The 71,866-nt window shown below is 42.8% G+C and overlaps 2 protein-coding genes and 1 pseudogene across 5 annotated transcripts in view; 1 reads left to right on the top strand and 2 right to left on the bottom strand.

The window, feature by feature from the left end:
• Positions 1–1,107, top strand: part of LOC100670911 (leucine-rich repeat-containing protein 37A3) — a 25,354-nt gene extending 24,247 nt beyond the window's left edge. Inside the window, exon 6 of the mRNA XM_064271452.1 lies at positions 854–1,107. Within this exon, the coding sequence (XP_064127522.1) occupies positions 854–907 (54 nt within the window). The 3' untranslated portion in view covers positions 908–1,107. The remainder of the gene's footprint in view (positions 1–853) is intronic.
• A 16,652-nt stretch (positions 1,108–17,759) lies between these two features.
• On the bottom strand, positions 17,760–19,101 carry LOC100663529 (tyrosine-protein phosphatase non-receptor type 2-like; annotated as a pseudogene).
• A 15,354-nt stretch (positions 19,102–34,455) lies between these two features.
• Positions 34,456–63,949, bottom strand: LOC100671195 (galectin-9B-like). Of its 4 annotated transcripts, XM_064271451.1 has the most exons (10): positions 63,457–63,949; positions 59,955–60,178; positions 57,496–57,600; positions 47,480–47,571; positions 44,996–45,197; positions 43,807–43,917; positions 42,429–42,473; positions 41,437–41,648; positions 41,135–41,285; positions 34,456–39,387 (listed from the first exon to the last, which is right to left on the bottom strand). In XM_064271451.1, exons 3-10 carry the CDS (start codon positions 57,532–57,534, stop codon positions 39,241–39,243), a joined length of 999 nt encoding a protein of 332 aa, XP_064127521.1. In that variant the 5' UTR covers positions 57,535–57,600; positions 59,955–60,178; positions 63,457–63,949; the 3' UTR covers positions 34,456–39,240. The 4 variants fall into 4 exon arrangements, with proteins under 4 accessions (XP_064127521.1, XP_023409208.1, XP_064127520.1 ...); XM_023553440.2 differs by lacking the exon at positions 59,955–60,178; XM_064271450.1 differs by lacking the exons at positions 59,955–60,178; positions 63,457–63,949 and having other exon boundaries at positions 57,496–57,719.
• Between the last annotated feature and the right edge of the window lie 7,917 nt (positions 63,950–71,866).

Here is a 71,866-nt window from a genome sequence, read left to right as displayed (position 1 = left end):
TTAGGGAGGCCTTTGCCACCTCACGGCATAAAGACAGTCTCCTGTATTTTCTTCTATTACTTTTGTAAGATCGTGATATGTGTTATATGTTTTAGTCCATGTGGAATTTATTTTGTTTGGTGGTTTTAGTATGGCTGAGGTTGGGAATCTTTTTTCTCCCCATGTGAATGTGAATGTCCAGTTTTTTTACAAGCTCCTGTTGAATGGTTCCTTCTTTCCACGCTGATCGAAAATCCTGCCTTTGTCTGGACTCTGTGCTGTTCCAATGATCCACTTGTCTTTTCCTGTACCAGTATCGCCTAATTAATTCCAGTTGCTTTACAACATAATTTGATATTTGGTAGGGCAAATTATTTCACATGCAAGTAATGATGGTTTTGTCTCTATCTTTCCAACACTTACATCCCATTCATTTTTCTTATTGCCTTGATTAGTACCTTCAAGCAATGTTGAATAGTAGCAGTGGTAACAGGCATCCTTTTTTTTTTTTTTTTTTTTTTAACAGGCATCCTTATTCCTAACTTTAAAGCAATGCTGTTGTCTAAGTTTCTGGTGCATACTTTCACCAAGTGAAAGGTGTTTCCTCTTTTCCTACTTTTACGAGTTTTTATTAGGAATTATATGTTGAATGTTACCTAAAGCCGTCGATAAAATACAGTAAAATATATGCAAGATCCTAAACTAGGTACTGTGGAGGAGTAAGGGGGGTAAATGAGGATAGAATCCTTGTGCTCAAAAAGATCATCATCTAGCAGTGAAGATGAAGCTTCAAATCAATGGAAGGAAGGAATAAAGGTTTGAAGATACTGGTCATTGTGGTGGGTAACCACGATCATGCTTTCTTCCAAAACAGATTTATGCTCATCGAGCAACATCAGAGGAAGACAAAGAAGGATCCTCACGGTAAATATTAGTCCAGCAATTTTGTTTCAGTGTTTATCGTGGTTCAAGTAGCTATAACAAAACATTCATAGACTGACAATTTTTAAAAGAGAATTTTAGAACTAGGAGAGAATGTAGAGGGCCTCTATTTCACTCCCCTCAGTGCTCAGTGAGGAAACTACCAAAGGCAGGAAGAACATACTCACCTTAATACTTTGGCTCCAGCAAAATAAGCTCCCAGGCCAAGCTGAGCTTGATGGGACTAGCACAGAGGCACCTGCTGTTGCCAGTCCTTTCAGGGGAAGAGCTAGGCTATACCTGTTTCTTCTTGCAGTTGGTGGGCATAAAGCTGGGCCAGAGGCCTTCCCTGGAGGCTCTAGGGAAAGGGAAAGGGTAGGGAAGGCCAAATGGTCTTGGGTAAGAGGGCTGGCCTCATTCAAGGCTGACGGAAGGTAGAATATATGTGTTTTTCCTCTAAAGTGTCAGGAAAACGTCACTTCTCATCCTGACAGTTGTTAAGCCCCCACTCTGTATTCCCCTTATCCAAACTTCACAGAATTTTAACTCTGAAGAGTTTCAGACAGTAGCTTGTCTAAGAGAGGGAGAAAGGAAAATATTTTGCTCCATGGTCTCACCACTAGGGGGTGTCAGAAAGAGGATGACTCCTTCCCATGTGGGTACTTCTCCATTGATGACATTGTGCTTGGACTGTGAGCTACACTTTATGTCCTGACTCAGTCCATGCAAACTTCATAGACGTGGCTGCTGATAGAGGCATAAATAGTTTCTAAGCACACTTGGGGGTCCTGGGTGGTGCATAGGGTTACCGCGCGCAGTTCCTACCTGAAAGGTTGGAGGTTTGAGTCCACCTGGAAAAAAAAAAGAAAAAAGGCCTGGCTATGTACTTCCAAAATATCAGCCATTGAAAACCCTGTGGAGCACAGTCTTACTCTGACACACATGATATCATCAAGAGTTGGAGTCGACCTGATGGCAACATTTTGTTTTTTTAAATTTATTACCCACTATGTACTCTGATATTTTCTATTCTGTTCAGATTTTTTTTTTTAATGCTAGTCATGACCTTTAAATTGACTTCACAATCAGGGACCACCTACAGCGACCACTCACCAATCAGTGACCACATAGAGTATGAAAACCAATGAGCTAAATAACCTGGCTAGTTAGACTCAGGCATTTATTTGGTGTGATTCGACTTACAGAATAAAGCAGCTAGAAAAATAGAAGCACCTTCTCCTCCACTTACCCCCACTCCCCAGAGAATGAAGGGGACTGATGTAAATGTTTCTGGACAGGGCTGCTCAGTATGGTTGTGCAGTTGGTTCACTGCGCAAAGGTACATGGCCAAGGAGGTAAATGGAGCGGAAAATTCTGCCTAGCCTCCATACCAATCCATGTACAGAGGTCTCCCCAGAGACATCGTGGGGCCCTGTGGACAGATACGGAGAGCCCCTCGAAGTCCAGTGTGCATGGACTTGTTCTCAAACCTCAAGTCTGTAGTGATTTTGCTAGTCGTGATTGTGGATGGAGGTAAACTTTGAGTCCTGCTGAAACAAGAGATGTGCGTTATGAGGGACATGGAAAATGACATAGATCACTAATTGTCCTATGTGTGTTTCCCCCCAAGGGGCTTTTTCCAAAGTCCGCTGCACAGGAGATGCACATTGGAAGGTGAAAGTCAGGTACATTTGGGGAAGATCCAGTGCTGTGGTGGGAGAAAGCAGGAGAGATTCAGAGTTAATAGTTCCTTTTCTCTTTTCTAGGAGGGCTTTTTGGGGAGAAGGCAGCCACTTTGGCTCAGGGATATGTATAGGCCTCTCAGTGCCACCCGCAAGAGAAACATGGCACAGAAGCTACATGACAAGGATTCTTCTGATGAGAATGAGATTTTCTACAGAGATGCTGGGTAAATGATTGGGGACAATTTAAACTTCTTATCTAAACTGAGGAGATATCAAAAGGGCAGAAATGCAGAACAGAATTTCAAATTCTCATGAACTCCATACTTTCTGAAGTCATGGAGCCTAGATGAACTCCAAAACTATTACCCTGAGATAATCTTTAAACCTTCAACCAAATATATCACCTAAAGCCTTCTTAAAACCAAACAGTACTTTAGCTTAACTAGTAAAGAATGTCTTCCTTGAGCGTTGTGCTCTTTTAAGGTCTACCTGTATGGGTCAAACTGACAACAACAGCAACAGCCCCCTAAGGCTTGGTGGGCAATGAGTTTATGTTAAAGGGGGATGAACAACTCAGGAAAGGAGGGTAAGAATGGTTGCACAGCTCGAAGAAGGAAATCAATGTCACTGAATTGTACATGTAGAAAATGTCGATTTGGTATATGTTTTGCTGTGTATATTCTCAACAACAACCAAATTAGTAAAATTTTTAAAAATAAAAAAATACTAATAAAATGAGGAAGTAATGAAAAGTTTAATTGCTCCTTTCATGAATAAGAGCCATTGGCATTGTTCTTCTTATCCCAGGGAAGCCAGCGAAGTCACAACAGAGAAGGCTGAGCCTACAGAGACTACTACAGAGGCCGGTGAGGAAAGCGAACTGCTTAAAGTCAAGACCACAGTGTGAACCCCATCCTGCCTCAGGCTACCCACAAATTTTATTTTCTGATATTGGCTTCTCGCCATTGCTTGTAAAATACTTGTTTTTCTCGTATTAAAACATATAAATTCTATAACCAATTCTAGCCATGTGGTAAGGAATTGAACTGTAAATAGGTAAATATTGACATAAAAGCAACAGGGTGTTGATCAAGTGCCATAGGCAAGAAAAGCAGGGCTGAAACTAGAATCCCTCGTGGTAGCCATTCCATAAAAGGCCATGTGGGCACAGAAGGACAAATAGGGGCTTCACTCTTCTGTTTCCCCAATATAATCCATCCCAGGAAATGGAAAACGTATCAGCCACAAGGGGCATAGATTATTAAATCAAGTACCCATTTATTCTGGCTCTCTCTCCTCTGTGCTTCATTCAAGCCTGAGTTCACCAGCACGCTTAAGCCCCTGTCCATAGGGGATCATCCACCTTCTGGACCCTCTCATAGGTTCTTTGAAGTTGCTAGAATATTTGGATCTCCGCTGTGCAGCTAAGTCCTTCTTTTTTCCTAAGACCTCAAACTCATGCAAAAATGTGTGTTCTATTTTGGCAAGGGATTCTCTGCCCTTACAAGCTGGTGGAAAATTCATATTCTTCTTTTTAAACCATCCCAACCCTTGTTGTTATGGATTGAATCATATCCCCCAAAAATGTATGTCGACTTGGCTAGGCTATGATTCCCAGTATTATTTGATTGTTTACCATTTTGTCATCTGATGTGATTTTCCTATATTTTGTAAATCCTACCTCTACGATGTTCATGAGGCAGGATTAGAGGCAGTTATATTAATGAGGCAAGACTCAATGTGCAAGATTAGGTTTTGTCTTAAGTCAATCTCTTTTGAGGCATAAAAGAGAGAAATGAGCAGAGAGATGGGGAAACCTCATACCACCAAGAGAGAAGCACCAGGAGCATAGTGCATCCTTTGGAGCTGGGGCCCCTGCACTGAGAAGCTCCTCAGTCTGGATGGTTGATGACAAGGACCTTCCCCCAGAGCCAAAAGAGAAAGAAAGCCTTCTCCTGGAGCTGGCACTCTGTATTTGGACTTCTAGCGTCCTAGACTGTGAGAGAATAAATTTCTCTTTGTTAAAGCCATCCATTTCTGTTATAGCAGCACTAGCTAACTAAGACACCTAGGTAGCACTCAGGAAGGTACAAGAGGATCAGGGTAAAAGAAGAATATGTGAGAACATTAATTGCCCAAAATTGCCCTCTTCAGGCTCAGGACGGTGCTGATTCAGAAAATATATTGGTGAGGTCACTTCTCAGCTCATGTGTACTGCCCTAGCCTCTGGAGAACCCCACCAGTGATCAAATGTGTGCTGCTGAGCCCACTCCAGCTCGGCCCAGCACCAGACCCACCTGCTTCCTTCCTCATCCACCAGTCTGCGTGATTCGAAGTGACAGCACAAGTAAAAATTGCAGAAGATGCAAGGGTTCCTGCACACCTTCTGCTCATCCATGTGAGAGTCAGACATGTTAAGAGCACAAAGAGGGGATACCTACCCCTACTGAAGTATTTTACTAAAAGAAAAGAAAAAGTTATTAATTCCCATTTGTAAGTCAGCAAGAGCTAAACATATTAATGAGTAAAAAAAATCCTGAGTGAGCAAGATTTGCTAATCGACCTCTAGGACCACAAGTAAATGCTGGCAGCTCAGAAATCTGAGGTGAAGAATGATGCCAACCAAGGAACCAGGGAACAGAGTCCCCCAGAAGAGCAATACAATTGGGCAACGGCCTCCTGGCATATTTCGCTGGTTAGGGTTCCAGGCAAAATGAACAGCCCATCCATACCTCATCTGGTCCATCAGTTTGCAAATGCTGGGCAAGAGACACCTGTTCTCTTGATACTGGCCTGAGTCGGTTACCTCTCAGCGTTCCTTACTGAGGATGAAAAACAAGCATTTGTCCCTGCACAAGTTACTGTGTTTAAAGCAAATAGTTACTGTGTTTAAAGCACAAGACTGAATAATAATAAAAGGAAGCAGCGGTAGCTACCACTTACACTTGCTTAGGTGGTGCCAAGCTTTGCCTTAAGCATTTAATGGTCTTATCTCATTTACTCCAACCATCCCTGGAAGGATATTTTGTTATTCTCATTTGAGAGGTAAAGAAACAGCTCTCAAAGAATGTACGTAACCAGCCCAGGTGCCCTAAGCCACACATCCAAAATGGGCGAATTAGGGTTTAAGTGTCCATAGGAAAATACAATTTCTCAGAGCATACTCTGCCAACCTCTATCAAACACCACTGGGATGCTTACTCGAAAGGCTAATTCCTGGACACCTCCCCTCCAAACCTACATGCCTGCCCTACTTCAATCAATTTCTAGTACAGAGACGCCCATTTTAGGAACCACTGAGGTATGACAAGAAGGGCAGGAAGTTAGAGAAAGCAGAGGTTCTATGGTTTCTACCGGGCTTAAGGCAGGGCAGAGCAGTGGGAGGCGAGAGGACTGGTGTCTGGTTAAGCCTGTGAGAACAGGAGGCACAACTGAGCCTTACTTTGGACTGCCAATGTAGATAACCCTGGGCTACTGCTCACCTCCAGAGAGATTAGGGCGTCCTGGAAAGCACCAGAGTCAACCAGCTCTGGCTCTCAAGGACCTGGTGAGAGTGAGATGCTGTTGTTGAGCGTCAGTGGATCAGGGAGAGGCACACGTTCAAGAAGAAGAAAATCCTGAGACCTGAAACAGAAGTTGGAAGTGGTTCAAGTTGAGAGTCTATGTGTTAGAGGGTAGTTTGGTGTCACGCTGTGGAGTGTCTTCACTTGCAGGGCTGAAGGAAATTAAGACTTAAACTGTAATCCTTACGAAGACTTCATGTGGATTAGGGCCATAACCCAAGGTTGGTGGAGCAATAAGATAGAAGGAGCCTCGGCCCCTGACAAGGTGGCCACTAAACTAGCCCTGACTTCCTAACCAGATTTTTATGTGAAAGATCGAGAAACTTCCCTCTTATTTAACCCACTGTTCTTTGGTTCTCTATTGCAGCAGCTGAACCTATAGCCTAAAAAAGGAGTCAGTGTACATATGGGTTAGCTATTGCCACGATAATACTGTGTAATAAGCTATTCCGAAACTTGGTGAGTTGACATAACAGTTCCCACAGATCTGAATTTGAACTTGTAACCTACTAGACTGTGAGAAAATAAATTTTTCTTTGTTAAAGCCATCCACTTGTGGTATTTCTATTATGGCAGCACTAGATGACTAAGACACATGGCCAAGTCCAAAGCCAGGAAACAAGAAAGTACACTTTGCCCACAAAGAGAGAAGAGTGCAGATGTAGGGAAGGGTGAAAAATTGAGGCCAATAATTCTCCATACCCTAGTATGTGAACGAACCCTGGTTTGGTGGTTACACACCCTTCTAGGAGTTTCCTATAAATGGAACATTGTGGCAGAGCAAAAGAGCCGTTAAAAGATTACCAGCTAGAAGTTGCGTAAACAAGAACCACACCCGGTCAACATGAGATAAGGCTGAAACAACCGGTGAATTACTACCTCCTTCTTAGTGTTTTTTCTAGCCCTTTCCCCCTTTACAGGCTCCCACATGCGCAGAAGAACAAAGTGTGACCACTGTTTAACCTTCTTTACCCCTCCAAAGATGGTGATGTAGTGCCAAAGATCAGTGCGCTTGTGCTATATCCCGTAATAAGTGATGCCAAGGGCTGCCAAGGGGACTTCATCTTGAATATCAGGAGGTTCCATCCTGGATTCCAGATGTGCGCACAACCTAATTAACCTGCACCACCATTCTGATAAGTACCCACCCCTTCAAAGAAGCCCACTAAATATTCATTACTCTGTTGTCTCCACTGGACCTGTATAAGCGCTAACCTTGCTTCCCTTTTTGAATCAGTCTTTTGGAGAGGCTTAGATCCCCGCTGACTCCTTTTGCTTGACTCAAGCAAAATAAAGCTCACTGAAGAAAAACTTTGTCTTTCTCGTGTATTCTTACTCGGGAAAAGACAAGGACGCTTTGTGTCACATTGGCAATTGGTAACAAAATTTGACATGCCAGCCAGGAGACTAGGGGCTCAAATTAGCCGGAGACGCAGACCAGAGGGATGGAGCCTCCAGAACAGGCCTCTACTCAGAGACAAGCAGCCGCCTGGACCTTTTTGTCTGGTGTCTCTTCAAAGCGGTAAGTTCAGGTGACTCTCCCCCTCAGTCCTCCTTCCCCCTTCAGCAATCTTTACTATCTTTTCTACTTCTCTGCGTACCTTGTCTCCATTTCTCTTTTCTCTCTTTTTCTTTACTCTTTCCATCAAACAGGTCGCGAGCCCCAACAAACAGGGGTTTGCAAAGAGGGTTCCAGTCATTTGGCTTTCATGAAAGGAGAGTTGGGGACAAGGAGTGAGTCCTTCTTAGGAGCTGATCACCCCATATCCCAAGGATGGGTTATGAACCTCAGAGCTGGGGAGAGTGCCCGCCGAGTGGGTTGCAAACCCTATCAGAGGGTCCTGGAGAGCACTCAGTAAATCGAGTGGGTCGTGAGCCTCCAATAGGAGGAAGAAGCGGAGAGCGCTCTGCAGTAGGTCTCATACCCCCAGGGAGAGGTCGCAGAGAGCACTCCGATAGTCTACTTCCTTGAGTTTTTTTGTTTTATTTCCTTTTGTTTTTAAACTGTTCTCTAGAAGGCCCTTCTGTTGGTCTCTGGTACTCCAATTTTTTCCTCTGTTCTTCTTCTTTCCTCTTTCCACCAAAGGGGCTGTGATCCCCAAAAGGGAGGTTCCAGAGCAGGTCGTGTACCCGCAGTGGGAGGTTGTGGAGAGCTCTCTGATACTCTACTTTCCTTGACTTTTTTCTTTCTAATTTTCTTTTGTTTTTAAACTATTCTTGGAAACCCTGGTGGCGTAGTGGTTAATGCTACGGCTGCTAACCAAGAGGTCAGCAGTTCAAATCCACCAGGCACTCCTTGGAAACTCTATGGGGCAGTTCTACTCTGTCCTATAGGGTCGCTATGAGTCAGAATCGACTCGACAGCAGTGGGTTTGGTTTTTTTTTTTGGTTTTGGTCTTGGTGACTCTAGAGTTTTGGCAGGTGTATGAGTGTGTGGCAGCCATTGTTTTTGTGTGTCTAGATATTGTCTCTCTCTGGTTGATGCACCCTGCTTCTGGGGAATGGATGTAGAGGTCTCTGTTTGGATTGAGAGATTGAAGCCCCTCCGTTAGGTATTGCAGATAAGAAGTATCTAGAATATCAAAGTGGAGATTCAGATATTCCTAGTAATGTGTTAGACCTCACTAAGCCCTTTCTGACTTGTCAGGTCGGAGCACTCTCTGTTTGTTTGTCTGAGGTGTGACCAGGGCTGTCAGGGAAGGTTGAGACTGCGAGATTATCTCAGTCACCTCTGTCTGTGTCTTATGTGTAATGTGTGTGTTGCATAGAAACTAATTGGTGAAGAAAAATTCAGGTTGAATTCAAACATGCTTGTGAAGACTCCTGAAAATTTATTGATTGAGCTGTTTACTGAACAATTGGTCATCTTTTGCTCTTGATGGTTTAAAGAAAAAAGATAATTTTGTCTTAAAAGTAACAGTTCCAGAACAGCAAAAGAGAAAGAAATTCTTATCTTTTGCGTCTCAAAATGTCTGGAATCCAGATGACTCCCTCCACCCTCAAGTCTCCCTAGCTAAGAATTGGATTCATTCACAAAATTGCTGAAGGGCTTTGTTATTTACTGGGTAGATAGCCTTTCAAAATGCCTCTGAATGTAAATGAACTCGAATGGGCTAATCATGTCTTCTACCTTGAGTTAAAAGGCAGGTAGGGTTGGGCAAAATCAGGCCTCCTTAGCCCCCAGCCCTCAGCTGCCAAGGTCAAATAGAAATCACAGTGAAATGGCCTGGAGAAATGTTTAATTAGTCAGTTGAACAGAAACCTTGTGATTTCCCAAGCCAATTAGATTGGAACAGTGTGAGAAATAGTAAAAGTCGAATGAAAATTGGGAATATTTAAAGAAACTATTTCAATTAGTTATGTTTTATGGTATACAGGCTTAAAATAATTTTTAAGACCTTTTAGGTAACTTATTGATGCTTAACTGAATCTGTTTCAAAGACAAAGATTCAGTCTGTCATTAGAATAAGCTTCCTGAGTTGGAAAGCAAGCACATGGCTTCAAGAAAAAAGCTAAAGTTTATATTTTAAGATCTTTGGGTTAAATAACTATTGTTTCTTGGTAACTTATGATAAACTCCTGATAAGTTTGAAAGCCACGAAAATTTTTATAAAGAAAAAGTGCTAAAAAGGTTTATTTAACATGTTGCAAATTACATAGGATGTGTTGTTAAAATCATGAGAAGTGCCTGATTCTTTCGCTTTGGGTTAAAATTTGTATGTTAATATTTCATCTTGTGTTTTTGCCTAATACTAGACAACAAATGCATAATATTATGTCATCTTAATTGCTAACTTGGTTGCAAATGTATGTATTTATTTTTTGAATCTAGCCAATAGTTCGATTGGAGAATTCACATCATTTACCTATGAAGTTATTTTTGTTGCTGTTCAGGTATTTGGAGACTTGATGGTCTTGGTATATTCTTTTATTTTTTTTTTTTTAATTTTTATTGTGCTTTAAGTGAAACTTTACAAATCAAGTCAGACTCTCACACAAAAACTTATATATACCTTGCTCCATACTCCCAACTCCTCTCCCCCTAATGAGACAGCCCACTCCCTCCGTCCACTCTCTCTTTTCGTGTCCAATTCACCAGCTTCTAACTCCTTCTAAGCTCTCATCTCCCCTCCAGGCAGGAGTTGCCAACATAGCCTCAAGTGTCCACCTGATCCAAGAAGCCCACTCCTCACCAGCATCCCTCTCCAACCCATTATCCAGACAAGTCCCTGTCTGAAGAGTTGGCTTTGGGAATGGTTCCTGTCCTGGGCTAACAGAAGGTCTGGGGGCCATGACTACAAGGGTCCTTCTAGTTTCAGTCAGACCATTGAATCTGGTCTTTTTATGAGAATTTGGGGTCTGCATCCCACTGCTCTCCTGCTCCCTCAGGGGTTCTCTGTTATGTTCCCTGTAAGGGCAGTCATGGGTTGTAGCCAGGCACCATCTAGTTCTTCTGGTCTCAGGTTGATGTAGGCTCTGGTTTATGTGGCCCTTTGTGTCTCTTTGGCTCATAATTTCCTTGTGTCCTTGGTGTTCTTCATACTCCCTTGATCTGGGTGGGTTGAGACCAGTTGATGCATCTTAGATGGCCGCTTGCTAGCATTTAAGACCTCAGACACCTCTCTCCAAGGTGGGATGCAGAATGTTTTCTTAATAGATTTTATTATGCCAATTGACTTAGATGTCCCCTGAAACCATGGTCTCCAAACCCCCGACCCTGCTACGCTGGCCTTCAAGCATTCAGTTTATTCCAGAAACTTCTTTGCTTTTGGTTCAGTCCAGTTGTGCTGACCTTGCCTGTATTGCGTGTTGTCTTTCCCGTCACCTAAAGTAGTTCTTATCTACTATCTAATTACTGAATACTCCTCTCCCACCCTCCCTCCCTCCCCCACCTCATAACCATCAAAGAATATTTTCTTCTCTGTTTAAACTATTTCTTGAGTTCTCATAATAGTGGTCTTATACAATATTTGTCCTTTTGCAACTGACTAATTTCACTCAGCATAATGCCTCCCAGATTCCTCCATGTTATGAAATGTTTCACAGATTCATCACTGTTCTTTATCAATATGTAGTATTCCATTGTGTGAATATACCAAAATTTATTTATCCATTCATCCATTGATGGGAACCTTGGTTGCTTCATCTTTTTGCTATTGGAAACAGTGCTGCAATGAACACGGCTGTGCATATATCTGTTCGTATAAAGGCTCTTATTTCTCTAGGATATATTCCAAGGAGTGGGATTGCTGGAATGTATGGTAGTTCTATTTCTAGCTTTTTAAGGAAGTGCCAAATCGATTTCCAAAGTGGTTGTACCACAAGCAGTGTATAAGTGTTCCAACTTCTCCACAGCCTCTCCAACATTTATCATTTTGTGTTTTTTAGATTAATGCAAGCCTTGTTGGAGTGAGATGAAATCTCATTGTAGTTTTGATTTGCATTTCTGTAATGGCTAATAATGGTGATATTCCTCATGTAACTGTTAGCTACCTGAATGTCTTCTTTAGTGAAGTGTCTATTCATATCTTTTGCCCATTTTTTAATTGGGTTATTTGTCTTTTTGCAGTTGAGTTTTTGCAGTACCATGTAGATTTTAGAGATCAGGTGCTGATCGGAAATCTCATAGCTAAAAACTTTTTCCCAGTCTGTAGGTAGTCTTTTACCTCTTTTGGTGAACTCTTCAGATGAGCATAGGTGTTTGATTTATAGGAGCTCCCAGTTATCTAGTTTTTCTTCTGCATTGTTAGTAATGTTTTGTGTACTGCTTATGCCATGTATTAGGGCTCCTAACGTTGTCCCTACCTTTTCTTCCATGATCTTTATTGTTTTAGATTTTATATTTAGGTCTCTGATCCATTTTGATCTCGTTTTTGTGCATGGAGTGAGGTATGGGTCTTGTTTCATCTTTTTTGCAGACGGATGTCCAGTTATGCCAGCACCATTTGTTAAAAAGACTTCTTTTCCCCATTTAACTTTTTTGGGGCCTTTGTCAAATATCAGCTGCTCATATGTGGGTGGATTTATGTCTGGATTCTCAATTCTGTTTCATTGGTCTATGTATCTGTTTTTGTACCAGTACCAGGCTGTTTTGACTACTGTGGCAGTATAATAGGTTCTAAAATCAGGTAGAGTAAGGCCTCCCACTTTGTTCTTTTTCAGTAATGCTTTACTTATCCGGGGCCACTTTCCCTTCTATATGAAGTTGGTGATTTCTTTCTCCATCTTATTAAAGAATGTCATTGGAATTTGGATCAAAATTGCATTAAATGTATAGATTGCTTTTGGTAGAATAGACATTTTTATAATGTTAAGTCTTCCTATCCATGAGCAGGGTATGTTTTTCCACTTATGTAGGTCTCTCGGTTTCTTGCAGAAGTATATTGTAGTTTTCTTTGTATAAGTGTTTTACATCTCTGGTAAGATCTATTCGTAAGTATTTTATCTTCTTGGGGGTTGGGGTAAATGGTATTGATTTGGTGGTTTCCTCTTCGATGTTCTTTTTGTCGGTGTAGAGGAATCCAACTGATTTTTGTATATTTATCTTGTATCCCAATACTCTGCTGAACTCTTCTATTAGTTTCAGTAGTTTTCTTGAGAATTCCTTAGGGTTTTCTGTGTATAAGATCATGTCATTGGCAAATAGCGATAATTTTACTTCTTCCTTGCCAATCTGGATGTCTTTTATTTCTTTATCTAGTCTAATTGCTCTGTTTAGGACCTCCAGCACAATACTGAATAAGAGTGGTGATAAAGGGCATCCTTGTCAGGTTCCGCTTCTCAGGAGGAATGCTTTCAGGTTCTCTCCATTTAGGGTGATGTTGGCTGTTGGCTGTTGGCTTTGTATAAATGCTCTTTATTATGTTGAGTAATTTTCCTTCTATTCCTATTTTGCTGAGAGTTTTTGTCATGAATTCGTGTTGAGCTTTATCAAATGCCTTTTCTGCATCAATTGATAAAATCATGTGATTCTTGTCTTTTGTTTTATTTATGTGATGGATTGCATTAATTGTTTTTCTAATGTTGAACCATCCCTGCATACCTAGAATGAATCCCACTTGGTCATGGTGAATTATTTTTTTGATATGTTGTTGAATTCTATTGGCTAGTATTTTGTTCAGGATTTTTGCATCTAAGTTCATGAGGGATATAGGTCTGTAATTTTCTTTTTTTATGGTGTCTGTACCTGGTTTTGCTATTAGGGATATGCTGACTTCATAGAATGAGTTTGGTAGTATTCTGTCCTTTTCTATGCTCGGAAATACCTTTAGTAGTTGTGGTGTTAACTCTTCTCTGAAAGTTTGGTAGAACTCTGCAGTGAAGCCGTCCAGGCCAGGGCTTTTTTTTGTTGTGAGTTTTTTGATTACCTTTTCAATGTCTTCTTTTGCTATGAGTCTATTTAGTTGTTCTACCTCTGTGTAGTGTGTTTCTAGGAATTCATCCATTTCTTCTAGGTTTTCAAATTTATTAGAGTACAATTTTTCATGGTAGTCTGATATGATTCTTTTAATTTCAGTTGGGTCTGTTGTAATATCGCCCATCTCATTTCTCATTCGGGTTTATTTGCTTCCTCTCCTGTTTTTGTTTTGTCAGTTTGGCCAGTGGTTTATCAAGTTGATTTTTCAAAGAACCAGCTTTTGGTCTTGTTAATTCTTTTAGTTGTTACTCTGTTTTCTATTTTATTTAGTTCTGCTCTGATTTTTATTATTTGTTTTCTTCTGCTGCCTGAGGGCTTCTTTTGTTGCTGTCTTTCTATTTGTTCACGTTGTAGGGATAGTTCTGTGATATTGGCCCTTTCTTCTTTTTGGATGTGTGCATCTATTGATATAAATTGACCTCTGAGCACTGCTTTTGCCGTGTCCCGCAGTTTCTGATAGGAAGTGTTTTCATTCTTAGTGAATTCTCTGAATCTCTTTATTCCATCCTTAATGTCTTCTATAATCCAGTCTTTTTTGAGCAGGGTATTGTTCAGTTTCCAAGTGTTTGGTTTCTTTTCCCTGCTTTTCCTGTTATTGATTTCCACTTTTATGGCCTTATGGTCAGAGAAGATGCTTTATAATATTTCGATGTTTTGGATTCTGCTAAGGCTTGCTTTATGACCTAATATGTTGTCTACTCTAGAGAATGTTCCATGTGCACTAGAAAAGAAAGTGTACTTGGTTGCTGTTGGGTGGAGTGTTCTGTATATGTCTATGAGGTCAATTTGGTTGATTGTGGCATTTAGATCTTCCGTGTCTTTACTGAGCTTCTTTCTGGATGTCCTGTCCTTCACCGAAAGTGGTGTGTTGAAGTATCCTTCTATTATTGTGGAGCCGTCTACCTCACTTTTCAATGCTGTTAGAGTTTGTTTTATGTATCTTGCAGCCCTGTCATTGGGTGCATAAATATTTAATATGGTTATATCTTCTTTGTATATTGTGCTTTTAATCATTATATAGTGTCCTTCCTTATCCTTTCTGATGGATTTAACTTTAAAGTCTATTTTGTCAGAAATTAGTATTGCCACTCCTGTTCTTTTTTGATTGTTCTTTGCTTGATATATTTTTTTTCCATCCTTTGAGTTTTAGTTTGTTTTGTGTGTCTAAGTCTAAGGTGTGTCTCTTGTAGGCAGCATATAGATGGATCATGTTTTTTAATGCATTCTGCCAGTCTTGTAATTACGGAGAGGTATGAATTTAGTGCTATCATTTTGATGTTTTTTGTGTGCGTGTATGTTGTTGACAGTTTCTTTTTCCCACTTAATTTTATGTGCTGAGTAGATTATCTTTATATGTTGTCATTTCCTCATATTCATTGTTGTTGCTTTTGTTTCTGCTGAGCCTCTATTTTTTTCTTGTATTTTATTTTGATGAGTAGGATAGTTTGTCTCCTTTGTGGTTATCTTATTATTTACCCCTATTTTTCTAAATTTAAAACTAACTTTTATTCCTTTGTATTGTCATATCTTCCTCTCCGTATGGGAGATCTATGATTACATTTCTTAGTCCCTCTTTATTGTTTTAATGTTGTCTTCTTTTATATAATAACATTGCTGTTACCCTGTTTTGAGCTTTTTTAAAAAAAAGTCTTGCTTTTTTTTTTTTTTTTATTTCACTGTCTGAGTTGAATTCTGAGTGCTCTGCCCAGTGTTCTGGTCTTGGGTTGATACCTGATATTATTGATTTTCTAACCAAAGAATTCCCTTTAGTATTTCTTGTAGTTTTGGTTTGTTTTTTGCAAATTCCCTGAACTTTTGGTTTTTTTTTTTTTGGAATTGTCTTAATTTCACCTTCATATTTAGGAGACAGTTTTGATGGATATATGATTCTTGGCAGGCAATTTTTTTCCTTCAATTTTTTAAACAAGTCATCCCGTTGCCTTCTTGCCTGCATGGTTTCTGCCAAGTAGTTCGAGCTTATTCTTATTGGCTCTCCTTTGTAGGTGGCTTTTCATCTATCCCTAGCTGCTCTTAAAATTCTTTAATTTTGATTTTGGCAAGTTTCATTATAATATGTCTTGGTGAGTTTCTTTTAACATCTACCTTATGTGGAGTTCGATGAGCATCTTGGATAGATATCTTCTCATCTTTCACAATATCAAGGAAGTTTTCTGCTAACAAATCTTCAACAATTCTCCCTGTATTGTCTGTTATCCCTCCCTGTTCTGGTGTTCCAATCACTCGTAGATTATTTCTCTTGATAGAGTCCCACATGAGTCTTAAGGTTTCTTCATTTTTTTTAATTCTTTTATCTGATTTTTCTTCAAATATATTAGTGCCAAGTGATTTATCTTCAAGTTCAGAAATTCTGGCTTCTACTTGCTCAATTCTGCTCCTCTGACTTTTTATTGAGTTGTCTACTTCTGTAATTTTATTGTTAGTCTTCTGAATTTCTGATTGCTGTCTGTCTATGGATTTTTCCATCTTATTAAATTTTTTATTATGTTCCTAATTTCTTGAATTGCTTTATCTGTGTGTTCCTTGGCTTGTTCTGCATATTCCCTCATTTCCTTCCTGATTTCTTGAAGGGTTCTGTATATTAATATTTTGTATTCTGCCTCTGGTAATTCCAGGAATGCACTTTCATCTAGAAGATCCCTGGATTCTTTGTTTTGAGAGCTTGTTGAGGTGATCATGCTCTGTTTCTTTATGTGACTTGATATTGACTGTTGTCTCCAAGTTATTGTATTCGCTTATGCTTGCTTACTGTGTCATAGCTTTTTGCTTTGTTTTGTTTTGATATGCCCACATGGGTTGCTTGAGTGAGCTAGCTTGATTATTTTTGCCTTTGGAGCTCTGATGTCCTGTCCCCAGATGGCTAGAGCTGTTATCAGGTATATCAGTCTAGGAGTCCATTCAGTTTTCTTGTATGAATTCAGCTCAGGTGTCCAGGTAGTTGATCATCAAGCGTGTGGTACAGGCTCTGTCCTACAGTCTTAGAGGGGCAGGGGTGATTGGTGTATGTACCGGTATCTGATTGCAGCAGGGGGTCACGGTCTGAACAAGGCAGGGGGCTGAGAACCGACCTCCGACTGTCTCTGAGGAAAGTGCATTCCTATTCCCTAGAGCGTGCAGGCGGGTGGGTTCTGCAGAAGGACCATGGGCACCCAATGATTTTGGTTGTAAGGACTAGGAGGTACCAGTTATCCTTGGACACCTGTCGTGGGTGGCTGGGTGACCTGAGTGGAGTTACCAGTCCTTAGGCCCTGATGTGGGTAGGTGAGGACCCTGTTTAACAGGCAAAGCAATGTCAAACATCAAACACCCACCTCTCCACCGCACAGCTGAAACAGTTGGAGTTTGCCAACAAGGGCCTGTTCTCCTGAAATAGGCTCACACAGGTCCATGCAGAGGGGAAAGGTGCTCAAAGTCCACAGACAGTTTATGGCTGGAAGGAGCTGCTTCTGTCCTGAGCTCCCCCGGCTAGTGGAGATGGCAAATTATGTTTTCCTCTAGTTGCAAATTTTTTTCCTTCTCCCAGGCCAACAGGATGGCGCTAGGTGCTCAACAATGCCTATCTGAGGCCCAGGAAATTCAGCCACTGAAGCCAGCTTGGGGGTGGGGGGGGGGAGCGCAGTAAAATATACAGAAGTACTTAGCTTTTTCCCAGAGCGCCATTCTTCTCTGGCTCCAGAGGTGTGAGTGGGCTGTGCAGCTGACTGCTTCTCCCTGAGGAAGCTGTGGCTGAATGCTAGTACCAGCCTGCCTCCGCTGTTCCAGGAATGGTGCCTGAGGGCTCCCTGTGATTCAGCTCCATTAGTTCCTCTCTGCTTCTGAACTGTCTCTTCCTCCCCCGACCCTCTGTTCATTTTCTAAACTTGCCTTTGATGCTCAGGGCTCCTAGCTTGTCATAAATATACTCATTTCACTTGTTTTTTCGGGTCTTTGTTGTAAAGAGGGCTTGCCGGAAGCTTCTGTCTATTCTGCCATCTTGGCTCTGCCTCAGTCTTGGTATATTCTTTTTTTTTTTTTCTATTTAATAAAAATACTTAATGCTGCCAAAAAAGTATAAAAATACAGAAGGAATGGCAAAATACAAAGTAGTCTCCCCTAATTTGTTTCTTTTACATCTTTCTACATTTCATACACTCATTAAAAAACACTTAATACATCAAATTAAAGGATTCTTTAAAGTCTTCTGCTGGTGGGTGTTCTTCATTCCCTGGATGTAAAGTTTACTTTGTAAACAGACAGCTGTGAGGCAATCTACGGGTCTATCAAGCCTCACTTTAGTTTCTGGAGTGGGCTTCAGGTCTTGCTTTGCACATCAATGGTTCAAAATTTATAGTTGCAGAATATTCGCAAATCGTGAATACTTAGGTGTCTGTCAATCTTGGCCTTTTTCGTTCAGTCTCATTTAGCCTCTGCTTCATCTGTCGCACCTTCTGAACAGTGTTAGCTTTTCTGTCCTCTCGAATACATTTCCGCAGAGCACTCTCACTCTTTCCCTCTACAGTATTTTGCATTTCAGAGGACAGTCCTGTACACCTGTCACCTGTAAGTTTTCCTTCTTCTAAGCTCATTCTGTTCCCATTGTATCTTTCAGTCACTATTTTGGTTGGTGAATGATCAAAAGGAGGAGACAAGTCTTTCTTAGAAAGCTCTTTCCACAGTTCCTGTATGTTTGAATCTCCCTTTATAAACTTTACTCCTTCTATTATAGCCATATATGAGAATCTGAGCTGATCTGGTGTCTGAATAAGTCCTATTCGATATTTTCTCATGTTCAGTAATACTTGTTTAATGTTAGTATCATTTCCTTTTTCCATCAAAATCAGACAGCTGTCTACTAGGGAAAAAGTGTCAGATCGCCCGATGCCGGCACTGAAGTGAACTACAACGGTCCTATGCTCAGGGCTCAAGGAGCCAAATTCTCTCACTTTAAATAAGAAATTGAGAAATGAAGCTAGTGATTCAGGGACTCCAAAATCTGGCCAGGTGGTACAATGAAAGTGAGATATTGTTCTGGTTTCACCACTATTGGTATTTTCTAGTTGTAGTAGATGCACCGTATACTATGATTTCACATCTTCTGATAAGAACTTCACAATAAATACTGTTTCTTTAAACAGCATCTCTTGGTCATCTTTTTTGGCCAGCACTGTGCACATTTAACCGATTCCTTCTCTACAACTCAGTTTAGCATGACCATTGCTTTGGTCTTTTGCTGCCAAACCATGAGCCAGAAATGACAACGTGTATTAGGAAGTGAACGCTGTGTTAAGATGTAACTCCTTTGTGCCTCTTCTATGTCAACCAAACTGGCATTAATATAATCATTTTCAGTATTTTGCAGTTTAACACGACTGTGATCATATGGGCTCACATCTCTGTATCTGTTTCCATTTCTGTTTTCTGGAAACTTGACCACCCTATGAGGATAGTCATGGGACTCATTTCAAATTTCCAGGTACAGCTGCTGCCAACAATTCCGAGCATCCAGCTCATCAAACTCCCGCTGGACGGTGATGGACATGGTGGCAGGAGCTACAGACGCGAAGGAAGCTAGGTCCGTGGAGAGGTTCATGCCCCGCGCCCAGTATATTCTTGATATATTCTAACTATATGGTATTATGTCCCAAGGTTATGTGTTACATCTGAAGTTCTTTAAAAATATGGTTCGAAAACTTTTTTTAACTGATTTTATTTGGCCTTTGTGTTGTGGTTGTAATTAATTTCTATCAGGTCTTTCACCATTAAGAATTATGTTTATAAACTAGTCATGACTGTATTAAGTTTTGTCATCTACAGATAAGTTTTTACTTTCTGAATACATATGACCAGAATATCTCAAGAAAAAAAAAAGATGGACTATATTGGTCTTATGAAAGAGACTGTGAGTAGACTCAATCAAAATTTCCAAAATTCTTATGCAAATACTGGTGGGTTCACAGACTGTGGTTGATGCAGTATCACATGAAAGAGAAGTTAACTACATAAGGCCGAGGAAACGATATGACACTATGGGTTTTATGGGGAATATTTCTCATGTTTTAAGGTTTTTCTTTCTGGAAATAAGAAATGCTTTAAGGTTCTACTTTCCGGAGATAAGAAACCATATTCCTCTTTTCTCCTAAGTTATCTAACTAGTGGGTTTAGATATTGTTAACTCTTGAATTAACAATCTTAGGTTTGGCAGAATGTAGTTGTTGCTGGGGCACATGAAAAGCAGTTACGGATGCTGCTTATGCACAGACAAACACCTCAGGAGATTTGTTTCCTTGGTTCAAAGACCTTAGGGTCATGGTTTCATTGGTTATTTCGTACAATCGGCCTAATGTTAGTGTTTCTATCCTACCTCCTGATTTGCTGTGTGGTGCCTGAGAACTTCAAAAAGGATACTAATTGAGCATTTTTGATCAAAGAGTCTATAACAGAGAAAACCATGAGAGTTATATGTAATTCTCCCAGAATCCAGGTTTCTGGCTTTCATAGAGGATGGGGCAGCCCACACAGGCCATCGCCTTTGGGTGTCCTTTTGGAAAAACAAACTAATTCCTGAAGCCACTTTGACGTAAACAATTGTCCAGATAAACTAACAAGACTATTTTTGCTCTGGGTGTTGTGCTTTTTTTAAAGAATTCCATCTGTTTTGAGAAAATGACTCCCAAGATCAGTAAATAGAGTGATATTTAGGGTAAATCAGTAATTGGTTTAATCAGTCTTCAAGACAATGTTGTATAAAATACCTGTCTAATATTTATGATCAAACTCTCACCCTCTTGCTATACAGAAAATTATGTATCTTAAGAAAACCAGGCTTGCCCTCAGGGAGAACATTTAGTATGTTTTAGACAGATTTACTGAGACCTCCAACAGGAGAAGTCCATCCTGTTTTATCTTGCTAATCATGAATTCCCTAACGGAAACTTAGTTTTCATATGGAAGTTTTTCTATATTTTCTGTTTTCTCTGGGCAAACTTTGTGTATTCCTTCTAGACATGTTTTTTATGTGATATATTCACCTATACTAGTTTAGATGGTCTCTTTCCAACGATAGTGAATTTACGTAAACAATTTCTCACTTAAATTCCTGATAAATGCGTAGGCAGTACGCTTTGAGACAACTTTAAGATTATCTTTAGATATTCATAGTAAATGTTAGAAAGGTAATGTTAAATTTGTTACCCGTTGTAAAATGAGTCAGAAAAAAAAAAAAAGCCCATTTGTCCAACACTCAGGGTATGGTGGGTAATTTTAAATCCTATTTACAGTATATTTGAATTGGAGAAGTCTTTAAGAAATTTATTAATCATGGGTTTGGGGTTATGGGACAAATAACAGATGAAGTTGGTAGTGGGATGGAAAAATAACAGTGATCTCTGGCCTCATTAAGCCGAGGTGACATGATATAACAGAATAGCCTTAGGTTTTTATTTATTGGTCCAAGAAAAGTATAGTCTGTGCTGTAACAAATACCTCTTATTAAATAACACAAGAAAAATAGAACACACAGAATTGGACAATGAGCTACTTGGTTACACACTGTAAAACCCTTACAAACACCAGATTTATTGGGCTGGTTACTAACAAGAATAAGTACATGAGCTAGGTCACTACTGCAGGGGAGAGTCCTGATAGTGTTAGACATAATAAAATTTATCCTCTACTGTCTTACACACTTAAAAGGCAAAAGAAAAGCCTCATGTTGATGTACACTGAGCCTGCAGTTGGTGAGAAATTTGCTCTTCTTACTTAAGGTCCTGGTGAATAACCAGATGGTTTCTGATGGAAAGCCAGCACCATGAGTTGAAACAGCCTGCAGTGGCTGCAATCTAGGAGCTCAACTAAGTCCAGGCATTGATCATCGATGTGTTCCCTGTCCTTGAGCATATAGAATGTAACCCAGCTGGAGCTGGACTGAAAAGGACTCACAAGGACTAACAAAGACACACCAACTGAGCCCTGAGATAAAGACAATAGTTGAGACAATCCTGAAAATTATGTTTTAGAGAACTTTTCACATAAAGCCAATCAAACAGAACGCAAAAGACTTTCCACTCTTATCTTTTTTCTATTAGCATTTTATAAATAGAAAATTTGTTGGACCAATAAAACCCCCAAAATCCTGACAAATTGCCAGCCAATAACACAGTCCCTGCAAAAAATCCAGAGTGGGACTAGTATTCAAAAGAGGACATAAGTAGGCTGAGGCATTATAGAAAGTCCTTACTAAAAGGCTTAAAATTGGGGTACAAAAACAGAAAAACCTCTCAAAAATTCATAAAGTAATTTAGGGACCTAAAGAAAGCCTCTGTGAGTTTCTTGAAAGAATTTTTCAGGCCTTCTGGAGACACACTGACATAGATACTGAAGTTACTGAAAATCAACTAATGGTTGATATCATCGTCATAGGACAAATCTCTATAGATATGCGAAAAAAACTCCAGAAATTGGATGGAGGACCAGGCTGCAGCTGGTGAGATAGTCACGCCGAGGGGATGGGCAGTAAACAAGGAAAAATACAGGGGCCTGGCTTGTCGGTAAAGTACTCAAGTGTTATCTGGTTGGGGAAGAAGGGAGTGATGCCTGAAGTGGCGATAAGGTCCAAGCCTACCCCCGCCCAGAAACTGTGAAACAACCACAGGCGTTTGTCAGGCTCCTAAGATATTGGTGCCCCTTCATACCCCATGTAGCCCATAGCCTACGGCCCCTATACAGGTTAATGAAGAAAAACTGAGACTAAAGTAAACAAAAAGATTGGGCGAGAAAGTGATTCAGGAGGATAGAGAAGAGAATGAGTGAGACAGACAAAAAGACACAAAGAAGGAGGTGGGGCCAAGATGGCGGACTAGGTGGACGCTACCGCGGATCCCTCTTGCAACAAAGACTCGGAAAAACAAGTGAATCGATCACATACATAACAATCTACGAACTCTGAACAACAAAAACAGATTTAGAGACGGAGAACGAACAAATATGGGGAGGCAGCGATTGTTTTCAGAGCCTGGAGCCAGCGTACCAGTCAGGAGAACTTCGGAGCCCGATTTGGGGCAGAGCCCAGGGGGGCAGACGGCATAGACAAGGGGCCCAGCCCTGGCCCCCAAACTCATTCCCGGAGGGGGCCCAGCCAGTTCGCGAAGGCGGCGTGGCGGTGCAGCCGGTGGGAGAAGTCCCCAGGAGGCAGTGACTGGTCTTGGAGCGGGGAGAGCAGCGCCCCAGCCGGGGAGCCGTCCCGCCGGGATTTTGGCAGGGCGCGCGCATGGCGTGAGCACGGGGAGCAGCTCCATCCCCCTGAATTGACCCCGGGGGGGGCCCAGCCGGTTCCCACAGGTGGTGTGGCGGCGCAGCCGGTGGGAGAAGTCCCCGGGAGGCAGTGGCTGGTCTTGGAGTGGGGAGAGCGGCGTCCCAGCCAGGACACACAGTCGTGGCGCAGGCACGGGGAGCTGCTCCGCTCTCCTGAGCTGACCCTGGGGGGGGGGCCTAGCCGGTTCGCAGCGTCGGCACGGCGACGCGGCTGGCAGGACGGGGAGTCCCTGGGAGGCAGCTTCTGATTTTGGAGTCGAGAGTGCACCGTCCTAGTAGGGGAACCTTAACCTTGGGGGTGGGGCTGATAGCGGAGGATCTGACTGTGACTCCAGCGGGCCAGACCCCCGGGGGCAATCTCCACACAGCCAGCATGCATAGGCGACGTGCCCCACGGAAATCTCAGATATAATAGTCATTCCAAGCAAGACAAGCAACTCTGGCTATATTCTGAGCTGCTACTCTCCTAGCTCTCTGATCCCTCCCCCACCCTCCTCAGGCAGCTCCATTAACATCCGAATAGCCTGAGCCAGAGGGAGAACCCTGATAGGGCTCTGACTGCATTTTTTTTAGCGGATTTTCTGGAAAAACTGGTTTCCCAGTGATGGCTTGGAGACAGCAGTCCATATCAAACCACATAAAGAAGCAGACCATGACAGCTTCTCCAACCCCCCAAACAAAAGGATCAGAATCTTTCCCAAAGGAAAATACAGTCCTAGAATTACCAGATACAGAATATAAAAAACTAATTTACAGAATGCTTCAAGACATCACAAACGAAATAAGGCAAACTGCAGAAAAACCCAAGGAACACACCGATAGAACAGTTGAAGAACTCAAAAAGATTATTCAAGAACATAGCGGAAAAATTAATAAGTTGCAAGAATCCATAGAGAGACAGCATGTAGAAATCCAAAAGATTAACAGTAAAATTACAGAATTAGACAACGCAATAGGAAGTCAGAGGAGCAGACTCGAGCAATTAGAATGCAGACTGGGACATCTGGAGGACCAGGGAATCAACACCAACATAGCTAAAAAAAAATCAGATATAAGAATTTAAAAAAATGAAGAAACCTTAAGAATCATGTGGGACTCTATCAAGAAGGATAACTTGCGAGTGATTGGAGTCCCAGAACAGGGAGGGGGGACATAAAACACAGAGAAAATAGTTGAAGAACTCCTGACACAAAACTTCCCTGACATCATGAAAGACGAAAGGATAGCTATCCAAGATGCTCATCGAACCCCATTTAAGATTGATCCAAAAAGAAAAACACCAAGACATATTATCATCAAACTTGCCAAAAACAAAGATAAACAGAAAATTTTAAAAGCAGCCAGGGAGAAAAGAAAGGTTTCCTTCAAGGGAGAATCAATAAGAATAAGTTCAGACTACTCAGCAGAAACCATGCAGGCAAGAAGGGAATGGGACGACATATACAGAGCACTGAAGGAGAAAAACTGCCAGCCAAGGATCATATATCCAGCAAAACTCTCTCTGAAATATGAAGGAGAAATTAAGATATTTACAGATAAACACAAGTTTAGAGAATTTGCAAAAACCAAACCAAAGCTACAAGAAATGCTAAAGGAGATTTTTTGGTCAAAAAACCAATAATATCAGATACCAGCACAATACAAGGTCACAAAACAGAACGTCCTGATATCAACTCAAATAGGGAAATCACAAAAACAAACAAATTAAGATTAATTTAAATAAATAAATAAATACACACAACAGGGAATCATGGAACTCAATAGGTAAAAGATCACAATAATCAAAAAGAGGGACTAAATACAGGAGGCATTGAACTGCCAGATGGAGAATGCTACAAGGCGATATAGAACGATACAAGTTAGGTTTTACTTAGAAAAATAGGGGTAAATAATAAGGTAACCACAAAAAGGAATATCAAATCCATAACTCAAGATAAAAGCCAAGAAAAACGTAACGACTCAAGTAACATAAAGTCAAACACTATGAAAATGAGGATCTCACAATTTACTAAGAAAAACGTCTCAGCACAAAAAAGTATGTGGAAAAAGAAAATGGCCAACAACACACATGAAAAGGCATCAAAATGACAGCACTAAAAACTTATTTATCTATAATTACGCTGAATGTAAATGGACTAAATGCACCAATAAAGAGACAGAGAGTCATGGACTGGATAAAGAAACACGATCCATCTATATGCTGCCTACAAGAGACACACCTTAGACTTACAAACACAAAGAAACTAAAACTCAAAGGATGGAAAAAATATATCAAGCAAACAATAAGCAAAAAAGAAGGGGAGTAGCAATATTAATTTCTGACAAAATAGACTTTAGACTTAAATCCACCACAAGGGATAAAGAAGGACACTATATAATGATAAAAGGGACAATTGATCAGGAAGACATAACCATATTAAATATTTATGCACCCAATGACAGGGCTGCAAGATACATAAATCAAATTTTAACAGAATTGAAAAGTGAGATAGACACCTCCACAATTATAGTAGGAGACTTCAACACACCACTTTCGGAGAAGGACAGGACATCCAGTAAGAAGCTCAATAGAGACACGGAAGACCTACTTACAACAATCAACCAACTTCACCTCATTGACTTATACAGAACTCTCCACCCAAATACTGCAAACTATACTTTTTTTTCTAGCGCACATGGAACATTCTCTAGAATAGACCACATATTAAGTCATAAAACAAACCTTTGCAGAGTTCAAAACATTGAAATATTACAAAGCATCTTTTCAGACCACAAGGCAATAAAACTAGAAATCAATAACAGAAAAACTAGGGAAAAGAAATCAAATACTTGGAAAATGAACACTACCCTCCTGAAAAAAGACTGGGTTATAGAAGATATCAAGGAGGGAATAAGGAAATTCACAGAATGCAACGAGAATGAAAATACTTCCCATCAAAACCTCTGGGACACAGCAAAAGCAGTGCTCAGAGGCCAATTTATATCGATAAATGCACACGTACAAAAAGAAGAAAGAGCCGAAAGCAGAGAACTGTCCCGACAACTTGAACAAATAGAAAGTGAGCAACAAAAGAACCCATGAGGCACCAGAAGAAAACAAATACTAAAAATTAGAGCTGAACTAAATGAATTAGAGAACAGAAAAACAATTGAAAGAATTAACAAAGACAAAAGCTGGTTCTTTGAAAAAATTAACAAAATTGATAAACCATTGGCTAGACTGACTAAAGAAATACAGGAAAGGAAACAAATTACCCGAATAAGAAACGAGAAGGACCACATCACAACAGAACCAAATGAAATTAAAAGAATCATTTCAGATTACTACGAAAAATTGTACTCTAACAAATTTGAAAACCTAGAAGAAATGGATGAATTCTTGGAAAAACACTACCTACCTAAACTAACACATTCAGAAGCAGAACAACTAAATAGACCCATAACAAAAAAAGAGATTGAAACGGTAATCAAAAAACTTCCAACAAAAAAAAGTCCTGGCCCGGATGGCTTCACTGCAGAGTTCTACCAAACTCTCAGAGAAGACTTAACACCACTACTACTGAAGGTATTTCAAAGCACAGAAAATGATGGAATACTACCGAACTCATTCTATGAAGCCACCATCTCCCTGATACCAAAACCAGGTAAAGACATTACAAAAAAAGAAAATTATACACCTATATCCCTCATGAACATAGATGCAAAAATCCTCAACAAAATTCTAGCCAATAGAATCCAACAACACATCAAAAAAATAATTCACCGTGATCAAGTGGGATTTATACCAGGTATGCAAGGCTGGTTTAATATCAGAAAAACCATTAATGTAATTCATCACATAAATAAAACAGAAGATAAAAACCACATGATCTTATCAATTGATGCAGAAAAGGCATTTGACAAAGTTCAACACCCATTTATGATAAAAACTCTTACCAAAATAGGAATTGAAGGAAAATGCCTCAACATAATAAAGGGCATCTATGCAAAGCCAACAGCCAATATCACTCTAAATGGAGAGAACCTGAAAGCATTTCCCTTGAGAACGGGAACCAGACAAGGATGCCCTTTATCACCGCTCTTATTCAACATCGTACTTGAAGTCCTAGCCAGGGCAATTAGGCTAGACAAAGAAATAAAGGGTATCCGGATTGGCAAGGAGGAAGTAAAGTTATCACTATTTGCAGATGACATGATCTTATACACAGAAAACCCTAAGGAATCTTCCAGAAAACTACTGAAACTAATAGAAGAGTTTGGCAGAGTCTCAGGTTATAAAATAAGCATACAAAAATCACATGGATTCCTCTACATCAACAAAAAGAACACCGAAGAGGAAATAACCAAATCAATACCATTCACAGTAGCCCCCAAGAAGATAAAATACTTAGGAATAAATCTTACCAAGGATGTAAAAGACCTATACAAAGAAAACTACAAGTTCTACTACAAGAAATTCAAAAGGACATACTTAAGTGGAAAAACATACCTTGCTCATGGATAGGAAGACTTAACATAGTAAAAATGTCTATTCTACCAAAAGCCATCTATACATATAATGCACTTCCAATCCAAATTCCAATGTCATATTTTAAGGGGATAGAGAAACAAATCACCAATTTCATATGGAAGGGAAAGAAGCCCCGGATAAGCAAAGCATTACTGAAAAAGAAGAAGAAAGTGGGAGATCTCACTCTACCTGATTTCAGAACCTATTATACAGCCACAGTAGTCAAAACAGCCTGGTACTGGTACAACAACAGGCACATAGACCAATGGAACAGAATTGAGAACCCAGATATAAATCCATCCACATATGAGCAGCTGATATTTGACAAAGGACCAGTGTCAGTTAATTGGGGAAAAGATAGTCTTTTTAACAAATGGTGCTGGCATAACTGGATATCCATTTGCAAAAGAATGAAACAGGACCCATACCTCACACCATGCACAAAAACTAACTCCAAGTGGATCAAAGACCTAAACATAAAGACTAAAATGATAAAGATCATGGAAGAAAAAATAGGGACAACCCTAGGAGCCCTAATACAAGGCGTAAACAGAATACAAAACATTACCAAAAATGACGAAGAGAAACCCGATAACTGGGAGCTCCTAAAAATCAAACACCTATGCTCATCTAAAGACTTCACCAAAAGAGTAAAAAGACCACCTACAGACTGGGAAAGAATTTTCAGCTATGACATCTCCGACCAGCGCCTGATCTCTAAAATCTACATGATTCTGTCAAAACTCAACCACAAAAAGACAAACAGCCCAATCAAGAAGTGGGCAAAGGATATGAACACACATTTCACTAAAGAAGATATTCAGGCAGCCAACAGATACATGAGAAAATGCTCTCAATCATTAGCCATTAGAGAAATGCAAATTAAAACTACGATGAGATTCCATCTCACACCAACTAGACTGGCATTAATCCAAAAAACACAAAATAGTAAATGTTGGAGAGGCTGCGGAGAGATTGGAACTCTTATACACTGCTGGTGGGAATGTAAAATGGTACAACCACTTTGGAAATCTATTTGGCGTTATCTTAAACAGTTAGAAATAGAACTACCACACAACCCAGAAATCCCACTCCTCGGAATATACCCTAGAGATACAAGAGCCTTCACACAAACAGATATATGCATGCCCATGTTTATTGCAGTTCTGTTTACAATAGCAAAAAGCTGGAAGCAACCAAGGTGTCCATCAACGGATGAATGGGTAAATAAATTGTGGTATATTCACACAATGGAATACTACGCATCGATAAAGAACAGTGACGAATCTGTGAAACATTTCATAACATGGAGGAACCTGGAAGGCATTATGCTGAGCGAAATGAGTCAGAGGCAAAAGGACAAATATTGTATAAGACCACTATTATAAGATCTTGAGAAATAGTAAAAACTGAGAAGAACACATACTTTTGTGGTTACGAAGCGGGGAGGGAGGGAGGGAGGGAGAGGGTTTTTTATTGATTAATCAGTAGATAAGAACTGCTTTGGGTGAAGGGAAAGACAACACTCAATACATGGAAGGTCAGCTCAATTGGACTGGACCAAAAGCAGTTTCCAGGATAAAATGAATGCTGCAAAGGTCAGCGGAGCAGGGGCGGGGGTCTGGGGAACATGGTTTGAGGGGACTTCTAAGTCAATAGGCAAAATAATTCTACTATGAAAACATTCTGCATCCCGCTTTGAAATGTGGCGTCTGGGGTCTTAAATGCTAACAAGTGGCCACCTAAGATGCATCAATTGGTCTCAACCCACCTGGAGCAAAGGAAAATGAAGAACACCAAGGTCACACGACAACTAAGAGCCCAAGAGACAGAAAGGGCCACATGAACCAGAGACCTACATCATCCTGAGACCAGAAGAACTAGTTGGTGCCTGGCCACAATCGATGACTGCCCTGACAGGGAGCACAACAGAGAACCCCTGAGGGAGCAGGAGATCAGTGGGATGCAGACCCCAAATTCTCATAAAAAGACCATACTTAATGGTCTGACTGCGACTAGAGGAATCCCGATGGCAATGCTCCCCAGACCTTCTGTTGGCACAGGACAGGAACCATCCCTGAAGACAACTCATCAGACATGAAAGGGACTGGTCAGCAGGGAGGAGAGAGATGCTGATGAAGAGTGAGCTAATTAAATCAGGTGGACACTTGAGAGTGTGTTGGCAACTCTTGTCTGGAGGGGGGATGGGAGGATAGAGAGAGAGGGAAGCTGGCAAAATTGTCACGAAACGAGAGACTGAAAGGGCTGACTCAATAGGGGGAGAGCAAGTGGGAGAAGGGAGTAAGATGTATGTAAACTTACATGTGACAGACTGATTGGATTTGTAAATGTTGACTTGACGCTTAATAAAAGTTAATTACAAAAAAAAAGAGACAAAGATTGGAGAGAGAGAGAAAGTGAGACTGGGGAGAGTTCTAGAAAGTGAGTGCGTGAGAAGGAGAGAGCCCATAAAAAAAGAGAGAGAGAGACACGGAGAATATAAAGAACAGTGTGAGACTGAGAAACAAAAGAGGGGAGGCCAAGATAGTTGGTAGAAAGTGCTGGAGGCACTCCCATCTATTTCTTGGTTTCTACCCTTTTTGGGCACCCTAGTTGGTATACTTCTACTTCTGATCTTTGGGCCTTGCCTCCTCAACCTTCTCATAAAGTTTGTGTCCTCTAGGTTACGACGATTCCAAGATGATGCAGTGTTTCCAGTGTTTCCAGCCCATTCCTGAAAGTAATACCCCAGTGCTTACAAAACTTTAGACCACATAGGGAGAGATTTCTACTCTGCTAGGCAGGCCAATGACCCAGTGTCAGCTAGAAGAAGTTACAGAAGAAGAGACCTCCACCCCTACACCCTCATAAAAAGTGAGTATGAAATCTCTCATGTGGGATTGAGACAGATAGGATTAACTGTGCTGGTGGAACAAAAGCGCTGTTAAACTATTACCATCTAGAAGTTGGGTAAACAAGAACCACACCCTGTCAACATGAGATAAGGCTGAAATAACCAGTGAATTACTACCTCCTTCTTAGTGTTTTTTCTAGCCATTTCCCCTTTACAGGCTCCTGCATGTGCAGAAGAACAAAGTGTGACCACTGTTTAACCTTCCTTAGCCCTCTGAAGATGGTGATGTAGTGCCAAAGATCAGTGCACTTGTGCTTTAGCTATATCCCATAATAAGTGTTGCCAAGGGCTGCCGAGAGGACTCCATCTTGAATATCAGCAGGTTCCATCTTGGATTCCAGATGCGCACAACCTAATTAACACGCACCGCAACCTAATTAACATGCACCTCCATTCTGAGAAGTACCCACCCCATGAAAGAAGCCCACTAAATATTCATTACTCTATTGTCTCCACCAAACCCATATAAGCCCTAGCCTTGCTGAAAATAAAGTTTGTCTTTCACGTGTATTCTTACTCAGGAATAGACAAGGACCTTTTGTGTTAGACTGGCAGTTGGTAACACCCTGACAAGGCAAGAATCACATCTCTTTTATCTCCCCAGCTCCCTCCTCCCTTCAATGCCTAGTACAGGCCCTGACCTTAGTGATAAGGAATATCATTGAGTAAATTTTAGGTCATTCCTTCATTTTCCTCATGTGATTCATTACGAAATACAGCCTGACCACTTAAAGGTCAGTACATACTATGTATTTGCCCCATAAACTACAAAGGGATTGTGCCATTTGGAGCTGGAATCTGTACTCAGATCTGTCTGACACTAAATCCTGTGCCTACTGCTTCCCACAGGAAACACCAGAGGAAAAGGTGTATACAGGGTTAAACATCAAAGCAGGTAATATGGATTGAATTATGTACCCCCCCCAAAATGTGTTATATATCCTAACCTCTGTGCTTGTGGTTATGATCCCTTTTGCTTGTCTTTGTTATATTAAGGCAGGATTAGTGTAGGGTGTATCTTCAGCCAGTGTCTTTTGAGATATAAAAAGAGATTAAACAAACAAGCAGAGACACAGAGAGAGAGATGGGGTAAGGCAGATGCTAAGACACGTGGAGATCTCCAAGGAACCAGGAAGCAGAAGCTGAAGCGACCAGGACCTTCTTCCAGAGCTGACACACAGAGAAAGCCTTCCCCTCAAGCCAGCGCTCTGAATTCAGACCTCTAGCCTCCTTAATTGTGAGAAAGTAAATTTCTGTGTCAGCCATCCACTTGTGGTATTTGTTACAGCAGCACTAGATAACTAAGACATCAGGTTAGTGAAGTTTCTTTCTCTAGAAGCCATTTAAAACTAGAAATATTTTTATAACCTAAAATACCCTAAGGGAAGGCTGTCTAAAGGCAAAAACTAACCAGCGATCTACATCGACTTAAGGACAATTTAAGGACAGTGAGATCCACCATCAGAGCCTCCACTGTTCCATGAAGTCTGTTGGCCCCTCTCATAAGGACAAAAGCCAAATCGGCTCCAGATGCTTGACCTTAATTGCTGCCTTTCTCAGGAGACTTTTCACTTTAATGGAGAGCTGAGAGAGCCATGATTAACCCTAAAGAATGGCATAGTCACCACTGAATGTCAGGCACAGGGGGCATGTGGGTGGAAAGTGTATTTTAGGGCGGTAATTCATGGGAAATCTTTTCCCGTATCTCGAGAGGGACTGTTCAATTTCAAGCAGTCTCAGGCTTAGGCTGATCAAAGTGGAGGTGTGGGGAAACTAGAGTTGGTCCAAGGTCTCTTGGTTTTGCTATCTGTGGAAGATTTTAGAGCTTGTTATGAAATGTGATGGCCCAGGATTCTCCAGGTGGTTAATAAAGGGTTGCCTTAGTAGACTGCAAGAGAAGGATGTTATGCAGCAGTTTGTTCTAATGAGGCAGACTGGAACAATCTCTCCCCAAGATACATAGGGGTTACTAGGTGAAGAGAAAAGAGCCCTGGTACCTAATAGTTAAGCACTTGGCTGCTAACCAAAAGTTGGTAGCTCAAACCCACCAGTGGCTGCACAGGAGAAAGATGTGGCAGTCTGTTTCCATAAAGATCACAGCCTTGGAAACCCTATGGGGTAGCTCTACCCTGTCCTACAGGGCTGCTATGAAACGGAGTCAACTCAATGGCACAGAACAAGTGAACAAAGCAAGATGTAGTGTGGTGTACATACTATGTCCAGTGCCGTGAAATAATACGATCCTTCTAGCCATCCATGGTCTTGTGACTCCCACAAAATAGTTGGGTGGTACTATGCAAATAAGGTGCTTGTGGCCCATCAAGGAGATTAGACAGCCTGCTAATAATGCAAACATGGTACATAGAAACCTCGGAGAGGGACTATGCAAATGAGGTATATGGAACTCTTGCAGGCAATCGGTCAGTTTTGCCATCCCACTAGGCTTAAAATGAGCCAATCCCAGGAGTGGGGGGGTGGGGGGAAACCTTACTATCACCAAGAAGAAGAGCCAAGAGTAGAGCACGTCCTTTAGGTCCAGGTTACCTGCACTGAGAGCCTCCTAGACTCAGGAGACAGACAGAGCTGTAACATCAGAGAAGGTGTGTGAGATGGTGAGAAGTGGCAGTAGCAAGCGAAGCAGAGAAACGCCAGCAGCAGAACCAGGAGGCTGGCACTGGATAGTCCCCGTGGGCTTCCCAGCCCATGGATCAAGGAGGCTACAGTCGGCATGCTGACCCACAGAGCTAGAGAGCACAGCGCCTTTGGCAGGAGGCTTCCTGGCCGAGTGGGGTGCCTCTGGGTGCTTATTGGCAGAGCTAAAGGAGCTTGCCCAAGCAGGGCAGAGGGCCGACTGAGGGGCCAAGGAGCTGAGAGAGGAGAGAGAAGCCTGCCTGCAGGCACGGCTGAGAAGCTGTCCTGACCAAAGAACTGTATCTTGAGTTGTTCCTGATCCTGAATTGTAACCTGTTACTTCCCTAATAAATCCCCAAACTATAAGCATAGTCTGTGAGTTCCGTGTGGCCATTGCAATGAATTATGGAACCCAGCAGAGCAGAGAATGCTGTGGGAGGGACGGCTGGTGTCAGAATTGGTAAAAAGTTTGAAGGATGGAGGTATGTTTGACCTCTGCCTCATAGGAATCAGCCTTGGGCTGATGCTGATGGTGGTTCTCTTCCCCCACAAAGTTAGACTAGGTCTAATGCCACCACGCCATTTTGGCAGTATGCTACTATGTGTTGCGTGGTATATGGATAAAACTTTGGCTATTTAAATTTAAATTAATACAAATAAAATTAAACAGCGGCTCCTAAGTCACACTAGTCACATTTCAAGTGCTCACTAGCTATTTCTAGTAACGGCTACCAAATGGGACAATGCACATATAAACTCTTTCCATCTTTACAGAAAGTCCTGTCGGAAAACACTGGTGTAGAATAACTCTGGAAGGACACACAGGGAACTGGTAATAGTGGTTGCCTTCAGGGAGGGAAACTGGGAGACTGCAGCACCATGTACCCTTTTGTACCTTTGGAATTTGATACCATGTGTTCATACTATGCATTTAAAATACGTTTCAATAAACAAACGGAGTTAGGAGTCACCATGTAGCATTACTGCATTCGTGCAGTCGTAACCAGATTACTCTGCAATTTGCCTAAAACAAAATAAATTAGTAGATATTATGGCTTCACATTATCATATCCTCAGTTCCCCGGGGAATGCTCTGCCATAGCAGTTAGTCTGCATTTTCCCCAGGGCTCTCTCTCCTGGAGATCTACCCCCCAGTGTGCTCTAGTTCCTGCCTAGACCTGTCACACAGCTGTCACCCCCAACTTCCTCTCACTGTTCCCTGGGTTGGGACCTTCATTTCCTGCCTGCCTTTTCTTCTTTCTTGATTTACCCTTCTTCTGGAGCACAAACTCAGCTAAGAATCCCTTTCTAGTGTTAAAAAAAACACAAAACAAAACTGTGGGCCTCCTCATGATAGTAATTATACCATCCATTAAATGAAATAATATGTATACATAAGACTTACACTACTGAAATTTTCATTGTCTCTTTCCACAGATGTAGTCAATTCCTGAGTTTTCTATCCGGTGAGGTCCATGTGTATAAAAAAAAAAAAAAAAAAATGTTATACACGTGGACCTCACCGGATAGAAAACTCAGGAATTGACTACATCTGTGGAAAAAGACAATGACGTGTATAGGCACCATTTATATTGTTGAAAAGGTATTTTGCAATGCAGAAGTCGTTGGCCTTGCAAAATTCTATTATGTGATCTCCGGTGTCGTTTCTATCACCAAGGCCATATTTTCTAACAACCAATCCTTCTTTGTTTCCAACTTGCGCATTCCAATCACTAGCAGTTATCAATGCATCTTGATTGCATGTTTGATCAATTTCAGACTGCAGAAGCTGCTAAAAGCCATCAATTTCCTCATCTTTGGCGGTAGTGGTTGGTGCATAAATTTAAATAGTAGTTGCATTAACTGGTCTTCCTTGTAGGTGTATGGATATTATCCTATCACTGACAGCGTTGTACTTCAGGACAGATCTTGAAATGTTCTTTTCGACAATGAATGCCATCTTATTCCTCTTCAATTTGTCCTTCCTAGCATAATAGACCACATGATTGTCTGATTCAAAATGTCCAGTACCAGTCCATTTCAGCTCACTAATGCCTAGGACTTTATGCATTCCATTTAATTTTTGACAACCTCCAATTTTCCTAGATTCATACTTCATACATTCCATGTTCTGATTATTAATGGATGTTTGCAGCTGTTTCTTCTCATTTTGAATCATGCCACATCAGCAAATGAAGGCCCTGAAAGCTTTCTCCATCCTCATCGTTAAGGTGGACTCTACTTTGAAGAGGCAGCTCTTCCCCTGTCACATTTTGAGGGCCTTCCAACCTGAGGGGCTCATCTTCCAGTGCTATATCAGACAATGTTCCTATGCTATTCATAAGGTTTTCACTGGTCAAGTTTTTCAGAAATAGACCACCTGATCCTTCTTCCTAGGCTATCTCAGTCTGGAAGCTCCACTGAAACTTGTCTACCATGGACAACCCTGCTGGTATTTGAAATACTGGTGGCATAGCTCCCAGCATCACAGCAACACGCAAGCCACCACACTATGACAAACTGACAGGTGCATTGGAAAGAGACGATGGAAAAGCTCAATATCATCAGTCAGAACAAAACCAGGGGCCAACTGTGGAACAGACCATCAATTGCTCATATGGAAGTCCAAGATGAAGCTGAAGAAAATTGGAGCAAGTCCAAGAGAACCAAAATATGATCTTGAGTATATCCTACCTGAATTTGGAGACCATCTCAAGGATAGATTTGACGAACACTAATAACTGAAGATCAGACGAGTTGTGGAATGACATCAAGAACATCATGCATAAATAAAGCAAAAGGTCATTAAGAAGACAACAAAGATAGAAAAGACCAAAACGGATGCCAGAAGAGATTCTGAAACTTGCTCTTGAAAACAGAGTAGATAAAGTGAATGGAAGAAATGACGATGGAAAAGCTGAAGAGAAGATTTCGAAGGTCACTCAAGAAGAAAGTGTTATGACATGTGCAAAGACCTGGAGTTAGAAAAACAAAAGGGAAGACACTCTGGGCGTTTCTCAAGCTGAAAGAACCGAAGTAAAAATTCAATCCTCGAGTTGCAATTTTGAAGGATTCTATGGGCAAAATATTGAACGATGCATCAAAAGAAGATGGAAGTAATATAAAGAGTCGCTGTACCAAAAATAATTGGTTGACATTCAACCATTTCAGGAGGAAGCACATGATCAAGAACCAGTGGTACTGAAGGAAGAAGTCCAACCTGCCCTGAAGGCATGGGCAAAAAACAGGAAGTCTCCAGGAATTGACAGAATATCAATTGAAATATTTCAGTACAGCACTGGGGGTGCTCGCTATGCCAAGAAATTTGGAAGACAGTTACCTGGCCAATATTTGTGCCCATTCCAAAGAAAGATGATCCAACAGAATCCAGAAATTATCAAACAATATCATTAATATCACATGCAAGTAAAATTTTTGCTGAAGATAATCTAAAAAAATGATTGCAGCAGTCCAGTGACCAGAAATTCAAGCTGGATTCAGAAGAGGACATGAAACAAGGGCTATCATTGCTGATGTCAGATGTATCTTGGCTGAAAGCAGAGAATACCAGAAAGATGTTTACTTGTGTTTTATTGACTATGCAAAGCATCTGACTGTGTGGATCTTAACAAATTTTGGATAACATTGGGAAGAAAGGGAGATCCAGAACACTTCATTGTGCTTGTGTGAAGCCTGTACATAGACCAAGAGGCAACTGTTTGAACAGAACAAAGGATACTGCATGGTTTAAAATCAGAAAAAGTGTGTGTCAAGGTTGTATCCTTTCACCATACTTATTCAATCTGTATGCTGAGCAAATAATCTGAGAAACTGGACTGTATGAAGAAGAACAGGGCATCAGGATTGCAGGAAGATGCATTAACAATCTGTGATACGCGGATGACACAACCTTGCTTGCTGAAAGTGAAAAGAACTTGAAGCATTTTCCGATGGAGATCAAAGACTACAGCCTTCAGTATGGATTACAACTCAACATAAAGAAAACAAAAATTCTCACAACTGGACCGATGAGCAACATCATGGTAAACAGAGAAAGGATTGAAATTGTCAGGGATTTCATTTTGCTTGGATCCACAATCAACGCTCATGGAAACAGCAATCAGGAAATCAAACGATGCATTGTATTGGGCAAATCTCTGCAAAAGACCTCTTTAAAGCGTTAAAAAGCAAAGATGTCACTTTGAGTACTAAGGAGCACCTGACCCAAGCCATGATATTATCAATCACCTCATATGCATTCGAAGCTGGACAATAAATAAGGAAGACTGAAGAATTGATACCTTTGAATTATTGTGTTGGTGAAGAATACCGAATATACCATGAACTGCCAAAAAAGAAACAAGCCTGTCTTGGAAGAAGTACAGCCAGAGTGCTCCTGGGAAACAAGGTCAGCGAGACTATGTCTCACATACTTTGGACATGTTATCAGGAGCTTTCAGTCCCTGGAGAAAGACATCATGCTTGATAAAGTAGAGAGTCATCTAAAAAGAGGAAGACCCTCAAAGAGATGGATTGACACACTGGCTGCAACAATGGACTCAAATATAGCAAGGATTGTGAGGGTGGCACAGGACTGGGCAGTGTTTCATTCTGTCCTACATACGGTCAGAACTGATTCAACAACACCTAACAACAATGCTGCTGAGTAACTGAAGTTCAGAGAGTTTTTGGAACTTGCCTGAGGTCACACCTCCTGAGCCCTATGGCTGGGGCCAGGGGACCAGGGAGGGCTGTAACTTACTTCTCTTTTCTGAGCATCAATAAATTTCAGTTTAGAAATTTATCTTCACTGCTCTCTCATGGGGCCCATGAAAAATGCTGACACTGGGCAGTTGTCTTAGATGGCCCCATAGTCTTTGGGTGGCCCTGAGCCCTGCACTGTTTTAAAGAAGGCCCAGCACACAGTATGGAATCGAGCTGAGATTCAAACCCATGTAGTGCAGGGCCTGAAGCCCCTTGCTCAGCTATTGAACTATGCTGCTCGTTCATCTCAAAAGACCTGGGTGAGAATCCAGCATCTACCAAGTTACTTAACCTCTCTTAGCCTGTACAATGGGGATAATAACGGGTGTTTGAAAAGGAATATAAGCCTCAATCACAGTGCCAACCTGGTAAATAGTAGGAGTTTCCGTCTTCCATAAGTGTTTATTCCCTTCCCACCTCATCTCCTAGGTTAGGCCTGGAGGACCGATTTGAAGATTGAAAATAGAGGAACTGCCAGAAAGGGTTATTTAGGGCAAAGATTCTCACATGCTATTATGATTCAGAACTGTCAGTGGTGAGGGACGGTACTTCCTGAATCCCTCACCATCAATGGAGTGATGGCCTTTTGGGTTGGAATTCTCAGGGCTCAAGGCCAAAGCTGCCCCCCACCTCGGGGATCCACTGGCAAGCTCTGTAAGTCGATTGCCTGAAAAGGGTATTATATGTCTCTCTCTTAGATTGGTTTCAATGTGGCGATTACATGGGTATATGACAGGGAGGGGACGATGTGTAGGTGCATCATCATACTGGACATTTGTCTTAGAAACAGTACGGAAGATGGCTGCTGCCAGGGTGAAAACAGAACCAGCAAACAAGAAATCACACTCAGTCCTTAAAATGGCAATTTCAGATCTTATCAGGTGCCTCAACTTTTTTTTTTCTTCTTCTTCTTTAATTCCCTTACAGAATTTCATGCCTTCTAGAATGCCTTTTTATTTATTTCAGTGACACTGGGAAAGGTCAGGTCAGTTGCGGGGAGGTTAGTGGGGTGTCACCAGGGTAGGTTTCCTGGAGGGGGTGTAGTATTGATGCAGGGTGAGGGTATAGGCGAAAGGTCAGAGAGAGGGAGGAGCTGAAATCACCTTCCACCTGGAGTGCACAGCTGATGGCTTGGGGGTTGGGAAGGAGTGGAATGGGGGGCTGGATGTGGTTGAGAACAAGAGGAGGAGGCTCAGGCCTGTGTGGAGTGGGGAGCTTGGGAAGGCTCAGGACTCTCCCTCCCTGCTGACGGACAGACCACGGGGCCTCAGCTTGCACAGAGGGCCCCCAGCTGCGCCCCTCTCATTGGATGGTAGGATTTGGCAGCTGGAGCCACAGGCACTGCAGACTGAGGAAGCTGGGTTCCTCCTCCAGGCTGGCTGCTGCCTGAAGCAGGGCCAGACAAGGCATGGTCTCCCCGAAAAGGCCCCAGGTCATAGGCTGGATGGAAGGAGCTGACCTGGGGCTGGGGCTGGGGTGGTGGAGTTGAGCAACGAGGAAATCTACACAGGAATGCGCCCCAGCCCACTAGCCAAGGGCCCAGGGTCTTCCTATGCCTGCATGATGGTCAACTGGATGTCGCCTGCCACTTCCAGTTTGTTGATGGCTGACAGGTTTTTCAGGGAGTGGTCATATCTACCCACGCGCTGGCCATTCACTGCCATCTTGAAGCAGTCGCTTTCACACACTATCCGCACCTGGGCAGAGAGGCCACAGTATTTGCATTACACTTGGAAAGTCCTCCAGCAAAATGCAGGCTCCTGTCTCCCTTCCTGCCTGCCTCCTTCCTTTCCTCCCCACCTCCCTTAATCCCTTCTTCCTCAAACGTTGTTAACCCCACACCCAGCATTCTAGCCATATAGAATAATTCTCTTTTCTAATCATATCGTGTCATTTTTGTGCTCTCCTTCTTCCATTCTTTCCTATATGCTCTTCCTTCTGCTTAGAATGCCCTTACCACTCTGCTTCCCACCCCAGCCACCTTCCCCACATGAATAACTGCGAATCACCCTTCAGGAGTCAATCCCCATGGGCAACCCTTCCCCACCTTTCTCCACCTCCTGACCCCCTCCTAGTCCGAATCAGGGGCCTCCACAGACTTCCCCTATACCGTCACTCTGCGTGGTTCATGGTTGTTTTTCTCTCCCTAACCGGACCCTGAGCCACCAGAGACAGAAACTCTGACTCGTATCCCTAGTACCCAGCACATAGCAATGCTCTGCGCTTGGACTCCTAACTTGTCTTTTCTACCCCAATACATTCTCCATGAGGCAGGCAGAGCGAGTCTGTTAAAACCTCATCATCCCCTCCACAATAGCTTATATCCCACACATTACGTGTCCTCAGGATGTTACAAATATTACTTAATTCTTACAAATCCGTGTGATCAATATTATTATTGGCCCTGTTTTGCAGATGAGGAAATTGAGGCACAGTAGAGTTAAGCCACTTGACCAAGGTCACACAACACACAGCTATGTATAAATCAGAATATATTGTCCCCCATCTGCAACCTCCCAATGGGAACTTCCTACCGTATTAAAATTCAAACTCTTTCCTATGCCCTCAAGGCCCTACAGCAGTCATTTCCAAATCTGGTGGCAGAGTACTGGGGCATATTTTACAAATACAAATGTCTAAGCTCACCCTGTCATGTTTTTTTAAAGCCCCGTTGGCGATCCAAATGTGTCCTCAGGGTTGGGAATTCCTACTCTTTGCAACCTGAGCCTCTAGCCTGCACACCTCATACCTCTCTGCCCTCACTCTAACATGAAGCCCTTGGACTTACTGTTTTTTAGCAGGCCACACCCGTGGTTCCCAACATTTGCACTAGCTGTTCTCCAGGTCCACTGGAATGCTCCTTCACATTTCCTTGCTTGGCTGGCTTCTTCCCTCAGGCAGGGTGGCCCTGCCCTGGGGCTCACTGCATCCCATTGTCCTTTTGCTTTCTGCATAACACCTGTCTTATCTGCAGTTATCTCATTCCTCCCCCACCAAGACTTTAGGAAGAGGACCTTGTCTGTCTTTTTGCTAGCTGTGTACTCAGCACCTAGAGTGCTTCCTACAAGGAGCAGCCCTCTATAAAATAGTCAATAAATGCATTTGTTGAATGAATAAATGAACGAGTGAGTGAATGAATGACACTTCATTTTCAGGTTCGATTTGACACTTATTGGTGTGTGACTTCAGGCAAGTAACCTCCACTTGTGAGTTTGTTTCTTCATCTGTAAAAATCAGACGGCAACACCTACCTCTTGTGGGACAGTAATAATAATATCAGTAACACTAGAACAATAATTTTTTGGATACTTTGCCTTCTTCCAGGCCCACCCTTACCTCAGAAGCTTCAGCCTTCACCCCATTCGAAGTGTCCCCAGGCCCCCTAACTCACTCCTCCCTTCACCCCCAACAAGAGCCTCTGAGCTCCAGGCTTTTGCCCCTTACCAAGAAGTTCTGGCCGCGTTCAAAGGGCAACCTGTGCTTCTTAGACCTCCACGATTTGTTGATCTTGATTTTGGAGACCATGGCATTCTCATTGAAGCGGGGTTTCAGTTGGAAGGTGATGTCTCTCCCAGAGCTCAAGTTGATGTGAAAACTGTGGATGAATAGCTCACATTGAACACCTTCACCTACTGAGCCCTGGGAACCAGTCCCTCACTTCCTCCTCATCCCACCCTGGGGCAAGAGTAGCCCAAATGGTCTTGGGGTTCTCTTTCATTCCCAAGACCTCTGGGGCCTCGGCTTACCTCTCCGCATAGGGCAGGACAGTGCCTGACACGATGACAGACTTGGATGGGCAAAGCCCCCCAGGGATGGCAGTACTAAAGTAAGACAGCGGTTGTGGGAGGAGGGGACAGGTCAGCCCGCAGCAGTCAGAGCCAACGTCGGGCACTGCAGGAGGGGAATTTTGTACAGATTTCCATGAAGCTGGGCTATCCACTGAGCTTGGCAGCAGTGCCTGTGAGCAATATAGTTGAGAGAAAGCACAACATGATATCATTATTTGGTCTAGCAAACATCAAAAGGAAACTTTCCACCATTCTTCAAATTAATACACTTAAGCCATCAGGAAAGGAACTTTGGTTGGACACAAAAAGACACTCGAGCTGTAAAGGGGAGGCCATTTTTTTTTTTTTTCTGCTGACCACCTGGGTGTCTGGTTATATAATATATATACATATATATATAAGTATTTTAGATGAAGGTTTACAGGGCAAATTAGTTTCTCATTAACAATTAATACACATATTGTTTCTTGACATTGGTTGCTAATCCCCCAACATGTCAACACTCTCCCCTTCTTGACCTTGGGTTCCCGACACCAGCTTTTCTATCCCCTCCTGCCTTCTTGTCCGTCCTTGCCTCTGGGCTGAAGTGCCGTTTAGTCTCATTTTGTTTTATGGGCCTGTCCTATCTTTGGCTGAAGGGTGAATCTCAGGAGTCACTTCAGCTAAAAGGGAGCCCAAAGGGGCATACACTCAGGGTCTCTCCGGTCTGTTTCAGATAAGTCTGGTCTTTTTTTTTTTGGAGGCCATATGATTTTTTTTATGATTTGATCATGTTGAAGAGACCGCTTTAAAGTCGAAAGCTCCTCTCAGCGGTCATCAAATGCACTTGGCTGTTTTTAGAACTTCAGCTTTGAATTTGGCGAGGCCTAGGTTTATCCTCGTCTTGCTCCTCATATCCCACTCTGCCCGACACAGGCAAAGCCTCCATCCCACCCCAAGAAACCACTTACATAGGTCAGGTTGGGATGCACCATAGGTGGCATCGTGGCATTCTGCTGAAAAGAGAAATTAAGGAAATTCAATGAGGTTGTGTGCACACACAGGTACCCACACACTCTAACGGGCACGCTCTGACGTGAGGCTGAGGTCAGGATGCTTCTACACCCTTGGGTTCTGCCATTACCTGCCTTCTCACATTGGCCTTCATGAAACTTCCAGTTATGTTCCTGGAACCCATCAAGGTCACCTGCCCCTCAACCCCTCCCAGGTAGCCCCACTATCTCCCCACGGATTTGCACAGACAAGAAGAAACTAAGAAGAGGTTAAGCCTGTGATCACAGTGACATCACATGAAGAAGTTGGGCTGGACAGGGCCAGCACGGCTGTTCTACTAAAACAAAAAGCCCCACAGGGGAAGACAAGCATTTAATGGAGCCAAGACAGAGTAGAAAGGCAGGGACAGAGGCAAAAGGGAGCAAGGCAGGCAGGCAGGGGAATGAAGAAGCTGGTGGAGAGGGAGAGAGACAAAGGATTAGGCTCCAGTGAGTACGGAGGGGTATCAATCTCTCTCTCTCTCCCACTCCACAGGGGAGAGAGTGCGTAGAGAGGGAATAGGAGAAATGAAGACCAAAGGGAGGGGAACCCGCATGTGTTGCAGACCAACTGTGTGCATCACTCATCCCAGGCTAGCCCACCTGAATGCCAATAGTGACATCAGCAGTTCTAATCCAGCTGTGATAATGTGAGCCCCACATAACCCAACCTTCCCATTTTTCAGGAAAAGGCCAGAGATCCAGATTTTCCTGTGGTATCTCCCTGACCTTTTAGATGTGGGCAACACATTCAAAATGCTTGATACAAGAGAAAGTCGAATTGTCCATTGTGAGGCCTCTGGGGGCCTCTTGAGACCTCTGACATATATTGTCTCATTGAAGCCACACAAAACCCCATGGGATGGCAATGCTTATGCTCATTCTACAGATGAGGAAACTGAGGCTGGGAGAGGCTAAGTCCCTCATCTAAGCTCCCACACACAATGAGAATGACCGAGCTGGGAATTTGACCTGGATTCCATCTGATTCCCCAGCCTAGGCTCTTCTGGACTCACACTGCCTCCTAACCAGGGTGGAAATGGAGACAAACAGAGATCCAAGCAGCTGAGGAGTCTGTGAGACTAAGGCAGGTGCTCCAGACAGAGATGGTGGCACAGGAAGGTCATGATGACTGCGGGGAAGGAGGAGGTCAGAGGCCAGGATGGGGAGCCAGAGGTGTGTCCCCAAAGTCACCTGGCTGCTACCTTTAGGCCCACCCAACAGGGCCTAGCTAGGCACAGATAGTCTGGGCGCTGCATCCCAGCCCTTGAGACACATGCTGGGGGGATAGTCTGACCTGGAACTCGATGGAGTCTAGCTGCAGAGGACCTTCGATGGAAATGGTGTCCACGCAGTGAAAGGGCACGCGGTGTGAGTACTGCAAAAAATGGCTCCTGTTCACCATCACCTGCCAAGGGAGTACATATTCCTGGAGAAGAATCCCAGGCCAGGTGGAAGAGCACACCTGAGCCTCTTGGCCCCTGTTTCTTGAAATTAAGCCCCAGATATGCTTTTCACATCCATTCTGTGCCAGTTACAGGAGTGTGCATGGGATCCAAAGTGCATCCAAACCCAGTCTCTACTTGGCTTTAACTTAGTTCTTACGGTGTGTTTGTTGACTTATTGCAGTAGGTTTGTCTTCTGAATCAGAGCTCACCTGGGGGTGTTATTTACCTGTGCACCACCAGCAGGAATGTTCACTGGGGAGCAGGGGAGAGGCAACTGAAGGTTTTACATTGAGTGAGTGGGCGTGTCCATGTTCACACAGATAAGCATAGACATAGACGTATTCTCTCCCAACTACGGCTCCAAGTTGAGAGACACTGCTAGCAAAAGTAATTGGCAATAGCTTATGAAACTAAGCAATTAATAGAACCTAGCTAAAGACTGGTACGATAGGACAGAAAACTGGGTGTTATCACGGACCTGATTGGAGGAAGGGCTACAGCAGAGGACTGGAATTAACTTGGACTTTCACGACACTTGCCTGGGTGGTATGAACAGTTAATAAATGTACTCGGCTGCTACCTAAAATGTTGGGGCTTCGAATCCACCCACAGGTGCCTCAGAAGAAAGGCCGGGTGATCTCCTGAAAAATCAGCCAACTGTGCTATGGAGCATAGGTCTACTCTGACACGTGTGAGGTTTTCGTGAGTCAGAATCCACACAACGGCAACTGGTTTTTTGTTTTTTTTTCTTTAAAAGACACACAAGGTCAAAAAGCAGCATATGACGTATCTAGTTCTGATTTTCTGAATAAAACAAGCAACAAGTGCTCTTGTTGATGCAGGTGAAGGTGTGTGAAGAGACTGCAGCCATTGGTAAAGACTGTACAAGACAATGGTCCTGTTTTTAGAGAAGGGTTTTGCTACCACCTGATCTCAATGGATGTGATTAGTTAAAGGCCGCGCCCTCAGTGTGATGGGGCTGGAGGGGCTGGGAGCCTGGGGATGGGGCCCAGGAGAAATAGGAGGGTTCCTGCTCACCTTGAAATGCAGGATCTGCACCAGGACACAGATCTCAAAGGGCTTCCCCTTCCGGAAAGGCATTTTTATCCTCTTCAACTCAGACCCCCAGGATCCATTCTGTTTTGTATTGCAGACCACATACCCGCCCTTTTCAAACCGAGGGTTGAACTGGAAGGCAATGTCATTTTCACTGTCACGGGTCTGAAAGTTCACAGCAAACCTGGGCCAAAGGAAATCAAATAGTCTCCTGTAGCACCGTTTATTGCCAGTGGTGGGAAGAGGAGATCCTCAATGCCTTAGAGCTACGTTTGTCTGGGAACTAGCATATCAACTGTGTGGCAGAGACTCATTTGTTGGCATTGTTTCTGTTCACCAAATTTGGACTTGGTGTGTCTTTGTGCAATTATTGCATTTCACCTCACAGCATTGTCTTCTAGAAATAAATAGAAAATGGGTAAAGTGTAGACACTAGAAACCAGAAACATAGGCCTTAGAAACTAAGTACAAATTTGTGTGAATGATGGAATTTGTTAAACATGTTCAATTAGGAAAGAAAAGAATAAAATTGAAGAACATGTAAAATAGACGGGGATATACCTACAAAGATCATGTCTAAAAGGGGAGGCATAGAATAAATATTAGCTCTCTGGGCATGACAACTTATAACATGAGCACCTGTCCCATACTGTATGTTGGGGTTTCTGTCAGGAACATGTGAGGTGTGGAAATAGAACTCCTAAAGCCAGCTAGGCCTAGGCTCAGGACCCAGTTCTGCACTCTTGGTCATTTGGGATGATCACCGAACCACACTGCCCCCAAGTTACTGCATGCAGGAGAGGGAGTGACTCTCTTCCTACAGTCCCATGGTAGAGCAAACAGTTAACACACTAGGCTGCTACTGAACAATGGGAGGTTCAAGTCCACCCAGAGGGACCTTGGAAGAAAGGCCTGGCCATCTACTTCCAAAAGATCAGCCATTGAGAACCCTGTGGAGCACAGTTCTACTCTGACACACATGGGGTCAACATGAGTAGGGGCTGACTTGACAACAACTGGTATCTCTCTTCCTGCAGAGTGATTAAAGACACACAAGGTGTGTGAGGAGTGTTCAGGAAGCCCCCAACACAACTACAGGTTGAATTGTGTCCCCCTAACACTTGTACCTGTGAATGTGACCTTCTTCGGAAATAGGGTCTTTGAAAATGTTATCAGTAAACATGAGGTCCTCCTGAAGTAAGGGTGGGTCCTAATCCAACCTGAGTGGTGTCCTTGTGTAAGAGAAGAGAGACACAGAGAGACAGGCAGGGCAAAGACAGCCCTGTGAAGATGCACGTGCAAGTCAAGGAACACCTGGGGCCCCCAGAAGCCAGGACAGACAAGGAAGGTCTTCCCCTAGAGCCTTCGGAGACAGCATGGCCCTGCCGGAACCCTGGATCCCAACTTCCGGCCTCCAGAAGTGTGAGGCAATAAATTTCTGCTCTCACAAGCCACCCAGTTTGCGGTATTTTTTTATGGAGGCTGTGAGACACTAATCAGAGTGGTGTGAAGGGGATCCAGAATGTGCCATGGACAAGAGAGCCACTGGGGCAGAAGATGTGTGGGGTTGAGACAGAGGAGCTTCTGAAAGGGAGCCGGGAGCCATGTGTCCAGAGAGGCTTTTGTGGGCAGCCACCAGCCTATCATTCAGATGGGGAACCTCATCTTCAGTTAGCTTGGACGCCACAAAGGCCTGGTGAGATGTCTGTATTTTGAATTGGGAGGCCCATTCTACTCTGTCCTATAGGGTCGCTAGGAGTCAGAATCGACTCAATGGCAGTGGTTTAGTGGTTTTTTGGGCTAATGTGGTCTCTGCTACTCAAAAGGTTGAAGGTTCAAGTCCACCCAGAAGCTCCTTGGAAGAAAGCCCTCATGATCTACTCCTGAAAAATCAGCTACTGAAAACTCTATGGGACATAGTTCTACTCTGACACAAACCGAGTTGCCATGAGTTGAAATCAACTCCACTGCGACACACACCTGTATTTTGTATTGGCTCAATTTTCTCCTAAAATGACTTTGAAACTAAAATAGACCAAACTACTTTTGGTAGAAACTTTAAATGTTTTCACATCAGCAGAATGAGGGCTCCAAAGTAGAGGAGAACAGTTATGGGCAACGAAGGAAGTTAAATATTGGCAACTCTGGGTCACAGTGTGCAAATTTCAAACGTGTAACATAATTACCTGCTCCTGTAGGGGGCCTACTTCCTTCCTTAGATTTGGAGTTCCTTGTGAGCTGGGGGTCCCAGGGACCCATTAACCCTGGAGTCTATGGTAATAGTGCCCTCGGGTGGTAGGCACAGTGGAGCAGGTCACTAGGTGTTGGTAGAGCTCACCCTACACACCTGCATCCCAGGAGACAAGTGTGGGCTCAGCAGGGAGGTTGTTGGTTGAATGGATCAGAGCTGACAGGCTCTATGGTTTGCTAAGGGACAGGCTGAAGAGAAACACCTGTACCAGATACCTGGATCCACCGGAGGAAAGAACGGTCCCCTTGATGATGATCTGAAGTCCATCCTGGAGGCCCCCTAGGATTGTCCCCTGGAAAGGGGTGCTCTGCAGGGAGGAAATGGTGGAGACCAGTCAGTGTGTCTGCTCCTCTATTGGCTCTCTGTCAGCACTTGCTAACGGCTGCCTGTGTGTGTTGGGCACCATGCTGGGGGCAGAGGGTGTGGCTGTGAACTAGACAGATCAGTCTTTCAGCCTCACAGATCTTCTGATTGTGTTAGGATGTGAACACCAGTCAAGCTAATAATGCAACATTCTGCGGTTGTGATAAGGAGGCTGTGTTCTCTGAAAAGAAGGGACGGGGTGACTTCTCTTGAAGGTCTGAGAGGAAGTTCCAGGAAGCTGAGCCCATGTAGAGCTCACCAGGAGGAGGGCCTTGAAGGCATGTATATGGGCCCTGACTGAGATGGGAAGGAGCTGGGGTACTGATGGGGGCTGTAGCACCCCAGATCAAGCTCCCAGCAAAGGCCCCAGGGCCCTGCCCAGGAACTCAAGAGTCCAAAGATCAAAGGGACCCACCAAACTATTCTAGAGTTTAACCCTTCTGCTCACCTGAGAATTCCAGGAAGACACTCCCATTGCCCCCAAAGGACAATGATGACCATGACCTTTGCCCTCCCAGCCATCTCTGGCAGTGCCACTTCCCAAGCCCTCTGTGCCATGGGACCACCCCTCCTCTACTCGTGCTCCTGGGCTCCCCATCTGTGATGGTTAAGATTATATGTCATCTTGGCTACTCCATGATTCTCAGTGGTTTGGCAGGTATTATATAATCGCCCTCCATTTTGTGACCCGATGTGAGAAGCCAATCAGTTGAAAGTTTTCTTGGGGGAGTGGCCTGCATGGAACACATGTGGATGTTCTGGCAAAACCTGCCCTCTCTAATCCTGCATATGACTCATCATGCTCTGAACTCCGGTTCTTGGGACATGAGCCAGCAGCCTACCACCTGACCTGCCAGTTTTGGGTTCTTCAGCACCTGCAATCGGTGAGTTAGGAGAAGCCTTCAGGTTGGCCCCTGACCTACAGATTTGGGAATTGCCAGCCTCTACAACCACTTGATATGTTTCCTTGAAATAAATCTCTATATATGTATTCTTCACTGGTTTTGCTCCTCTAGGAAACCCAGCCTAAGACACCATCCCTTCCCCCAGGTCCTCAGTGGCCTCTGAAGCCCTGGTGTTGTATCTTCGCTCGTCCTAGGTTCCACTGGCAACCACTTTATCGAATTCTCTCCTGTGGGCCTCTCCGTGGGAGCAGCGGCTGTGGTGAGGTGTGCATCTGTTATAGAGTCAAACATACTCCAAGTCTGAATCCTAGCTCTGCTGTTCGTTATCTGAGCTGCCTTGGGCAGTCAATTTCACCTCTCTTTGCCTCAGTTTCCTCATCTGTGAAACAGGGACAAGCCCCGTCCTACTTCATAGGAGTCTTGTGATGATTCAGTGAGAAAAAGTCTGCAGAACAAACTGGCACATAGTAGGGACCTCTCCATCTCCAACCCCTTGGACTCTATGAGCAAAATTCCCAAACTGGCTATTCCCAACTTTCAAACCTTATCTCCGGGACATCTTTTATTCAATGTGGTTCTACAACCTGCATTAAAACACTCTTCTATTTCTTAAGAGATTTTTACATTGTTAATTTCTTCTCTAACACTTTCTGTGTAACAATTCCCTACAAAAACGAAATACCTCCAGGAGGCAGCAGGTAATGTAAATGAGTGAGATGGCCAGATAGGACACCATAGGGAGTGGTGTGGACTATGACAAACTATACATCACATTTCCCATCTAACAGGGCAGCGTCCTCTCAGCTTTAACCAGTTGTTGCCATCCAGGCCCAGTGTTGGTAGAGCTTCTAAATTTTTAAGAGAAGACAGAAATCAGAATTTTCTTTTCTGTAAAATTTTCTAGTTTCTATGAAAAATATTTTAATAGTGTAAGAATTCGTATATTAGATAGACATGTACTGAAATATTTTCAAAGGAAATGATATAATATCTGAATTTGCTTCAGAATAACCCAAGGGTGGAAAGGGAAGTAGGTGGGGGTAGAGGTGAAGTACTAGTGGCCATGAGCTGCTAATAGTCTCAGCTGGATGATAGGTACGTGTTGTTTATCGATACTATTCTTGTTATGTGTTTGAACTTCCTATAATAAGTTAAAATGAACACTGAGCAGGTCAAAAAACACCCCCCATGCAAATTCAGTCCATGTTCATCCCACTGGCCACTGCTTCCTGGCCTGTGTCTTGAGTTGTACCACCACACAGAAGCCTAGCTCAGTACACACAGCTGGCACTGGAAAACCCCAGTAACACCAGGATTTCTCCTGCTTCATTCAGGTAGCCTCTGACATCTACGGATATTTGGGAGAGGGTTTTATTTTATTTTATTTTTGGTTGTTGCACCTTGGGTTAAGTCTAAGCCAAAACCAAACCAAACCCATTGCCACTGAGTCAATTCAGACTCATAGCAACCCTATAGGACAGAGTAGAACTGCCCCACAGAGTTTCTAAGCAGTGCCTTGTAGGTTTAAACTGCCAACCTTTTGGTTAGCAGCCAAGCTCTTAACCACTAAGCCAACATGGCTCCGTAGGGGAAGTAGAGTCAACCTAATATAAACATGGACCAGCATTTCTTAGTATGATTTCAAGGGTATCTGGAAGCCTGTCTTCCCTGAAAAATACTCCCCTCATATGTTTGTTGCAAGCTGGAATTCTCTTAAGAGAGGACAAAGCCTTTCATGCTATCCTAAGAGATCATGCTTAAAATGCAAATATGGTGAAGCAAGAGACCTTCACTTAAGCCTATTCACACTGAGGTAAAAGAACTGACAGCAGAGGTTGATGGGGTGGGGAGGGGGTGGGGTGGGGATGGTAAGTGCGTAGAAGACATTAAGGAAGTTGGAGATGGAGGGGAAAGAACACAAATCCTGGGTGTGGGGTAGAACAGATTGGTCATTAAGGTAACAATTCCTCCCAAAAACATTTGAGACATTGCAGTATGTCTTAAATCAGTGTTTCCGGATTCTGAAAAACAACTTTTCTTTAAGTACGTATAAGCATACACTAGGAGCCCTGGTGATGCTCTGGTTAAGCACTCGACTGTTAACCGAATGGTTGGGATTTAAACCCACCAGCTGCTTCTCGGGAAAAGGATGTGGCGGTCTGCTTCCATAAAGATCACAGCCTTGGAAACCCTATGGGGCCGTTCTACTCTGTCCTATAGGGACGCTGTAAGCATTAATCAACTGGGGGACAGCTTTTTTTTTTTTTTTTTTTTTAGTATATAATCATACAAAAAAGATTTATGTGTTGCAACATTATAATAGCAAAGGATTGGAAACAGCCTAAAAGCCCACCGACAGGAAAATGGAGAAATAGATTATGGTATTGTCATACAATGGATTCTATGTAGCTTTAAAAAGAGGGAGAGGGAACCCTGAGCACTAAAGTTGACTGATGTCATTTGTATGAGAATTATGCACACATGTAGTCTCCCCACCCATTTTTTATGATATGCAAATGACACCAGCACTTACTGATGAAGATCAAAGACTACAGCCTTCGGTACGGATTGCACCTCAACGTGAAGAAAACAAAAATGGACCAAGTAGACCAAGAAGCAACATCATAATAAACAGAAAATTTTGAAGTCATCAAGGTTTTCAGTTTACTTGGATCCACAATCAGTGCCCATAGAAGCGGCAGTTAAAAAATCAAACAACGTATTGCATTGGACAAATCTACTGCAAAGGACTTCTTTAAAAGTGTTAAAAAGCAAAGACGTCACTTTGAGGGCTAAAGTGCACCTGACCCAAGCCATTGTATTTTTAGTCCTTCTATGCATTGTGAAATGGGACCCTGAATAAGGAAAATCTAAGCAGAATTCAGGCCTTTGAATTACGGAGTTGTGGAAGAATACTGAATATACTATGGACTGCCAGAAGAAGGAACAAATCTGTCTTGGAAGAAGTACAGCCAGAATGACCCTTAGAAAGGAAGATGGAGAGACTTCATCTCACTTACTTTGGACATGTTATCAGGAGGAACCAGTCCGTGGAAAAGGACATCATGCTTGGTAAAGTTGAGGATCGGTGAAAGAGAAGAAGACCCTCAATGAGATGAATTGACACAGTGACTGCAACACGGGGCTCAAATGTAGCAATGACTGTGAGGATGGCACAGGCAGGCAGTGTTTTGTTTTGTTGTACGTGCGGTTGCTATGAGTCAAAACTGACTGAACAGCACCTAACAACAACAATACTATTTATGGATAAAATATCTCTAGGAGAATTCATAAGAATCTGATAACACTAGTTGACTGCAAGAAGGGTATGGTCACCTGAATAATGACTACCCCAAAGGCGTCTGCACCCTAATGCCCAGAATCTATGAATATGCTACTTTACGTGGTAAAAGGGACTTTGCAGAAGTGATTAAATTAAGTATTTTGAGATGGGAAGATTATCCTGGATTATCCAGGTGGGCCCAATGTGATCACAGGGTCCTTAAAGCAGGGAAGCTTGGGGGCTTGGTGTCAGTAGTAGAATGATGACAGAAGCAAGAGGCTGCTGCTGTTTTTGAAAATGGAGGAAGGAGACATAAGCCAAGGAATGCAGGCAGCCTCTAGAAATAGAAAAGACCAGGAAATAGATTTTCCCCTAGAGCCTCCAGAAGGAACACAGCCTGGTCAACACCTTTGTTTTAGGACTCTGACCTCCACAACTGTAAGAGAATAAATTTGTGTTGTTTAAAGCCACCAAATTTGTGATAATTTGTTACAACAGCGATGTTGTTGTCTACGTGCTGTCAAGTCAGTTCCGACTTATAGCAACTCTATGCACAACAGAACACTGCCCGGCCCTGTACCATCCTCACAATCGTTGTCATGCTTGAGCCCATACTTGCAGCCAGCATGTCAATTCATCTCATTGAGGGTCTTTCTCTTTTTCGCTGACCCTCTACCAAGTGTGATGCCCCCTTTCAGGGGCTAGTCTCTCTTGAAAACATGTCCAAAGTACACGAGATGAAGCCTTATCATCCTTGCTTCTAAGAAACGTTCTGGCTGTACTTCTGTAAGACAGAATCCTTCATTCTCCTGGCAGTCCATAGCATATTTCAATGTTCTTCGCCAATACTTTAATTCAAAGACATCAATTCTTCTTCAATCTTCCTTATTTATTGTCCACCTTTCTTTTTTTTTTTTTTTTTCACATGTATATGAAGTGACTGAAAACACCAAGGTTTGAGTCAGGCACACCTTAGTCCTCAAAGTGACATCTTTGCTTTTGAATAATTTAAAAGAGATCTTTTGCAGCAGATTTGCCCAATGTAATGCGTCCTTTGATTTTTTGACTGCTGCTTCCATTTGGCTTCCATGGGTGTTGACTGTGGATTCAAGTAAAATGACAAACCTCAAAATTTTCTCTGCTTCTTGGTCCAGTTGTGAGAATTTTTGTTTTCTTTATGTTGAGGTGTAATCCATAATGAAGAGTGTAGTCCTTGATCTTCATCATTAAGTGCTTCAAGTCCTAGTCACTTTCAGCAAGGAAGGTTGTGTCATCTGCATATCACAGGTTGCTAATGAGTTTTCCACCAATCCTGATGCCCCATTCTTCTTCATATAGCCCAGCTTCTGGGATTAATTGTTCAGCATACAGATTGAACGAATATGGTAAAAGGAGACAACCCTGGCGCACACCTCTCCTGACTAAACCACGTAGTGTCCCCTTGCCCTATTCTAACAACTAGCTCTTGGTCTAAGTACAGGTTACTCATAAGCACAATTAAGTGTTCTGGAATTCCCATTCTTCGCAGTGTTATCCATAATTTTTTATGATCCACACAGTCAAATGTCTTTCAAAGTCAATGAAACACAGGTAAACATCTTTCTGGTATTCTCTGTTTCAGCGATAATGTCCCTTGTTCCACGTGCTTTTATGAATTTGGCTCAAAGTTCTGGGGGTTCCCTGTTGATGTACTGTTGCAACCGTTTTTGAATGATCTTCAGCAAAATATTTTTGTGTGTGATATTAATGATATCATTCTATAATTTCTGTATTCTATTGAATCACCTTTCTCTGGAAGGGGCACAAATAAAGATCCTTTCCTGTCGGTTGGCCAGGAAGCTGTCTTCCAAATTTCTTGGCATAGAAGAGTGAGCACTTCCAGTGCTGCAGCAGTTTGTTGTACCATCTCAATTGGTGTTATGTCAATTCCTGGAGCCTTGTTTTTTTGCCCATGTCTTCAGTGAGGCTTGAACTACTTCCTTCAATACAATTGATTCTTGATTATATGCTACCTCCTAAAATCGTTGAACATACACCAATTCTTTTTGGTACAGTGACTCCGTGTATTCCTTCCTACATCTTTTGATACTTTCCATGTAGTTCAAAATTTCCCGTGTAGAATCCTTCGATGCTGCAACTTGAGGCTTGAATTTTTTCTTCAGCTCTTTAAGCTTGAGAAATGCTGGATTTGTTCTTTCTTTTTGTTTTCTAACTCCAGATCTTCGCACATTTCATTATAATACTTTACTTTGTTTTCTCCAGCTGCCTTTTGAAATCTTCTGTTCATCTCTTTTACTTCATCATTCCTTCCCTTCGTTTTAGCTACTCTATGTTCAAGGGCAAGTTACAGAGTCTCTTCCTACATCCATTTTGATCTTTTCTTTCTTTCCTGTCTTTTTAATGATTTTTTGCTTTCTTCAAGTATGATATCCTGATGTCATTCCACAATTCATCTGGCCTTTGGATATTAGTGTTCATTGCATCAAATCTGTTCTTGAGATGCTCTCTAAATTCAAGTGGGATATATTCAGTCATATTTTGGCTCTCAGAGACTTGCTCTAATTTTTTCACCTTCAATTTGAACTTGCATATGAGCAATTGATGGTCTGTTCCACAGTCAGCCCCTGGCCTTATTCTAACTGATGATATTGAGCTTCTCCGTTGTCTCTTTCCACAGATGTAGCCAATTTAATTCCTGTGTATACCATCTGGTGAGGTCCACATGTATAATTGCTGTTTATGTTATTGAAAAAAGCTATTTGCAAAGAAGAAGTCATTGGTCTTGCAAAATTCTATCATTTCATTTCCAGCGTCATTTCTATCACCTAGGCCATATTTTCCAACTACCGATGCTTCTTCTTTGTGTCCAACTTTTGCATTCCAACCACCAGTAATTATCACTGCATCTTGATTGCATATTTGATCAATTTCAGACTGCAGAACTTGGTAAAATCTTCTATTTCCTCAGCTGCAATGGTAAACTAATAAGAAGGGGTATTGAAGAACTGGCAGGAGGAAAAGCCAGGGAGAAGGACACTTCACAGGACATGTTTTTTTCCCTGTGGAATTTGGAACCATGTGTATCAGTGAGGGAGCCACAGGAACCATAGATCCGTGTGATACCAGAGGATGGATTTATGTACTGGATTTATGGACCCACATGCCTGGGCCCATCTCCCAGCTCCCTGGGTTAGTAACTCTGATGTTGGACAAGTCACTTAACCTCCCTGGGCCCAGTTCCCTCCACAGAACAGCAAGATAAAAATGGCCTGGCAGTGTTCTCAAGGTGATTAGACAAGATGCCACGTGGAAAGCTCCTGGCTCCAGCTGGCCTTGACAATAACAGCTGTTTGCCTTAGGACTGACAATCTCTCTGCTGGGGCAGAACTTGCTCTCTGTTCCTGGCTGAGCCTGGAGTCTGGATTTTTTTTCTTCCCCTCAATAAGTCCATATAGCAGAGGCAAGTCCTACAGGCCAGAGACTATGTCAGGAGAAGACACCCACTTCAGCGCTGACAGCGGGGAGGCCCACAGAGGGCAGTGTGACGCTTTCAGCCGCAGGGCTCTCCTACCTTAGAGGCACCGAGAGCCTTATGGAGGCCAATCTCTCATGCTCTGTGTTATCTGCTCTACCCTCACCACAACCCCAAGCATTATTATTGACGTCTTACAGATGAGGAAGCTGAGGCACAGAAAGGTTCCGCGGCTTGCCCAAAGTCACACAGCTGCTCAGCAATAGAGCTGGAATTTACACCCCAGAATTCATGTTTTCAATCCCCACACATCCCTGTCCTAACTCACCAAGTACTTCCTGAGCCAAATAGCCAGCACTACCCTGACTGTGGCTCCAGCTTCCCTCCTGGATCTCTGAGGAGTCAGGCCAAGACGTGGGTGAGGAATGGGCGGCGAGATTCCCAAGCCAGGCTCTCATCTTCTAGTAACTTCTCAGCAGAACAGTGGGGCCACATGACCATCTCACACAAGTCAGCATTTTGAAGGAAGTGTGGCTCTGACTGCCAAAGGTCAGGAGATCACTTTGGTAAGGCTCAGCTCACCCAGACTAAGGGAGCCTACAGCCACACGAGGGGAGGGAAAGGTCAATGGTCTTTTCTTGTCTGGACCCCCAAGTCTCTGGTTTAACTTTCTGGTTTTTTTTACCCACAGGAGTATTTTCCTTCTGGCTTGAAAATCTTGGCTTTTGAGCCAAGGGATGGAAAGCAAAAACTAGTCACCAGAATAATAAAATGTCAGAGGCTGGGAGAGCATTGGGATACTGTCTGAGAAGAACCAGAGAGGCATAACCTGCCCAAGGTGGTATGCTCTGAACCTGAGGTGCAGACAGGTCCTGTCCCAGGTCTCCCAGCCCCTCCATGCAGGTCTCATGCCAGGAGCCTCCACAGTTTGGCTGAGGGGGCACCAGCAACAGCAACAGCTGAGAGGAAACAGGCCAGGACAGACAGGGGTCTCTGCTGACCTGGGCTCGAATGTAAGGCCCTAGCAGCTTCCCTTCCCTCAGCTCTGTCCTACTGCCCCTCTGCCCCTCCTCCCTCCCCCAGCCCAGGAACGGCTCTGTTAGCACAGCACTCCAGCCCCTCAGGAAGCTCTCTGTCAAGGCCAGGAGAGGCTCCTATCACAGAGCCCAGCCCAGGACACAGTGACCACAGAAGCCTCCTGGGCCTGGAGCTGCTGCTTCCCTCCATTCTCCATTATTCCTCTCTCTGGAGGTAAATCAAGGCACCTTCCTTCTGTGCCACTTACCATCTTTGGATATTTGGCAAGTGACCTCAGTCTTTCTGAGTCTCAGCTTTCCCATGTATGAAATGGGGATAATAAGCCTCAGTGTTTAAGCAAGGCCACCTGCAGACAAACACACATGACAAAATGGGGCAGACGTTGCCCTTTGTCTCCCACCCTGCAGGGACAGCCCCCACTCCTCTCCCGACACTGCCCACTCCACAAATGCCCTTGACCTGCCTTGTCGTGTTAACACCAACTCACCCCTTAGGCGGTAGACACCACCTCAGGAGGTCTTCCCTGTTGCCCCCAGCTTCTTACTGCACTTACGACGCACTGACTGTGTGTCAGGCACTGTCCTGGGCACTCCAGATATACTACCTTGTGTAATCCTTATCCCAGCCCTGGGAGGTGGGCTCAGGAATCATCCCCATTTTACAGAAGAGGAAGCTGAGGAACAGAGTGGTGAAAGTAACTTGCCTGAGGTCACTCAACTAGTAAATGGCTGAACCAGGACTTGAACCAAGGGAGGCCTTCTCCAAAGTAAGTGCTGGGTTGTTATCACTCCTAGAAGCCCTGCTTCCTTCCCCTTTCATACAATCCATCGCCCTTTTGGTTATTATGTATGCCTGTCTCCCCCCAGCACCTAAGACAGGACACACACCCAGAAGGAGCTGAGTAAACATTTTTCAAACCAAAATGCAAGAATCCTGATGCTTATCATCCCTTAGTCCCTGAAATGCACTGGGGAGACCTGCATGGAATAGACATTGTGTCAGGATTGCCCCATATGGCATTTCTACCCTTGTGTTCTCTTTGGGATGCCCCCCTCCACTACCTCCTGCCACCCAATATTTGCTTCCTCAGGGACCCAGAGCTCCTTCCCCTAGATGTGGCAGCAGCCTGGCAGGCTAGCACCACCCCATGCCCGCAAACCCAGGACTCACCAGGTTCAGGTAAGGAGGCTGGGCACTTCTGAAAACCATCTCTCTGTGCCTCTGGGGCTACTGCTGCTTTTCACCTGCCAGGCAATCCTGTGCACAGTGGAGGGACTTCACAAAGAAATAGAAACCAAAGCAATTTAGCAGATATTCAAGGGGTAGGAGCAAGAGGAAGTGAGTCTGAGAGAGAGAGAAAGGTAGAATGCTAGGAGATGATGGCTTACAGTGGAGGGATGAGGATGGGAGTCGGGGAGAGGAAGTGGTCACTCCCAACACCAGTAATCTTTTCTTCCTCTCAGTGGCCTTGCCCCCCCAAAACCTAATCATATTTGGTTCATGTATGTTCAAAAGTGTCTGACCACATCAACAATATTGAAATTTCTAGATGACAACTTCCTTATGCTATGTGACCATGCCCCTGAGTATACTCAGTCAGTTACAGAGTTCAGAAAAAAATGGCACTGCTTGAAAGAGTCTGTATGCCTGGGCATTACCCCTGTCTATACTCCCGGAATCACTACCACCACCCAGGGGGTGTGGAGTCTGATTGTAGCCATTTTACACATAGAAAAACTAAGTCTTAAAAAGCCTAAGGGACATGCTAATTATTAGTGGCAGCTTGAGCCATGTAGGTTAACTACGTGCTTGGCTGCTAACTGAAAGTTGGAGGTTCAAGTCCACCCAGAGCTGGATTCACAAGGACAAAGCAACCGGGCTTTGAGGTACAAAGACGATGGCTAGGACAATCTTGGAAAACATCTTTTAGGGAATCTTTCCCATAAACAGATCATAAAACAGCACAAATGACCCACATACTTTCCATTCTTATCTTTTATTATTAGCACTTAGTGAATAAGATTTGTTGGACCAATGAGGACACTCCTGACTATCGTTACTGAAACGTGTACCAATGATTGTTAAGAAAGACAATTCAAAATGTAGGATCTTAGTTTCTAGCCAATTTGTGAAAAGGAGAAGCTTTCAATGGTTTTGCCCATCTGTAACGTTAATATATACTGATGACTCTGTAAATTTCCCCCAACTCGGGCAGACATGGCTCTAGCAGCACCTTGTCCATTTTCCCACTTTTGACTGCTCTGTAATTTCCTCGGATTCAGGCAGACATGGCTCTGGCAGCGCATGCTTGTCCAATTTCCCACTTTTGCCTTTTTTGAATACATGCTGAATAAAACTTTCTTTTGCTTTACTAAACTTTGTGATGTTTTTTACCCTACAACAACAGTTAATGGCATAGTCGTTAAGCATTCTGAAGCCACGAATCCAGTCGACCTCAAGGAGACTTGGACTGCAGAACAGAAGCTAGCAAAGAGGTCCTATCACTGCTCACAGAGCACTCACTGACAGGGTGAGTACTCTGGGAAAACGAACCTTTGCTTATTCTTTTTTGTTCTCTTTCTCATGTCTTAAGTTTTGTTTGGCATATTTGTTTGAAAAACCAGTTGTTTGACTAAAGAGATTTTTCTTAGATTTTTCCTTGATCATTTGGTTAAGAGTATTATTTATTAACTCTTTTGGTAAACTGCAGTTTAGGTCTGGATTTGGGCTTTTGAGACGTTAAAGAGGTAATTCTATTTTCAAAGAGCTCTGAGCCACTATGAGCCACAAAAATTCAGACATTTGTGAACCAGTAAAAACCATTATGGTGGCTGCTGGCACTCATCACAAGCTTTAAAGACTCTTATGACAAGATAAGTTGGTCTCAAGACAGGCTAGAGTGGTAGGCTGCCTGCCACCGGCAAGAAAACTCCAGCAACCAAGGTGCACGTGGTTAGACCACACTGTCTGAACCCTGCAACGTTCTTCATTAGGGTTCTTTTTGTGACTCAGAGAAAACCTGGGGAATAGTGCTGTTTAACCATACAAGGGGAGATGGCAGCTCCTGACCAGTTTTGCCAAATTTGCAGGGAGCTGGGACAGCTCCTGAGCTGTTTTATTATATTCTCAGGGAGAAGTGGTAGCTCCATGCCTGTTTTTTGATATAGTTTCTCAGTAAAGAATCACAATGGTAGAATCATTAGTAGCTACTTTGAAGTACTTTCCAGATCAGAGGACCTAGTATAGTTAAGGTCTAAAATAAGACACTAGGTCTCTAGCCAGCAGAATGCGTTAAGTTCAAAAAGAAGAAACAAAAAGCTTGAACCTTAGAGCTTAACATCTTTGATAAGTACACCAAGGCACTGGTTTGGGGTTCCTGTTTAAAAACGCTACAAACCGAGTACACTAGAAGTCATTTGGAGTTTCTGTGATCACTTTGGGGAAATGGGCTTTCATTTGTGTTGTCTTTTCCTCTTCGGGGAAGTTTTACTTGATGCTCAGGTTTTGTCAAAAGGTCTAATATTCCTCCATCTGAGGCTCTGACAACAAGTTTTTGTTGTTGTTAGGTGCCATCAAGTCAATTCTGACTCATAGCGACCCTATGCACAGCAGAACAAAACACCACTCACCAGCCTGACAATCGTTGCTATGCTTAAGCCCATTGTTGCAGCTACTGTGTCAACCCGTCTTGTTGAGGGTCTTCCTCTTTTTTGCTGACCATCTACTTTACCAAGCACGATGTCCTTCTCTAGGGACTGATCCCTCCTGATAACATGGCCAAAGTACGTGAGTCTCCAAGGTCATATAGCTCCAGGGAAGCTTTTGAAAGACCCTTTTCAACTAGGTGGAGGCCCTTTTAAGACAAAAAGAAAATAAGAAAAAATTGCTGCTTTGCTATAGTTATCAGAAATTGGGTGGATTCCAATCCTAAAAGGACTGTAAACAAGTTCTGTCTATTGTAGAGGATCTTTAAGAAGCTAAAATATAGAAATCACAATGAGACACACCTGAAATGGCCTGGGAAAATGTTTCCAACCCTAACCAGAGGTGAATATAACCAGACGTTATATCCATATCAATGAATTGGTCAGCTGAGCAGAGGCTCTGTGATTCCCAAAACCAGTGGATAAAATCTTTAAGGGCTAAAATTAGATCGGGAAAAATATGGAAAATAGTAAAAGTTGAATGAAAACTTAGAATATTTAAACAAACTTTATTTCAACTGCAGTTATGTTTTGTGGTATACAGATTCAAAACAGTTCCCAAGAGACTTTTAGGTAACTTCCTGATGTTAAATTGAGTTAATAGATACTCACCATAATTTGAGTTTATACTTTTGCTTTTTATGCCACAAGGGAAAGAATATATATATGTGTGTGAGTTCTAAGTCTGCTAATGAGTGTGTTCATTTTTGCCATTTAAAGGGATGCACTATAAGAGATATGCAGCAAGACATCATTTAAGAGGTTTACTTTTTCAAAAAATTATTTGATATGGTCAAAATTTTACCTGTCTGAAGTTTAATGGTTTACTTTGTGAGATTTTTTGGAGACTTAACGTCAAACAGCACATAACAAATAATTGGGCTTCTTGCTGTTAAAATAACAAACTTTTCTTTGAATTGAAGGGCTAATTTATTTTCTGCGCAATCTGCCTCAAAGACAAAAGTTCCGTCTCTCATTAGAATCGGATTCCTGAATCGAAAACCAAGCCACATGGCTTGAGAAAGAAAAAAAAAGCTAAGGTTTTTACCTTTAAGATCTTTGGTTAAATAAATTAAGTACTGTTTCTCAGTGTCCTGTAATAAACTCCCGACAACGCTGAAACTTCATGGGAAGCCACCCAAATGTTTATAAAGGAAAAGTGTTCAAAATGTTTATTTAATATGTTTTAGGTTACATGGAATGTGTTGTCAAAATCAAGATGTGTTGTCAAAATCAAGAGAAGTGTGTGATTCTCTTTGGGTTAAAATTTATCTGTTAGTGTTTCCTCTTACGTTTTTGCCTAAGATTAGACAGCAAATGCATAATATTATGTCATAATTTTATTATTTTTTTAAATGCTAATTTGATTGCAACTTTATTTTTTTTTTAATCTAGCATCTTCAAAGACAATACTTTGACTAGGGAATTCACTTCATCTACCTATAAAATTTTGTTTGTTTGTTTGTTTGTTTTAATTACTATTCAAGTATTTAGAGACTTGATAATCTTGGTATATTGGTACATCCTGACCATATGATATTGTCTCAAAATTATTATGTAATGTATTATATCTGAAGCTCTTTGAAGATAAGGTTAATGATTATATTTAGAAATATTTTTCTCTAAAGTTTGTTTTAACTGATTTTATTTGGCCTTTACGTTATGCTTGTAATTAATTTCTATCAGGTCTTTCACTATTAAGAGTATTATTTTTATAAATTAATCATGGTGTAACTGACAGGGTTAAATTGTTCCCACCTCCTGGAATGTAACCAATAGGGTTAAGCTGTTCACCCTCCTCCCAGTACCCAGTACCCAGTACCCCCACCTGTGAGTTCCTGATAAGACATTTCTGTGTAACAACACAAAGTTACCTTATTGTTTCTCTACTCAAGGCTGCTTCACTACTCACCAATCACCTGCCCCTCCATTCGGACATGAGCCCTAAACCTGGCCTTAGGTCAACTTCATGTGTCATACCCCCCATCCATCATATAGATGCACCCCCTTACATGTCAATTAGTTCCTGAAATTGCCTGCCTATTTCCAGAAACTTCATGAATTATGCAAAATTTCCCTACCCAGAACACTAAAACAGCCCTGAAATTTCCAACCTTGGAGAGCTTGATTTGAGACTTAGTCTCCGAACTCCTTGCTTGACTGGCTTGCAATAAAGTCCACTTTCTCAAAGGCCTGGTGTCTCTCAATTGACTCAATTGAGGGATCACATCAGGCAGGACCCATTCCCATCAAGTTACAAATTCTGGTGACCCAGATAAGACCTTTATTGTGCTTCTAACTTAGGCTGCCAGGCTCCTGGGAGCACCTTTGGCCACTGGGCATGACCACTTCCCCTCAGTACGCACCAGCTAATTTCTCTGGGAGGTGACGGCAGAACCGACCTTCATGGCTAGAGCTGCTCCTAGAGCCATGATGACTCTTTTTTTTTTTTTTGAGATTGAGAAACAGGCTCTGGATAAGGATCCTCATCTCCTGAGTACTGTGTGAATGATGTCATAAGTACCTAAGGGCTTCTGATGGGGTGAATGATTTAGGAGACATGGGCAAACCCAAGAGAACTACCCTTTCTGTCAGAATCTGAGTGGTTGAGGGTCATGCCAGTACAAGCCCAAGAGAACAGCCCTTTCTGTCACATCTGGGTGGTTGAGGGTCATGCCAGTACAAGCCCAAGAGAACTGCCCTTTCTGTCACATCTGGGTGGTTGAGGGTCATGCCAGTACAAGCCCAAGAGAACTGCCCTTTCTGTCACATCTGGGTGGTTGAGGGTCATGCCGGTACTAGCCCAAGAGAACTACCGATTCTGTCAGAATCGGTAGTTGAAGGTTATACTGCTCCGGTTATAAGAAGCCCGTGTTTCACTTTGGTCATTGTGGTTCTAGCACTCCTGGTTTTTCTGGTTTTAGCCTAGGTCCTGGTTTTTCTGCTTTCTGGTTTTGATCTGGGCTCAGGTATGGGGAACGCACAGGATATACCAAAGTGCAGCCTTCTAGAATGCATCCTAACTAATTAGGCTTTTGTTGTTGTTGTTATTATGATCCTATAAAAAAGAGGATGAAGTTTTTCTGCAACATTGTGTGGTCTCATTATAATTGGCTGATTGGGAATGTTAGCCTCAAATATGTTCCCTAAATTGTAATACTGTTTTCCAGTTAGATTTGTTTTGCACTCGTTAACGAAAATGAGATGAGAAAATGTATGTTGATGCCTTTATGTCCTTGTATAACAACAAAAATGTTCAAAAGCAATATGAGATTATGGTTTCTACTGAGGTAAAGAGACAAAAGGTCTTTGATTCCCCAGGGGAAGACAATTTGTCCCTCTTCCTCCAAGTCAGCCCCACCCTCAGAAATGGTTTGACTGAGGCACATGCAAAGTGGTTTGCCTTTTGGATGAGGGACTTCCTTACCTGAAACAGGGCAACAGGCAACAGGGTGTCCACTAAGACAGGTTACTACCTGGTAGGAGGAAAATAGAACTCCAGGATTAGCCTGGGTACAGACTCCATTCTCTACATCTGATTTGTTCAATAGGAGAAAACAATCTCCCCCTTGTGGAAAGAACCTAAAACATATGCAGATCTTTTTACTTCCATCTTAGCTACCCACCGCCCTACCTAGGCTGATTGTCAGGCACTCTTGGATATTCCTTTGAGCCCAGAGGAGCAGAGATCAGTCTCAGGAAAAGCCAGGGAAGAAGTAGAGCCCCTTCACCAGCCAACAACCCTATTCGGCAAGCTCCTGATTTAGCAATACCTTTTTTCTTCTAAGCCTAGGTGAGACCCTAATAATTCTCTGGGAAACGCTAGGCTCAACCATTTTCAGACTTGTCTTATTACAATGTTAAAATGAGGTGCTCCAAAACAAATTTAAATAAGGCCTATGAGGTCTGTCAAGGACCAACTGAGGATCCGTCTACCTTCCTTGAAAGAGTTTTTGCCGCATTCCAACAAGGTACAGATGTGGACCCATAAAATCCAGAGAACTCAAAAATAATAAACATGGTATTTATTGGGCAAAGTGCACCAGACACTAGAAAAAAGTTACAAGAAGCTGACAGGAGTCTAGGTACGAGCCTAGCACAATTAGTAAAAACAGCTTTTAAAGTGTATACCAACAGAGACCAGGTCCAAGAAAAGAAAGAAACGTAGTATTCTAACAGCAAGCAGCTTTCTTCTTGGCTGCTCTGGTTTGGGGGCCTCTCAAACCAGGCCAACACAACCATCAGAAGTTACAACTGCCCCGGGCATTGTCAAGAAGACTCCCTCCACTAGATCGAAATCAGTGTGCTTATTGTAAATAGGAGGGGCCCTGGTAGAAGGAATGTCCAAACCTGAAACTCAGCAGAAGTCCAGCTGTCCCTGAGATGCTTCCATCTGCCCAGCCTGAAGATTCAGACTGACGAGGATAAGGGGCATCTGCCCACCTCCAACCTTCATCCACCGAGCCCCTGGTTACACTAAACCAAAAACCACTGCCGTCAAGTCTATTCCAACTCATAGTGACCCTATAGGGCAGGGTAGAACTGCCCCATAGAGTTTCCAAGGAGCACCTGGTGGATTCGAACTGCTGACCTTTTGGTTAGCAGCCGTAGCACTTAACCACTATGCCACCAGGGTTTCCAAAGGTGGGGAATAATCGCATAGATTTTCTTGTTGATACAGAAACAAACTATTCTGTTTTGAATCACCTGAAAGTATCACTTTCTGCCCAAACCGTACAAGTAATCGGGGTAATAAAAAAGATTTCTACAAGCAGGGCTCATCTGCCAGTGTAAATTTGCTTTCAACACTCCAGTGCTCCTGACTATCGGCTTGTGAAGGATTTACAGGCAGTCAATCAGGTAACTGAAGACATGGACCCTATAGCTCCAAATCCTTATGCCCTCCTAACCTCCCTGTCTCTAGATTATGCCTGGTTAACTGTCCTAGAGGTGAAGGTTGCCTTTGTCTGCATTCCTTTAGGCCCTGAAACTCAGGAAATATTTGCCTTTGAATAGGAGGAACCCTATTAAGGGAGTGGGGGGACAATATTGCTGGACTGTTCTCCCTCAGGGGTTCAAAAACAGCCCCCAACCTGTTTGGAACAGCCCTGGCAAAACATCTCTGGGCTCTACAGATGGTTTGGGATCTCTTTCTTCAAGATGTAGGTGACCGCCTTGTTCCTAGTCCTACCAAAGAGGACTCAGATAAAAACACAACTCTAACTTTGAACTTTCTAGCCCAGGCCAGTTATTGGAGTGTCTGCTGCCAAGGCTCAGATCTCACAATAAAAGGTAACTCACCTAGGTTTCCAGATTTCTCTAGATCGAGAGGCCCTGCTGCCAGAGCCCAGGCAGGAGATCCTCCACATCTCCACCCCAGCCACCCAGAGGCAACATGGAGGCTTTCTAGGTATGGCTGGTTTTTGCAGGATTTAGGTCCCAAACTTTAGGTTAATAACAAAGCCTCTGTACAAAGCCACTAGAGGAAAGGACTACAATGCTTCAGAATGGACAGAAGAGGATCAATAAGCCTTCTTGAAAATCAAGGAAAACCTACCCTCTACCCCAACCCTCAAACTTTCAGACGTCAGAAAGCCCTTCAAACTGTGAGTACATGAAACAGGGGGAGTTGCAACAGAGGTCTTAACAACTGGGTCCTTGAAAAAGACCAGCAGCATATTTTTCTAAACTTCTAGATCCAGTCCCTCAGGGATGACTGGAAAGTTTACCTTAGGTCAGCCTGTGATTGTGTTTGTGACTCATACAGTTCTCACCATACTGGAACAGAAGAGCAGGCTCTGGTCCACAGCAGGCTGACTGACCCACTACCAAGCCCAGCCCCTGGATAATCCAGAGGTCACGGTCAAGGTAACTTCTACCCTGAACCCAGCCAGCCAGTTACCAACAAACCCTGCAGGTGAGCCAGCGGATGACTGCCTCTAAACTACTGAAGAAGTCTATCCCAGTTGGCCGGACTTGTCTGACCAGCCCATTTCAAATCTAGACTTAACCCTCTACAACTTCCAAAAACAGCTCTAAATTACACTGTTAGAGATCTCAAACAAACAGCTGAATGGAGAACAATAGATTTTCATAAATGGCCCTTGTAAAACAGAGAAAACATCAGAAGCTACAAAACGGCTCCTTAATAAAACCTTTCCCAGGTTCAGCCTGCCTGCAATGATTGGAAGCCATGACAGATCTCACTTCACCTCACAAATTACACAAAAAGTCTCTAAACTTTTAAGAACCAACAGGAACTTACACGCAGCCTGGAGATCACAGCCTATCGGAAAAGTTGAAAAGATAAATCACCAAAAAAAAAAAAACTTGCCAAAATCTGTCAAGGAACAAAAAAAACCCTAGCCCCCAAGCTTTGCCCTTAGCCCTCTTGTGAGTATGGGTTGCCCCCAGAAGTGAGCAGAAATTGAGCCCTTTTAAAATTATGTATGGAAAACAATTTCTTAAAAATTACTTGCCTTTGACCAATACTCAGGTTTCTGTCACCAGGGAACTCGCTCTCTGAAAATATTTGTCTGGTGTCCTATCTTCTATTCACAGGCCTGCTCTGAGCCCTCTGAAACATCTTGTTGATGCCCAGCTTCACCCATTCCAGCCTAGTAACCAAGTTCTGCTGAAAACCTGGAAAGCGGAGCCCCTTGAACCTTGATGGACTGGACCGTATGCTGTTCTTTTAGCCACCCACTCTGCAGATAAACTCGAAACATCAAAGCTTGGGTGCCTCACACTGGCCTCAAACCTGCGCTGTCCCCGGAAGCTCCTCTCCAACAAGAACAACCCCAACAAAACAACTGAACCTGCAAGCCTGTGCAGGACTTCAAATACCTGTTTAAAAAGGAAACCAAAGCTACTGCCTAACCTGTGCCCCTCCAACTGGGATACCTTCCATCAGAATTCCGCTCTTAATGTTTACATGGCCTTTAGTGTCTTGGCAATCATTGTGTTCTGCCTTCTCTTTTTACAGCAGCTAAAAACTCCATCTTACTGGTGGTCACAGATAACTTCCCTGGTTCCCAGTTTCCACTGGCTCTGGCTCCTTGTCACTCAGCCGATAATTCTTTTATGAATCTGTGTTTGCCTTGCCTCTTATATTGTCTTACTAGGTTCATTCAAAATTGCCTAACAGCCGTGAACATCATGCTCCTTCAGGCGTCCCATCCAGTTCCCCTTAACTCAACAAACCTCAGAGCTTACAACTCACATGCTTACCAGTCAGCAAGCTCAAAAGTCCTGGAGGCCTGGGCCACCACCTACATCAAGATCTATCTTCAAGACTGAAGACCCTGAAAACCAAAGGGGGGAATGTAGCTGACATGGTTAAACTCTTCCTCCTCCTGGAATAAACTGATAGGGTTAAACTGTTCTCCCTCCTCCCATCATCCCCCTGCCTGTGAGTTCCCGATAAGACATTTCTGTGTGATAACAGAAAGCTGCCTTATTGCTTCTCTGCTCAAGGCCGCTTCACTACTCACCAACTGCTCCCCCCACCCCCAATTCGAACATGAGCAATAAGCCCCAAAGCTGGCCTTAGGTAAACCTCATGTGTCATACACCACAGCCATCATATTGCATCCCCACTGCACCCCATACACGTTAATTAGTTTCTGAAATTGCTGGCCCGTTCCCAGAAACTTCATGAATTATATGTAATTTTATATATATATATGTATATATAAGTTCCCCATTCTGAACCCTATAACTGCCCTAAAATCCCCGACCTCCGAGAGCCTTAGTCTCTGAGCTCCTTGCTTGACTGGCTTGCAATAAAGTCCATGTTCTCTTTATCAAAGGCCTCGTGTCTCTAAATTGACTCAAAGGGTTGCACCGGGCAAGATCCATTCTCATTAGGTTACAATGGCCATATTAAGTTTTGTCATCTGCAGGTAAGTTTTTACTTTGCTGATTTGCTGAAAACATTGGACCAAAATATCTCAACAAAAAGTTGGACTATGCTGGATTTGTGAAAAAGGCTGTGACTAGACTGAATCAAGATTTCTAGAACTTGCACAGCTAGATGGTGCCCGGCTACCAACCCTGCCTGCTCTGACAGGGATCACAATAGAGGATCCTGGACAAAACTGGAGAAAAATGTAGAGCAAAATTCTAACTCACAAAAAAAGACCAGACTTACTGGCCTGACAGAGGCTGAAGAAACATAAAGAATATGGCCCCCAGACACAATTTTAGCTCAGTACTGAAGTCACTGAGGTTCACCATTCAGTCAAAGATTGGACAGGCCCATAAAACAAAACAAGACTAATGGGGCACACCAGCCCAGGCTCAGGGACTAGAAACCAGGAGGGAACAGAAAAGCTAGTAATAGGGAACCCAAGGATGAGAAGAGAGAGTGCTGACACGTAGTGGGGTTGGTAACTGTAATGGATTGTATTGTGTCCCCCCAAAATATGTGTCAACTTGGTTAAGCCATATGTGGTTGTCCTCCATTTTGTGATTTTCCTATGTGTTATAAATCATAACCTCTGCCTGTGGTTTAAATAATTAGGGTGGGATTGTAAAGCCACTCTTATTCAGGTCACCTCCCTGGTCCAATATAAAGGGAGTTTCCCTGGGGTTTGGCCTGAACTACCTTTATCTCTCAAGAGATAAAAGGAAAGAGAAGCTAGCAGAGAGTTAGGGACCTCTAACCACCAAGAAACCAGCACTGGGAGCAGACGTGTCCTTTGGATCTAGAGTACCTGCGCCTGAGAAGCTTCTTGACCGGGGGAAGATCGAGGACAAGGGTCTTCCTCCAGAGCCAACAGAGAAAGACTTCCCCTGGAGCTGACCCCCTGAATTTGGATTCTTAGCCTACTTTACTGTGAGGAAATAAGTTTATTTTTGTTAAACCCATCCACTTGTGGTATTTCTGTTACAGCAGCACTAGATGACTAAGACAGTAACCAATGTCACAAAACAAAATGTACACTAATTGTTCAATGAGAAGTTAGTTTGTTCTGTAAACCTTCATCTAAAGTAAAAAAAAAAAAAAAAATCCTGCATAACTCATAACATCCAATAATTCATGGTCTGGTTTTATCCATCGTCTACATTAGGCCCTAGCTCTGTTTTCCAGCCTCCTTCACAGAAATGGAAACTAACTGGTCAAACCTTGATTCAGTGACTGAGCCTCTTCCTTTCCTGGTGTTCTGTTTTGGAGGATTTTATCTTAGAAAATAATAGAGAGATACTCAGGTTTGACATGTATAAACTCGCTTAGTTCATTGCAAGGTAGGCATGATAAGGCATGAAAGTAAGAACTCACAACATTCACTGAGAACCAGAGAATCAGAATCAACAATAACAATTACAATGTTAGTTCAATGATTAGAGTCCAAACCTTTAGACTTCAAGCATTTACCTTTAACAAGAGATCTCTGAAGGAAGGCTTAACCATGACTCAACCCTTGTAGCTACGGTCCAAGGTCAATGATGGCTTAAAAGTATATATGTCTCTTTCTTAGACTGGTTACAGTATGACAATTACATGGGTAAGTGACAGGAAGAGGTCGAAGTGTAGTTATATCATCACTGGACATTCGTCTCTTAGAAACAGTACAGAAGGTGGCTGCTGTTAGTGTGAAAACGGAACCAACAAACAAAGAATCACACCCAATCCTCAAACTGGCTATTTTAGACCTTATCAGGTACCTCAATTTTTTCTTCAATTCCCTTACACATTCCCTCCTTTTCATCAAGAATTTTGAGAGAAATTCTTTGGTCAGTTCACTAACCACCATTCTGAAAGAAGGCTTTCTTCTGCATGGACTTTGATCATATGTTTATTCTGGATGGCTGCTTATTTACACGTCTTTAAGACCTCAGGTGCCATGCATGTGTTATCGTTACGTGTCATAGAATCAGTTGCAGCTCACTACTGACTCCACACATGACAGAACGAACCCCCGCCTGGTACTTCTTTCAAGAGAGATTTGTTTGCTTTTCTGGCGGTCCACCGCACATTCAATATTCTTCACCAGCTCCTTAATACAAAGTGTCAATTCTTTGTTCTTCCTTATTCACTGTCCAACATTCACATGCATGTGAGGTGACCGAAAATATTACAGTCTGGGTCAAGTGCACCCCAGTCCTCCACATGACATCCTTGATTTTTTTTTTTTAAACATTTCAAAAAGTTCTTTTGCAGCAGATTTGTCCAAAAGCAACACGTTATTTGATCTCCTGACTCCTGCTTCCAGGGGCACTGGCCATGGATTCAAGAAAAATGAAACCAAACTATAAATAGCAGTAGAACATTGTAAAAAGGTAGCTGGCTATTTAGATGTCTTCATGCCATAGCTTTAGGCTCTTGCTTCTGTAGTTTTATTATTTGAGGGTTAGTGCAGGGCAGGCCTCATTAGAGGAATAACCTAACATCTGACGGCTTATTCAAGGAGTGGGCTTGAGTCTGTCTGAAATATAAATACTGTCAATGTACATTATTATTTTCTTAGGCATTAAATGGGTCTTTCTAAAGCATTTTTCAAAACTTTCATACAGCATTTAACAGTCCCTACGATTATTCAGTAACAATGAGTATTATTGATCCTGTTGACAATATAGACTTAATCCATGACCCAACACCTAAGGGTAACCAGCTGAAAATATCTAAAAAAGGGAAGTCTGATGGTGGAGGTATATGGAGCCAGGTAGCCTTCTGGTGAATTAATTTAATATCTTGTTCCACCTGTCCTAAAGTGTTAACCCAGGTGCATCAGGAGGTGTTAGCTATAGCACAGACCCCTCCTTGTTGGGCTAACAGGAGGTCTAGGAAACTATCATTATCCAAAACTTCTCTGGCAAATGAGTTCAAGGATTTCTCTTGAGCAGTGATAGCACTGCCAATGTCATCTGCTATTTCTTCCATGGTTCTGGAGTTGTTATGGATGGTGTGTTCTAAATCTCGCACTCCTTACCAAGGGAAGAATATCCTCAAAAAACTGTAACCTATACCAGGGAACTTCTTTAAGGGGTTCCCTCCATCTCTCCCTTGCTCATCCCTTGACTGTGTCTTCTCCTTTCTAAGAGTCTCAAATGGTCAGTCCAATTTAAACTCTCATCTTAAGAATGGATGTCTAAAGGGATTCCCATATGTTACATTGACCTGTCATATTCCAACCATCCAAACAGGATAAAGCCCAGGTATAGGACTCATTATTTGGATTTCAATTATCAAAGGTAAGGTATCTTGATCCTCCACATAGAAATATATATCCATATGGAGTACATATCATGCCTGTTCTGACATCTTTACCAGGGAGAGGAATAGTTTGATTCATCTATTCAAGCCAATTCTCTGTCACGGACTTGTGGCAAATAGTTATCATAACCTTAGCCAATTCCATGCTTGGACACGAAAAGACCTTCTTTCTTGTAAACATGCTGTTACATTTCCTGAAAAAGCCACATTCCAATATCTAGGAAGGGCATTGTATGAAATTAAGGGCTCATTTCCACAACCTAAGAGGAGATAAAGGGTATTTTGGAACACTCTGTAACTCTAATCTGAGTCAGACTGAAACATGGGACTTGAGGTTGAGTCAGTACTTCAGGAGGATGCCACAAAATCACACGTGTGGATCACCTAGAGGTGAGGTCAAAATCGATAATAGCAGGGGGAATGAAGCTATAATTCAGTATGGGAGTCGCTAATGGATCTGAGTTCTCATGTACTTTCTTGGGTAAAGATGACAGATGCAGCATCCAGTCAGATTTGTGGATCGTGCAATTACATGAGTGAGTTTAACAAAGGCATTCTCGTGCCAAGAATTAGCGGGCACTGTAATGAACAGCAGTATAGGCAGGAAGTTTCAGAAGGG

The sequence above is a fragment of the Loxodonta africana genome, chromosome 18 (genome assembly GCF_030014295.1).
Source record: "Loxodonta africana isolate mLoxAfr1 chromosome 18, mLoxAfr1.hap2, whole genome shotgun sequence".
Taxonomy (NCBI): Eukaryota; Metazoa; Chordata; class Mammalia; order Proboscidea; family Elephantidae; genus Loxodonta; species Loxodonta africana.
This window is presented reverse-complemented; position numbering and strand designations above follow the sequence as displayed.

Coding starts and splice junctions, on each gene's coding strand:
- LOC100671195 (XM_064271451.1), bottom strand. CDS start 57,534: ATGGTTTTCAGAAGTGCCCAGCCTCCTTACCTGAACCTG. Junction 41,649..42,428: donor TGCATCCCAACCTGACCTAT/GTAAGTGGTTTC, acceptor TATTGCTCACAG/GCACTGCTGCCAAGCTCAGT. Junction 39,388..41,134: donor AACGCGGCCAGAACTTCTTG/GTAAGGGGCAAA, acceptor CTCTCTGCCCAG/GTGCGGATAGTGTGTGAAAG.